This window comes from Trachypithecus francoisi, unplaced genomic scaffold (genome assembly GCF_009764315.1).
Source record: "Trachypithecus francoisi isolate TF-2019V2 unplaced genomic scaffold, Tfra_2.0 Contig01440, whole genome shotgun sequence".
NCBI lineage: Eukaryota > Metazoa > Chordata > Mammalia > Primates > Cercopithecidae > Trachypithecus > Trachypithecus francoisi.
Window position 1 is genome coordinate 25,782,230 of NW_022681431.1, and position 65,780 is coordinate 25,848,009.

At 54.2% G+C, this 65,780-nt stretch overlaps 2 protein-coding genes across 3 annotated transcripts; one reads left to right on the top strand and one right to left on the bottom strand.

The window, feature by feature from the left end:
• The first annotated feature begins 4,105 nt into the window (after positions 1-4,105).
• Positions 4,106-50,641, top strand: ADGRA2 (adhesion G protein-coupled receptor A2). 2 transcript variants are annotated; one of them, XM_033230910.1, is made up of 19 exons: positions 4,106-4,823; positions 21,309-21,380; positions 35,677-35,748; positions 36,029-36,100; positions 36,255-36,326; positions 36,617-36,780; positions 37,474-37,687; positions 38,183-38,347; positions 39,779-39,977; positions 40,460-40,609; positions 40,739-40,900; positions 41,966-42,190; positions 42,343-42,559; positions 44,409-44,617; positions 45,624-45,751; positions 46,177-46,300; positions 46,795-46,940; positions 47,432-47,521; positions 47,758-50,641. In XM_033230910.1, the coding sequence occupies exons 1-19, from the start codon at positions 4,558-4,560 to the stop codon at positions 49,025-49,027; spliced, it is 4,017 nt and encodes a 1,338-aa protein (XP_033086801.1). In that variant the 5' UTR covers positions 4,106-4,557; the 3' UTR covers positions 49,028-50,641. The 2 variants fall into 2 exon arrangements, with proteins under 2 accessions (XP_033086801.1, XP_033086812.1); XM_033230921.1 differs by lacking the exons at positions 4,106-4,823; positions 21,309-21,380 and having other exon boundaries at positions 35,683-35,748; positions 36,255-36,321.
• BRF2 (BRF2 RNA polymerase III transcription initiation factor subunit) lies at positions 50,544-57,200 on the bottom strand. The gene is made up of 4 exons (XM_033230933.1): positions 56,296-57,200; positions 55,273-55,332; positions 54,180-54,501; positions 50,544-51,879 (listed from the first exon to the last, which is right to left on the bottom strand). The coding sequence occupies exons 1-4, from the start codon at positions 56,447-56,449 to the stop codon at positions 51,156-51,158; spliced, it is 1,260 nt and encodes a 419-aa protein (XP_033086824.1). The 5' UTR covers positions 56,450-57,200; the 3' UTR covers positions 50,544-51,155.
• Between the last annotated feature and the right edge of the window lie 8,580 nt (positions 57,201-65,780).

Below are 65,780 nucleotides of genomic sequence, written 5' to 3' on the forward strand. Positions count from 1 at the left end.
CTGTTACTTACTAGCTATATATTTTTGGATGAGGTACTCTTTGGGTTCCCTGTCTGTTAAAAAAAAAAATTGTCCTAACTGCTGGGCACAGTGGCTCACGCCTGTGATCCCAACACTTTGGGAGGCTGAAGCAGGCGGATCGCTTGAGGTCAGGAGTTTGAGACCAGCCTGGCCAACATGGTGAACCCCGTCTCTAATAAAAATACAAAAAAAATTAGCCGGGCATGGTGGCGGGTGCCTGTAATCCCAGCTACTTGGGAGGCTGAGGCAGGAGAATTGCTTGAACCCGGGAGACAGAGGTTCCAGTGAACTGAGACCATGCCATTGCACTCCAGCCTGGGCAACAAGAGGGAAACCTCTGACTGAAAAAAAAAAATGGTCCTCACTCTGTTTTGAGAACTAAATGAGTTAATTCCTTTTTTTTTTTTTTTGAAATAGAGTCTCACTCTGTCCCCCAGCCTGGAGTGCAGTGGTGCAATCTCAACTCACTGCAACCTCCACCTCCCAGGTTCAAGTGATTCTCCTGTCTCAGCTTCCTGAGTAGCTGGAATTACAGGCACCGCCACCATGCCCAGCTAATTTTTGTATTTTTAGTAGAGACGAGGTTTTGCCCTGTTGGCCAGGTTGGTCTTGAACTCCTGGCCTCAGGTGATCTGCCCGCCTCAGCCTTCTAAAGTGCTGGGATTATAGGCATAAGCCACCATGCCTGGCTAAATGAGCTAATTCGTATGAAATGTACTCAACAAGTGCCTGGCACATAATGAGCACTCAGTGGATGTCCGCTTTCCTTATGTACCTCCCATGGTAGCTCCAATCTGCTCAGTCTCAGAGAGATCAGCTAAAAGCTAGCTCCCAGCAAAGGCAAACTTCTTTCAAGAGGGAGATGGCAGATATGAGCCCCTAGACTCTTTGGGGAATAAGGCCTCATAGAGTCTGGTAGATTACATTCTCACCCAGATTAAACAGACACTTTTGGAAAGTCCTCTCTCCCTTGCTCTGGTCGGAATTAATTCAGCCTGGTCTCTGTGATCGCCACTGAAGAGCTTATCACCTCCGATCAAGGTGTGTTTAATTGGTCAGGCTTTCTAGCAGATTTTTTGAGGTCTGGAACTAAATTTGAGTCATTCTCCTGTCTCAAACAAACCTCAAAACAAAAATATTTTGATGTGAGCAATTCATTCACTCCTCCCTGCATCTCTAAAAAGAGGTCTGTAGGAAGCTTCCCTGGGGAAAGGCTCTCTGTGGCTCAGAGAAGAAAGCACTTAAAAAGGAACCATGGCTGGGCACAGTATACTAGAAATATGCACAAAAAGGGATTAAAACATGCTCATGGCAGGGGGCAGTGGCTCACTCCTGTAATCCCAGAACTTTGAGAGGTCAAGGCGGATAGATCACCTGAGGTCAGGAGTTCGAAACCAGCCCGGCCAACATGGTGAAACCCCGTCTCTACTAAAAATACAAAAATCAGCCAGGCAAGGTGGCAGGCACCTGTAATCCCAGCTACTTGGGAGGCTGTGGCAGGAGAATCACTTGAACCCAGGAGGTAGAGGTTGCAGCGAGCTGAGATTGCGCCAATGCACTCCAGTATGGGTGACAGAACGAGACTCCGTCACAAACAAACAAACAAACAGATGAACATGCTTATGGCCAGGTGTGGTGGCTCACGCCTGTAATCCCAGCACTTTGGGAGGCCACGCCCAGCAGATTGCTGGAGTCCAGGAGTTTGAGACCAGCCTGGGCAACATGGTGAGACCCCATCTCTACAAAACATTTTAAAAATTAGCCGAGTACAATAACACACCTGTAGTTCCAGCTACTTGGGAGGCAGAAGTGGGAGAATTGAACCCAGGAGATCGAGGCTGCAGTGTTCTTGCTACTGCATTCCAGCCTGAGTGACAGAGTGAGACCTTGTCTCACACATACACAAAAAAAAAGAATCAGAAAGTAAGTTCCTACCCTTGGGCTCTAGTCTCAGTGAATCCGTTTCTTCATCAGTACTTGCAAAATAAGAAAGTAACCTCCACTTCATCACCTCCCTGGGTGGGTAAGAAGTCAAATGTGGTGACCCTCAAGACAGGCCAGTGTTTTGTAAATGTCTCCGCCAGACATTTCATTCCTAGCGGTGGGGAAGCCTCGCCTCATTAAATGGCCTTTGGCCTCTATTCAGCCTCCAGGAGTGGGTGTTCCAATAGAATTCCTCTTTAGACTTTGAGTGTCTTCATTTAGCAAAAGGAAATCACAGAAAAGCTATATGAGCCAGGCCAGAGATCTTGGAGTCTTCCTCGCCTGTGAACAGGAGGGCTGCACAGCCCTGCCTATGGGCTGTGGCTCTGCTGTCAGCTCTTTCCTGCGGAATGCAGCCTGGGCTGCTGCCTGCGAGGGCTCCTGCTGGGGGAGTCCATTCCCCTTCTCCCTTTCTCCATTTGCAATCACTATTTATTTATCTTTGGAAGTTCAAGGAAACAGAGAGCCTGCAACTGGGGGAGATCTGTGGAGCCAGGGAGGGAAAGTGAAGAGGCCAACGTCTAGGCCCCTGCCTGCTGCCAACACCAACGGGCAAGAAAGACTTACCTGCATAGTCAGGGTAGGCTTGGCTGACAGGCACAGGGGCCCTGGAAAAGGCACCCCACACACCAGCAGGGCTAAGCTCACAAAAGGAGGTGGCGCTCACCTTGGGGACCGCTTGGATCATAGAGTGAAGGAGGGGGAACAGGAGTCCTGCCCCATCCTGGCAGCTCTATTAAGCAGCAGAAAGGTGAGCCTCTATGGGAAAACAGAGGAAGCAGACCCCTGGGCTGCACTTCTTATTGCCTGTCTCCAGTCCTGGTTCCAGTGTACTACAGGCAGTTTTTTAAATTTTTTATTTATTTATTTATTTATTTATTTATTTATTTATTTATTGGGATGGAGTCTCACTTTGTCACCAGGCTGCAGTACAGTGGCACAATCTCAGCTCACTGCAATCTCTGCCTTCTGGGTGCAAGCCATTCTCATGCCTCAGCCTCCCAAGTAGCTGGGATTACAGGCACCCACCACTATGCCCGGATAATTTTTGTATTTTTAGCAGAGACAGGGTTTCATCATGTTGGCCAGGTGAATCTCAAACTCCTCACCTCAAGTGATCTGCCCACCTTGGCCTCGAAAAGTTCTGGGATTACAGGTGTCAACCACCGTGCCCAGCCTGCAGGCAGCTTTATACCCACCACTAGTTGTCAAGGTCACCCCTGCCACCACCAGTCCTCTGCCTTTGGAAACCACGTGCCCCTCCCCCCCACCACACTCTCTCATTCTAATGCCACGATTTACATCTATAAACTGGGGAGCAGGCAGAGCCCCATTTCAACCCCAGAGATCAGCTACCCCAGCAAGCTAGGGGCTGTGTCCAAGGTCAGAAAGTAATAAGAGGCAGAGCCGAGTCTGGAGTAGGGGTCTCCAGACTCACTGCACGGGGCTCTTTCCACACCCTGCTGCAAAGCCCTGCTCATCTACTTTTCCCTTGTTCCCACTCACTGTCCCTGAAACACACACACACACACACACACACACACACACACAGCGTTGTGGAAAATGTAAGAGGCCCAGTCTAGCCTTGTCTGCCTTGGCCTTTAACCTCTCCTTGGCCGAATGACATGCACCCCCCGCTGAGCGAGGTCAACGCAGCGGAGGAGGGTCTGCTGCCTCCTCGTCTCGGCTGCCATCCTCCTGCGGCGGCCTCCACCAGGGCTGGAGGGAGAGTGAGAGCCGACTTCCAGACTGATCATCGTGTCAGGGGCCAAGGGAAACCTCAGAGCCGTCTACCAAGTTCAACCCAAAACAGGGCGACCCAGACATCTCTGTCCAAGCCCGCGGGTCCAGGAGGGCCCCAGCAGCCTGGAGGTGCAGGTTGCACCAGCACAGGCGTGGGAAATTTTGTGGAAGGTGGTGGTGGTCGGCTCAGAGGTCTGAGATGGGTTGCGGAAAGGAGGGGTCCTGGCCCAGGGGACGGGGACGAGCGGGAAAGGAGTGTTGGTGCAGGGCGGGCGCGGAGACGCAGGGTCCTCGAGCCAGCTGGCCCGCCCCCACTCGGCTGAGGGCCTCGGCCTGGCCGAGGGTCCGGCGGCGCTAGGGCCCCACGGAAGGCCCGGGCGGGTGGGGACCGGCGGCGGGAGCGGCGCGGCGCGGAGCTGCCTCCATCCATGGCACGGAGCGGCTGCGGTGGCGGCAGCAGGAGCCCGGCGCGATCCGCTAGGTCCCAGCCCAGCGCCCAGCGAGCAGGCGACGCGGAGGGGCCGGGCCTTCACTGGCCCAAGGGCCGGGTGCTGAGACTCCGGTCGCGCCGCCGGGGGCTGCCCGCGCTGCGCTGACAGCCGCGCCCGCGTCCTCCCCGCCGGGGCGCTCGCCGGACATGCCCCCGGGGCGCGGCGGCGGGGACCCCGGGGCTCGCCTCCGCCCAGGGCCCCCCTCCACGCCCTCGGGCGCCCCGGGACCCCGCTGAGCACTCCTCCCGCACGCCTGGGTTCCTCCGGCCGGAGCGCAGCCCGGCCCCACCGCTGTGGGTCCCCGCGGGGCGATGGGTTGATGGGCGCCAGGGAACGCAGGATGCGGGGGGCGCCCGCGCGCCTGCTGCTGCCGCTGCTGCTGTGGCTCCTGCTGCTCCTGGCGCCCGAGGCTCGGGGCTCGCCCGGCTGCCCGCTACCCATACGCAGCTGCAAGTGTTCGGGGGAGCGGCCCAAGGGGCTGAGCGGTGGCGTCCCTGGCCCGGCTCGCCGGAGGGTGGTGTGCGGCGGCGGAGACCTCCCGGAGCCTCCCGAGCCCGGCCTTCTGCCTAATGGCACCGTTACCCTGTGAGTACCCTACCAGGCCAACTCCGCCCGAGCTGGGACGGGGGACGAAGGGAAGCGAGACGGGAGGGGTGGAAGCAGGGGGAAGGGGGCTATCCCCCCACTTCAGAGATTCCCGGACAGGCCTGAGTCCAGGCGCCCACAGGGGAAGCTTGGAGGAGCAGGAGAGAGGCTGGGGCTCCAGGAGCGCGGAGGCGGGAAGGGACTGTGGGGGTCAGGCGCACCCCAGAGAAAGGCACCGCAGGCGCCCACTCACCTGCCCAGGTGAAGTGGAGCGCACGCCTGCAGGGCACCCACGCCCCAGATTTCCAGCCTGGACTATGGTTGCGGACTCTGGGGGACCTGAGAAGGGTGAGAGCGGGGAATGCTCAGGAAAGATCGACGCCCGTGGCCCAGGAGGGGGCTGTGGTCCTAACCACTGCGGACGCGTCCCGGACCGGGCTGGAGGAGTCTCCGGATTTACCTGGCTGGCCTTGTCCCTTCAATTGGGGTCATCCCATCCATACCCCCTGGCCTGCCAGCGCCGCTTCCAGCCGGTCTCCTTAGGACAAGGGGAGGCTGGGCTCGGAAAAGTCGGCCCTTGGAATGCGGGCGCTTCTGGGCTGCAGGATACCCTGGCGTCCCTATCCCTCTAGAGGCCCCTCTCCCGCGGCGCAGTTTGTGCAGTGAGCTCTGTGCTGAGTCCCGCGTCCTTGCCTCTCCTTTGCCTCCCCTGGAAGTAACTCGAGCTTTGGCTGTTTCTCCGTTGACTTCGCGCAAAGATTGCGAGTAAAGAAACGCGGCTGGGGAAGCGGGGTTCCCTCACCGCAGCCCACCCCGGCCTCCTTCGGCGACTTCCCTCTCAGTCAGGGCCTCAGTACGCCCTTGCTTTGCTGGCAGCGAGCGCGGCAGCGCCGCAACCCGACCCCGAGCCTCCTACAGGGGGTCGCAAGTCCCAGCAGCCGCGCGAGCATTGGCGACCCCTCCCCACCGCAGAGATTTCCTGCGCCGACCACGTGCTCGCAGCTCCACGCACGCCGTGGACTTGAGGGTCTGGCCCCCGCGACCGCCGCTTCCTTTCCTGTCCCAAATCCAGCCTAAGGGCCGCTTCCCTTTCCCTGTCCTCCTGACCCCAGTGGTAACCGTTTCTCCACCGCCCCTTGCCCGGAGTCAGGGCTGGCCCAGTCTTTTCGATTGTGTCCAGAACAATACAGTAACGCCTCTGGTTGGGTGAGTTCAGAGGCTGCCCGCTTCCTGACAGGACACAACTGGTCAGCCTCTGACGCTGGCTGCCCGGCCGGCATTTTCCCCCGCCCGGGTGTGTGTGTGTGCATGGGTAAGCCTTGGGGGTGGAGGCGGTGTGTCTGCTCGCTGCTGCCTCCCTGCTGCTCAGGGCTAAGGCCATGGCCAGGGAAGGCACCTGTGGCTGTTCAGGGCAGCTCTCTCTGAGTGTCCGCTGGGGTTTGAGGGTCCAGGCAGGCCTGGGCATTCCCCAGCTCACTTAGTTCTGGAGGAGAAAAATGCTTGCTCTGCGGAATAATCGGTAGCATCTGCGTGAGTCCCAGCTGCATCATAATCAGAGCTGAGAGCTGTGCGTGCATGTGTGCATGCTCTTGTGTCTACTCATGCGCATATGTGGGATGTGTGTTCTCTGCGTGTCTCTGTGTCAGGGTTAGGGAATCCTAACATATCAAAGGTAGAAGGAAGTGGGGGAGGCAGTGGATAGAAAGGCAGTTTTGCAGTACATCTTAGAATGATCAGGCCATGGTTAATTCCTATTTGTGCCACTCCTAGGAGAAAGTTGGGCCAACTCTTGGTAAGAATACATTAGAATCTGGTGGCAGCAAAGGTGACCCCTAGCTCACCCTCCCATCGCGAATCCTCCCAGGCCACTGACCCATCAGGCTTGGGATAGGATACCCTTTAAGGAGCAGCCCCCGAGCCTGGCTCTGGATGTCCCCACAGGGACACAGACAGGGCAGGCCAGGAATGCCCTGGAGAGCCCACGGGTCCTTCAGCCTGGAGAGTAATGGAATCCCCAGCCACAGACTTACTGCTTAGTTCTCCTGCCAGACTCTGCATAATCCTCATCCTCATGGCACCCCCTAATCCCCACCAGCTGGCTTCAGAAAGAAAAAGAACCCGGGCTCTCCCTCAGCAGAAGCTGGGCAAGGGTTCCTTCCTCTGAGGCTCAGTCCCTCCAGCACCCCCACACCCACCCCAGGATGCATCCTGAGGGAAGGAGCAGGAGAAGGTCTGTGTAGGGGCTGAAAGGGGATGATCTGTCTCCTCCCCATGGAGAAGGTTTACAGCCAACAGCCCTCTAACAACAACAAAAACCCCAGGTTAACAAGAGTAAAGCGTAACTCATGTATTACTGTTATGCACACACGTGTGCACGGGAGTCAATAAGGCTGAAATGCTCTCTTCACAGGGCAGAGATGTATGGACTGGGAGGTGGGAGGTGGCTGGCAGGTGATGGGACTCCAGAGAAGGTGAGCTGCACAGAAGCAAAGATGGTTTCATTATGCGGATTTATGTGGATCACGCTGCTCAGGTGATCTTTCAGAGCTTTCTGAGTAGATGAGAAGTCTGTTTGGGTGCTGTGACAATTCTCAGACTCTTCTCCTGCTCTTTCTTGGTTATTTGCTGAGATCTCTAGGGAGGAGGTATTAAGACCATTGCCTTTCTTTCAGGGAGACGTTTTACTCCATCTGGTAAGGGAATTCCAGGGAGAGTGCCCTGTCCCTGCGCGGGGGGGACAGGGGACAAGATAAATTAGCAGGATCTTGGTTCTGAGCTCCAAGTTCTGAGGCCCCTAAGGTCTCTCAGTGTGTCAAAGTGCCTGGTCTTTGGGGTATCGCCCTCTGAGCCCCTGCGTCTGGGAAGGAGGGGGCTGCCGCTTCTTTTGCCCAGCAGCAAAGCCAGACGACAAGAGCTGAGAGCCGCCGCACGCAAATAGCCAGACTCACTTCCAAACTCCTCCTTCGTGCTTTGTATATATTCTTTTTTTTCTGCCATGAACATTTTCCTTTTCACCTTTTAGCTTGTCACCTGGTGCAAATAAAACTGGAGCCATTCATTTTTGCATTTTGGCTTTATCCTCCCTCCCCATCTCCCCAACATTCCCATGGATTTTTCCTCCAAGATGGGGCCCCGGGGCACTCAGGATTGATCCTTGGGGAGCCCAAGTGCTGGGGGCTGTTCAGGCATGAAGGTGGGGTCCCTGTCTGCGGAGAGCCTCCTCCTGCGCTCTGAGAAAACCTTCCTGCAGTCGGAGGCGACCCCATTCACAGTCCTGTTTACCGCATGGAAAGCCCTCCCGCCACCTCCACCCATTATCTGAACTCTGCCTTCTGTTTTTGCATCCTCCCTCTCCCCCATCCTTTGCATTTTTTTCTCTAGTGGATTTTCATTCGCAGTTTTCCAGGAAAGCTGAGCTCTTGGCTTCCTTCCTGATCCCTCTGTCCCACACCCCCCCCACCAGGCTCCTGGCCCAGTCTACAGGGCAGCTGTGGGCACCCATGCTTCTGAACAGAGAGAGCAGGAGCCTTTGTGGGCCTCCCCGAGGGAAAAGATCCCACAGGGGGTGGCTTCTGACAGGGAGAACCTGGGTGTGGGAGGAAGGTGCAGACCACTGTGAGCCCTACTATTACTCGGCAGCAGCTGAGGGCTGAGGTTCTCAGCTCTGGGAGTGAGTGAGGGGGAAGGGGGATGAGGATAAGGAATTCCAGGAAAGGACTGTTTGTAGACAACTCCAGAAGGAAATCTATAAAGACCTCCTGGGACATCTGAGCAGGCACTCCGAGGATACCAGCCAGTGTCATAAATTTCCAGACAGCCTGGGCTCCAAAGGATCTTAGCGATAAGGAAGTCCAGTCCCACATCTTACAGCTGAGCAAACTGAGGCCAGGAGAGGAAGGGTGCCTCGCTGACAGTCACACAGCCAGCCTGGGGCTGGCGCCGGGATGGGCATTGCATTCCTGCCAGGTGACGGCCTCGCTGCTCACCTGGCTGGACTTGGGACCCATTAGACACAAAAGATGCTTTAAAAAACCCGGTTCCTTCCCCGCAGGATCTGAGCCCTTTTGACCTGGGAACATTCCAGGCTGGGCAAGGAAAGGTCACTTTGAATTCCTCCAGAACAGGCAAACCCTCAACCTGCTCTGCCTACCATTCCGGAAGGCGGGAGTGCCCACCATGCAGGATGCCCACCTAGGGAAGAGGCTGTCTGCCGCAGGTGTGCCCAGCATGGGCTGGGTTCTTCTGCTGGGAGTTCAGTGTTCTTGGTGGGAGAAGTTGAGGAAGATGGGCCTCAGGGAAGTAGTTCTTGAGCACAGGTCTCCCTCTGGACCTCCAGCTGCTGGCTGGGACTCCCTTCAGGGCCCCTTATTACAGCCACCGGGATCCAGTTAGGGGAATTTGGGCAAAGCATGCCAAGCGTCGTGCACATGGCCTGAGGGCAGGACAAGGATGCTGGTGGAGGGGCAGGCCCAGGCCGGCGCCCCCACCCCCTTCTCTTCTACCAGCTTTCCCCCATATGGTTCTCATAAGGTCTGGGCGCAGAGACAGCAGCCAGAGGAAGTGGCTGTGTACAGAGAGCTTTTGTGAGAGAAGAGGGGGAGGGGGAAAGAGCGAAGAAAAAGAAGGAAAGAAGAGAGGGAAGAGGCCAGAGACAGAGAAGGCAAGGGCAAGCCCGGAGACTCCAGCACCCACTCCCCTCCCAACCAAGGGGTGCAGGTCTCAGCTGCGGCACCCCTACCTGGGCTCTGGGACCTTGCCTGTTCAAAGGGAGGGGCCCAGCAGAAACCTCAGTCTCTCCTGGACTCTTCCCCACCACCCACTGGAGAAGCTGGAGGTCACTAGCTCAGGATCCAGGGATTCCACACATCCATCCGCTGGGGCCTGGAAGCTGCTCCCCTGAGGGCTCCCTCTGCTGCAGAATGTTAGAATCAGGGTCCCATCCTAGGGAGAACCCTGGGCAGAGCTCAGAGTGCTCTGGGGCTCACTGGTTGAATGAAAGACACTGCAGAGGCCATCATGCTGGCTCCTAAGGGGGCACTTGTGACTCCACCCCCAGTGGGTCCAAGACCCCGAATGTGTTATTTGGCCAGAGTTATTCCTGCATGTGCATGAACCCAGCCACCCCTGAAGCCAGCGAAGTCCCTTTCTGCTGGCTACCATCTCCCCTCTGTGATTAGGGCGTGGGGGGGGGGAGTGGCAACCCCTCGTCCTGGGGGGGAGTCTGAGAACTTCCCCCAAAGGCACAGGCAAACCAATGTAATTTGAACCTGACCATAAATTGACCCTTCACTGTGGGGTCATGTTTTTAAAGAAAGAGAGTGTTTCTAAGTTTATCCCACATAGGAGTCATTGAGAGAAGAACCCTTTCCTGATGGAGAGTAAGTTCCAGCCACCTCTGAGTTGATCACTGTCCTTCCACTCCGTGGAGGCACAGGCTGCTCCCCTCAGCAAAGCCCAGAGAGGGGAGGAGAGTTCCCAGACGCCACACAGTCTGGACCCAGACACCGCTAGCTTCCTTATCACCCCAGAGGTAGAGGCTGCCCCAGCCTCCCTGGCAGCAGCCAGAGAACAAGGGCGGGGAGAGGAGGGAAATGGCCCCGGACTGGGGGACCAGAAGGAAGATCCGGTAACCGCTGGGAAGGGCTGCTCAGAGGGGCTGTTTATTTTCATTCCCCCAGCCCAGCCGCTCTGTTCTATTTACAGCTCAGACACTGACAGGACGAAGCTGCCTCCCCCCCTTCCTCCCTCCTCCGGGGGCCCCCATCCTTCCCAAACTCCAGAACATTCCTTTGCTTTCAGGACTGGGTTATGGGGGGAGGGGGCAGAGAAGCCGTGGAGTGTAGGTCACTCCAGCAGCCTCCCAGGAGACTTCCCAGCTCTCCCAGCCCTTTCCTGGGAGCCAGGGAGGTGTGCAGGATGGATGGGGCCAGGTGAGGCACGGGAGCCCCATCCGTCACAGAGGAGCAGGCAATGGACAGGGTGGGAGAGCGAGTCCTGGGGAGGGAGTTCCAGCCTCAACCGAGGGGCCAGACATCTCCCAGCTGGGAAGGGAAGAAAAAGTCTCAGGGCCCCCTCTACCGCCTCTGCTCCTCCCTCTCCTCCTCCCTTCCCCTGCCAGGGCTCCTAGCCTTGTGGGGAATTGTGTATGGAGGCAGAAACTATGACATCAGGCTTCAGGAGACTCAGCGTCCAGGATGGGAAAGGCCATCAAAGATAAGGTGTGGGGTCTCCAGTCTGCCCCCAGGGAGGGGCCCACCTGCCCGCGGTGAGACACACACGTGTTGCCCTTAGCCAGGCAGCTCTAACTAGACCCCAGGGCTCCTGCCTCCCATCCCCTCTGCTGTTAGTCTGTGCAGGTGGGAACCCAGAGACAAAGCCACCAAGGGCAGCTGCATCTACAGGAGAAAGGGAGAGGAAGCAGGACAGAGAGATCTGGGGACTCTGAAGCTTCTCAGACCTCTTGAAAGCTTCACAACCCTCAGTCTCAAACAGTGACACTGCCCCAGGCAGCAGGGTCCCCGGAGGCCACACCTGCCCACTCTGCTGATGGCAAGGGTGTTTTCTGATGAAAATGCGGGCACATGGGACTGGGAGTTTAAGGGGCCTGACCCCAAAAATAGTACTTCCTGTCTTCACTTGAGGAGGGTTGCTGAGCTATAGAATAGGTTAGCAGACAGGAGATCAAAATACAGGTTTATTGTTGATAAAAGCTAGATTGGAAGACCTAGCTTAGAGGTTCAGCAGCAATGAGTTTAGTCAGAGCTGCCCACCCAGGGGACGTCCGAGTCCCACTCCCAGCCCCCCTGAGGGAGGGCCCCCACATTAAACAGCTCTGCAGGCAGGAAGGTCTGGGGCCTCTTTGTACACTCACCAATCAGAGGAGCCATCCCTGGAGATGGGACAGGGCAGATGCCCTAATCCGTTTTCCTCCACATGGATACATGAGCCAGGGAAAAGGGGCTCCCCGGATCCCATAATGGCCTAACAAGAACAAGCGTATTCACGGGGTCCCTGTCCAGAAGCACTGCATGGAGTATTTGAAATCACTCTGACCCAGCAAATGTACAACCCATGGTCTCTAAAACGCCCTTCCAACTGTTTCCACTTCCTCTCTGGCACCACCTTGGGTAGCTTCAGACAGTGTGACCCCTATGGGTGTGGCATCCCAGAAAGGCTGTACTGTGGAGCCAGGCTCACTCAGAGAAGGAAGGATGCTATCTCCTAGGTGCTGGGGAGAGAGGGGGAATTGGAGGTAGAAAAAAACTGCCATTTGGCTTGGGGAAACCCAGGGCTCAGCAGTGAACTCTGTTGACCAAACAGCCCCTCCATCCTGGAACTCTGCCTCTGTCACTCAGCCAATGCCTACAGTGTATCCCCGCCCTGTGGGAGGAGGCAAAAGACCCAGGCTCTGCCCTTCTGTCCTTACAGTCTCCTGGAGACAGGTACCAGCTCACAACGCCAGACAGGCTCAGGGCAGCAAATATAGCTTCTAGGGAGGAAAGGTCAAGGATGAGTATCTACTTAGGTAGAAAAGACTGATAACTTCAATCCTTTTGGGTCTGTTTGTATTTTAACAGAGGTCTGCGCCACGTGTGTTGGCGCTTCCCTGTAATCCTAGCTACTCTGCAGGCTGAGGCAGGAGGATCACTTGAGGCCAGGGGTTCAAAACCAGTCTGGGCAACATAGCGTGACTGGGGTTCAAAACTAGTTTGGGCACAGAGAGATCCGTGTCTAAATTTTCTTTTTTTTCTTTTGTTTTTGGCCAGGAGGGGTGGCTCACACCTGTAATCCCAACACTTTGGGAGGCCGAGGCAGGGTGGATCACGAGGTCAGGAGTTCAAGACCATCCTGGCTAACATGATGAAACCCCCATCTCTACTAAAAATACAAAAAATTAGCCGGGTCTGGTGGTACGCGCCTGTAATCCCAGCTACTCATGAGGCTGAGGAAGGTGGGTTGCTTGGACCTGGGAGGCAGAGGTTGCAGTGAGCCGAGATCGTGCTATTGCACTCCAGCCTGGGCAACAGAGCAAGACTCCATCTCAAAAAAATAAATAAATAAAATAAAATAAATAAATTTTTTTTGTTAGCTGGGCATGGTGGCATACTAGCTCTTCCAGAGATTGAGGCAAGAGGAATTCAAGACCACCCTGGGCAACACAGTGAGACCTCCATCACCACCCATCCCTCAAAGAGGTCTGCTTTCTTCACCTAGAAGCTTGGCTCCCCGCTGGGGGGCTTTTAGGTTGTGCATGGAGGAAATGTGTAAGGTCAATTGGGGGTAATATCCCAGCCTGCACAAATCAGGGGGACACAACACACGTAGATGAACATTCCATCTTCCTGTTGGACACAACTCCCTCCACCTCCTATGAGTGGAAGTTTGTAGATATGCAATATATGATTTATGTTTGTAGGACTAGCCTGTCACACAAGGCTGAGTGCACAGTGACTGTTAGGTAGCTCTGAGCAATGAATGGATGAATGAATGAATACATAAGTGTGGGTGATTACAGCAGACTACGTTCCTTGTGCTCAAGTCAGGATGCTGTAACCCCCAAATCCCCATCAAGGCATACTGATTACCCCCAATGAATACCTGCAGCCCATTTTCTCTTTCTTTTTTCTTTCTTTTTTTTTCAGACAAAGTCGAGTCTCACTCTGTCGCTCAGGCTGGAGTGCAGTGGCACAATATTGACTCTCTGCAACCTCTGCCTCCTGGGTTCAAGCGATTCTCCTGCCTCAGCCTCCCTAGTAGCTGGGACTACAGATGCATGCCACCTTGTCTGGCTAATTTTTGTATTTTTTTAAAAGAGATTCCAGGCTGGTCTCGAACTCCTGACCTCAAGTGATCCACCCGCCTCGTCCCCCAAAGTGCTGGGATTACAGATGTGAGCCACTGCGCCTGGCATGTAGTCCATTTTCTTAGGCTTCTGCCTCCAGGTTACGTCCCAAAGTCACAGATTCCCTTCCCATCCAAGCCCCAGTTTCTTGGTTCCCCTGCTCACCACAAAGTTGGGGTGCCCTTGTAGCAAGGGTAGGTTACAGAAAGGAGACCAGACCTATGAGAGAAGGCAGGGTGGAGCAGGACTCAATGCAGGTTTGTTTTCTCTCATGTCTTGGGCCTCCAGCCCTGCCTGAACAACTCAGCTTCCAGGCTGGGTTCAGGGGCGGTCTTAGGACCCAACCCCCTAAAGCCCCTCCCTAGGCCTCCTTCTATTGCCAGTCGGTGTTCAGGGCTGACCAGACAGGCGTCCAGCCCAGGGAAGGGTGGCAGGGAAGTGCAGGAGTGGGCAGAACACCTTACATGTCCTCACCAACATTTATGTCCCTTGCAGTCAGGCTAAATGCATGTGAAGGCAGCCACGGAGGGATGAGAAGCCACAGGCCAGCCTTTCGCCTGAGGTTGTGTGTTGAAGCAGGGCCTGTGCCCGGGGAGCATCCTCACTTTTGGAGGTCTTACTGTCGTATCAACCATACTAAAATGTACCCACATCCGTCGTCGAACATAATAATTATTGCTAATGACATAGTATGACATTGGGTAATTATGTCATTAAGCATTTGTTAATTTCCATCTTTGTGGCATCTATATTTTAGAGGCAATGCTTCTTTTTTAGGTTTTAAGTGTCTCTTTGGGCCCTGGAAATGCTCAAAGGCACAGCGCCTGCAGGGGAGGCTGAGAGCTCTGATTTCGGTGGGGGTTCGAGCCCCAGGGCTTTTTGGCATCAGCAAGCAGACCGCCCCCTACCTGCTCTATGATGGTTTCCCTAAGACACGGCCAAGCTGCCAGTGGGAGGTGTTGGAGACGGGGCCTCCCAGACTCTAGGAACCTCTAGGAACCTAGTGATGGCCTGAACTGACGGAGGCTCCAGGATCAGACTCCCTAGGGAGTATGGATACCCCAGTTACAGAGAGGAGCTCATTGGGTCTGAGTGGTTGGCAGGGGGCTGACACGCATGACTCTTCCTGCACATGTAAGAAACATTTAGTTCAGGCATGTGCTGTGCCCACGTGACTCCTGCAGGGTCATCTTTGATGTCGGGGTGGTATCTGGTATGTTCCTGCGGCTGCCCAGAGCCCACAGAGCCTCTCTGTAGACGCCAGCCGCTCGCTCCCTTGGCCTCCAGCCTCATTAGTGGGAACTCTACTTGCTTCTCTCCCGCAAACTAGGACCCCAGCCGGGAGAGAGTTCTGGTATGGACTTGGTGTGCCCCCTCTCTCTCTGGCCAGATTTCAAACTCTCAAGTAGAGAACAGGAGACTCCAGGGACTGGCCCTCCTTCCTGTGAAAAGCTTGACATTAGGAGTGGGAGAAGGGCGTGGGAGGGAGGGAAGAAAGAAGCTAAAGATGCCTGACCAGGCCAGCCAGGGCTCTGGGGCAGAGCTAGTGTGGTTGGGCAGGAAATCCACCTGGCTGGCCCCCGTGAGGTTTTAGGGCCAGAGAATGGAGCAGGTTGAGGAGGTGTCTGTCTTGAGGGGGTTGAAGAAGGCTGAGGCTGACCCTGTGTCTGTGCTGGATGGAGCTGTGGGTCCAAAGCTCCCTCCTTCCCTGCCCAATTGTGGCCACTTTGCCTGCCTGCCTCCCAGGGGACAGCCTAGAGTGGTGGGAACATTTTTCTGCCCATTGGATGAAGCTGTGTGTGTGTGTGTGTGTGTGTGTGTGTGTGCATGCGCGTGCGCGTGCGCGCATGTTCATCCCCATCAGCAGTGCTGTAATGCCCAGCTTCCTACCTGCCCATAAAAATGCCAGACCCAGCCAGGCACAGTGGTTCACCCCTGTAATCCCAGCACTTTGGGAGGCTGAGGCAAGTAGATTTCTTGTGTTTAGAAGTTCAAGACTAGCCTGGGTAACATAGTGAGATCCCATCTCTAGAAAAACTTCTTTCTCTCTCTTTTTTTTTTTTTTTTTTGAGACAGAGTCTTGCTCTGCTGCCCAAACTGGAGTACAGTGGCATGATCTTGGCTCACTGCAACCTCCACCTCCTGGGTTCAAGCGATTCTCCTGCCTCAGCTTCCAGAGTAGGGATTACAGGTGCGTGCCACCACACCTGGCTAATTTTTGTTTTTAGTAGAGATGGGATTTCACCATGTTGGCCAGGCTGGTCTTGAACTCCTGGCCTCAAGTGATCCACCCACCTTGGCCTCCCAAACTGCTGGGATTATAGACATGAGCCACTGTACCCAGCCTCTACAAAAACATTTTTTTTAAATTAGCTAGTCATGCTGGTGCATGACTGTAGTCCTAGCTCCTGGGAAGGCCAAGGTGAGAGGATTGCTTGAGCTCAAGAGGTGGAGGCTGCAGTGATTTGTGATCATGCCACTGCATTCCAGCCTGGGAAATAGAGCAAGACTTGTCTCTCTTAAAAAACAAAACAAAACAAATCAAAAAAACCCTGCACTGTCTGTCTAAAACTGCCTTCCCTCCTCTCCCCAGATAGACCCACCACAAGGCACCCTCTGGAGAACAGAACCATCAAGCTCAATGTCAGTGGAGGCCCCTCTCTGGATAATCTAGGTCTAGAGTAAACTTCCTCAGACCTCTCCAGGTTAAGGCCAAAAGATCCAATGCTGGATCTGAGGACTGGAATCACACAGTGGTCTTTTCAAGAGCTGGAAATTCCGCAAGAAGGGGGGCCCTTGGAGGAGAAGGATGAGAAAGGCCTTTGCCTGGTGCCTGCGTCTGCGAGTGGGTCAGAGGGTGGGGCATCAGGACCATGTTCTCTGCAGCAAGAAAATATCTCATTTCAAGACTTTCAGGGCTGCAGTTGGTGCTGGGCTAGCCAAACCGGAAGCGTGGGCTGCAGCTGCCCCCGACTCAACCCAGCCCTTGCCTCCCAGCACACACAGAGGCTGCCTCAGAGAGAGAGGGGTGGGGTGGAGGGAAGATAGAGAGAAAGAGACCGGGCCTGCATGAAGTCTGGGCTCAGGGCGGCCTGGGGAAGGATGGGAGCCAGTCCCAGAGATAAGATATTCAGGGCCAGAGGCTCGTCCTTGCTCTTCTCTGGGGCAGGTCCCCGATCTGTCCATCTGTCGCTGTGCTTCCGCCCTGCACACGGATACGAGTGCACTTGGCCCGCAGCTGGTCTGAATTGAGATGTGTTGGCAGAGAATAGAGTAGTAGGACATTCCAGGGTCCTGAGACTTTCTACCAAAATCAAAATGAAAGTATCTCATTAATAATTTTATATTGATTATATATTGAAATGAAAATACAAAAATTAGCTGGGCGTGGTGGAGTGCACCTGTAGTCCCAGCTACTTGGGAGGCGGCAGCAGGAGAATTGCTTGAACCCGGGAGGAGGAGGTTGTAGTGAGCTGAGAGCGCACCACTGCACTGCAGCCTAGCGACAGAGCAAAACCAGAAAGAAAGAAAGAAAAGAAAGAAAGAAGGAAGGAAGGAAGGAAGGAAGGAAGAGAGGGAGGGAGGGAGGGAGGGACGGAGGGAGGGAGGGAGGAACTCAGGCTGGAGTGCAGTGGTGCAATCACAGGTCACTGCAGCCTCAAACTCCTGGGTTTAAGTGATCCTCTTCCCTCATCCTCCCAAGTAGCTAGGACTACAGGCAGGCCACCATGTCTGACTACTTTTTAAAACATTTTTTGTAGAGATAGGGTCTTGCTATGTTGCCCAGACTGGTCTTGAACCCCTGGCTTCAAGCAATTCTCCTGCCTCAGCCTTCCAAAGCACTGGGATTACAGGCATGAGCCACTGCACCAGGCCTAAATAACATATATTCTCAAAATGAACTTTTAGGCCGGACTCAGTGGCTCATGCCTGTAATCCCAGCACTTTGGGAGGCCAAGGTGGGTGGATCATGAGGTCAGGAGATCAAGACCATCCTGGCTAACATGGTGAAACCCATTTCTACTAAAAAACACAAAAAAATTAGCCGGGTGTGGTGGCAGGCGTCTGTAGTCCCAGCTACTCAAGAGGCTGAGGGAGGAGAATGGCGTGAACCTGGGAGGTGGAGCTTGCAGTGAACCGAGATCGTGCCACTGTACTCCAGCCTGGGCGACAGAGCAAGACTCCGTCTCAAAAAAAAAAAAAAAAAGAACTTTTATACTGTGTCCGTGTGTGTGTGTGTGTGTTTGTTTGTTTTGTTGTTGTTTTTTGAGACAGAATTTCACTCTCGTCACCCAGGCTAGAGTGCAATAGTGCGTTCTTGGCTCACTGCAACCTCCGCCTCTTGGGTTCAAGAGATTCTCCTGCCTCAGCCTCCCCAAGTAGCTGGGATTACAGGCATGTGCCACCACACTTGGCTAATTTTTTTGCATTTTTAATACAGATGGGGTTTCACCATGTTGGCTAGGCTGGTCTCGAACTCCTGACCTCAGGTGATCTGCCTGCCTCAGCCTCCCAAAGTGCTGGGATTACAGATGTGAGCCATTGTGCCCAGCCAAGTTTTTTTGTGTGTGTGACAGAGTTTCGCTCTTGTTGCCCAGGCTGGAGTGCAATGGTGCAATCTCGGCTCACTGCAACCTGTGCCTCCCGGGTCCAAGTGATTCTCCTGCCTCAGCCTACCGAGTAGCTGGGATTACAGGCATGCGCCACCACGCCCGGCTAATTTTGTGTTTTTAGTAAAGACGGGGTTTCGCCATGTTGGCCAGGCTGGTCTCAAACTCCTGACCTCAGGTGATCCGCCCGCCTCAGCCTCCCAGAGTGCTAGGATTATAGCCGTGAGTCCACCGCACCGTCCAACTTTTAAACTTTTTAAATGTGGCTACTAGAAAATTTAAAATGGGCCGGGCGCAGTGGCTCACACCTGTAATTCCGGCACTCTGGGAGGCCGAGGCAGGCGGATCACCTGAGGTCAGGAGTTCGAGACCAGCCCGACCAACATGGTGAAACACTGTTTCTACTAAAAATACAAAAATTAGCCAGGCATGGTGACAGTCACCTGTAATCCCAGCTACTCTGGAGGCTGAGGCAGGAGAATCACTTGAACCCGGGAGGCGGAGATTGCAGTGAGCCGAGATCGCACCATTGCACTCCAGTCTGGGCCATAGAGCGAGACTCTGTTTCAGAAAAAAAGAAAAAAAAAGAAAAAGAAAAGAAAACTGAAAATGACAAGCACTTGCAATAGTTTTTGTTGTTGTTGTTGTTGTCAGCTCTCTGTTAAAGAATCTGGGGTATTTGAAGTGGGTTAAAGGCTAAAGAGTTGGGAAAATGTGAGGAACCACCCCCACCAACACCACCTCTGCCCCAGGCTGGGCAGAGCTCTCAAACTGAGATCTCAGGTTTTAATATTGAGGATTGGGAGTTGCAGACTTTTTATTTTATTTTATTTTTTTGACACTGGGTCTCACTCTGTTGTCTGGGCTGTAGTGCAATGGTGCCATCATAGCTCACTGCAGCCTTGAACTCCTGGGCTTAAGTGATACAATCCTCCTCCCTTAGGCTCCTGAGTAGCTGGGACTACAGGCACCATGCCACCAGGCCCAGCTAATTTTTTTTATTTTTATTTACTTATTTTGTAGAGACAGAGTTTCACTACGTTGCCCAGGCTGGTCTTGAACTCCTGGCCTCAAGTGATCTGCCCATCTCAGCCTCCCAAAGTGCTGGGTTACAGATATGAGCCACTGCACCCAGCCCCTTGTCCAACATTTAATGTAAACTCTAGGGTATAGGAAGGGCATGAACTGGGGGTGGAGTGAGGCAGGCTTTGACTTTAAAGTCAGAGCCTGTCACCTGCCAGGCATGATGGTTCACGCCTATAGTCCCAGCTACTCAGGCAGAGGCAGGAAGATTCCTTGAGCCCAGGAGTGGGGCTGCAGTGAGCTCTAACTGTGCCACTGCACTCTAGTCTGGGTGACAGAGCAAGACCGTGTCTCTAAAATATTTTTTTTAATTTTTTAAAGAGCCTGTCACCGCTCAGAGGCCACCCCAGCCCCACCAGCGCCTAATAAGATCCTTAAAGGCCTCTTAGAGGCCCTAAGAATGGTCAAGATTATGATTACCACGAACACCCCCATGTGTGAAGTGAAAATAAAACTATCCTAACCCGTAAAATGAGAATAATAAATACAATAATAAAATGAGTTAATAGAAGGTCTAATATCTCATATAATGAATACTGTGATGTACTTTTTGACATATCAACATTGTGCATGTGTGTGTGTGTTTGTGTGTGTGTAAGCATTTTGGAAACCCAGCCAACCTACCTCCCTACTTATCACTTCCCACCAGGAAATGTCACCATTGGAGGGACCATTAGGCAGGCACTGGATGGGTGGGAGAGATCTATGGAGTGGGGAGAAGGAAGGAAGGAGATGAGGTCTCCACCCCTCCCATGGTCCTAGAAAGCCCCTTCCACACTTTTCCATGCTTCCCTCCATCCTGGCCACTGTCTTCTCCACGAGCCAATGGAAGATGGAGCAGCTGGAATGTTAGCCATCAGGGGTCTCCCCACTGCCCCTGATCTGTTCACCCACCACTTCTAAGAAGCTTCGAGGCTCATCTCTTTGCCAGCTCCTCTTGGGGCTTGTTCCTTCCCACTTCCCTCTCCCTTCCAGTCCAGCTTGGAGGCTGCTCGCTCAAGGAAAGGCCCAGGGCCTGCACCTCTGGCCTTCCCAGGTCAGTTCTCTACCCTTAAGACCAAAGAAGGGAGACCCTTTGCCTCAGCCCAGGGCAGGCAAGAGTTTGGGCGGAGAGGCTCATTAAAGCTTTCTAATAAGCAATTAACTGGGGGATGAGCCCTTTGGCTGGCCTGGATCTCCCTCCTCCCAGCAGGGAGCTTGGCAGAGAAAGGCTGAGTGGGTGGGCGGAGATGAGACATTCGGTCTCTCTCAGTCACTTGGGGCCCCTTTCCTCTTCCCCTAAATACAAATGAATAAATAAATGGAACCCGGAGGGCACAGTGACTGAGGCTGAGGCCTGGCTTCCCCGACACTCGGGGCTCCATCAGCTTTCTGCCAAGGCTTCAGAAGGATTGGGAGGTCAGGGTGCGGCCATTGTGCACGCAGGCCCTCTGAGATGGGGGCCTATGAGGTCCTCAGCTCACAGGTAAGAGTGTGCAAAGCTCTGAGGAAGGGCAGCTCCCGCCTGCCTCCAGACCTGCTGGGCATCCTGGCCCCGTTCAAGCCATTCTCCCCACCACTCTTCTTGGGATATTGGGTGAAGGGCTTGAGCAAAGATGAAACTGTGAAGGGCATGACGGGGCACTGAGGGTCAACCCTGTGGTTCCAGAGTGGAAACGGGGCATCCCAGCATCACCTCCAGCTGCTCAGCCTACCTCCCACTTGCACACAGAGCCCCACGTCGGAGCCCGGCTTGGGGGAGACTCAGGGCAGAAAGGTCTGACTTGGGGCTGGGTGGACTGTTGGCCGGCTTCTCCCTATAATCTCCGGGAGTAGAGGGTGGGGCTGCTGCCTTGCACAACTCCAGGTGGCGCCGTTGACATAGATGCATGCTGGCCCCACCAGTGGTGAAAGCGGATGCCCAGCATGTAACAGCACCTTCTCCTGTCTGTGTTCTCTCTGTCCCTTCAGGCTCTTAAGCAACAACAAGATCACGGGGCTCCGCAATGGCTCCTTCTTGGGCCTGTCGCTGCTGGAGAAGCTGTAAGTGCTGGGGAAGGTGGGGCGGAGGAGCGGGCTAGCCATGACGGCAAGGGGTCACCCCGGGGAGGAGGAGGAACGCTGGTCGCTGAGTGACTTCAGAACCTGCCGGCCGAGCAGGGCCGGGAGTTCGACCCAATGGGACCCTGCCCAGGGCTTGGCCAACAAGGAGAAGCCAGAGAGGCCGGTATGGAACGAGAGGCCAGCTCCTCTGCCCGACAGGGCGAGAGAAGAGGGGAGGGGCTCTGAGAAGCTCATTAACGCTCTTTAATGAGCAATAAGCTGTGAGGGCCGAGCCCTCAGCTGGCCTCCCCCTCCCAGCTGGGGGCCCAGCATAAAAGGGCTGAAGGCGGCTTAAAGCGACTGACTGCGGCCCTTTTCTGCCTTTCCTACAAACAAATCAACAAACAAAGCCCCAAGGGGGCTGAGGGTGGGGAAGGCTGATCGTTTCCAAGCCTCTCCCGGACTCCAGCCCACCCAACCCTGGTTCAGAGCCGCCTGGGCAGCAGCAGTCTTCAGGCTGGCCTTGGCCCTGGGGCTGCCAGGGCCCTGCTAGCCAGCTGGAACCTCATTCCCAGAGCTGCGGCCCTTGTGTCTGGTGGGGCCAGAGTGGGGAAGAGGGTTATTGAGGAGGAGCTGGTGGCTCTGAGTTGTTAGGGAAATGGGGGGACACAGAAGCCCTGCCCTCTCCGCATGGGGAGCTGGTGGAGAGGTAGGGTAAGCTCTGGGTGGGAGACCTCACTCAGCCACTTGGGCTAGTCCCTGAAGCTGCCAGACTAGAGAATGGAACCACCCTCTGTCTAAGTTCCCTGCTCCGTTGCTACACTCCAGGGACCACAGCCTGGACCACAGCTCTGGGTCCTTGCCCCTCCACCTGGGCCTCCCACCTTTTCCTAGAGCCTGACTCTTGCTTTCTCTCCCACGGCCCCATCCCCTCTGCCATCTCTGCTCCCATCCTGCTAGGCTTTCCTAGTTTCTCTGACAGGGAGGGCCCTTGGCCCCTCTAGCACCATTTTGCCCAAAAGCTTTGGGTCAGTGCAGTGGGAGACACAAAAGAGTAAGGTGTGACGCCTGCTCAAAAAGAGCCCAGGCGACTGCAGTCCAGGGGAGACCACAAACAATGCTATGTATTTTAGAATTAAGTATATTGGGGGCTGGGCGTGGTGGTTCCGTAAATCCCAGCACTTTTGGGAGGCCGAGGCTGGAGGACAGCTTGAGCCCAGGGGTTCAAGACTGCAGTAGGAGTGGGGTTGAGCTATGATTGTGCCACTGCACTCCAGCCTGGGTAACAGAGTAAGGCCCTGTCTCTTAAAAACACACACACTTAGGCCAGGCGCAGTGGCTCACACCTGTAATCCCAGCACTTTGGGAGGCTGAGGTGGGTGGCCAAGAGTTCGAGACCAGCCTGGCCAACATGGTGAAACCCCACCTCTACTAAAAATACAAAAACTAGCTGGGCATGGTGCTGCATGCCTATAATCCCAGCTACTCGGAGGGCTGAGGCACCAGAATCTCTTGAACCTGGGAAGCCAAGGTTGCAGTAAGCTGAGATTGCACCACTGCACTCCAGCCTGGGTGACACGGCGAGACTCCGTCTCACACACACACACACACACACACACGGCCGGGCATGGTGGCTCATACCCGTAATCCCAGTACTTTGGGAGGTCGAAGTGGGTGGATCACGAGGTCAGGAGTTTGAGACCAGCCTGGCCAACATGGTAAAACCCCGTCTCTACTAAAAATACAAAAATTAGCTGGGCATGGTGGTGCGTGCCTGTAGTCCCAGCTGCTCAGGAGGCTGAGGCAGGAGAATCGCTTGAACACGGGAGGTGGAGGTTGCAGTGAGCTGAGATCGTACCACTGCACTCCAGCCTGGGCGACCGAGCAAGACTCTGCCTCAAGAAAAGCAAAACACACACACACACACACACACACACACATAGATTAGGGCTCCTGTCAAGTTCAAAGGAGGTGTCAGCAAAGTCCAAAGTGTTCACAGGTAATGGAGACACAGTATGGATGTGACATGGTATTGAGATCTCTCACTATGACAGCAGTCTCATGACGGAGCCTCCATGACACCCATTCCACCGTGGAAGGGAAAGCCTCTGGCCCCAAACCCCTGAAGCTGTGAGGAAAGAGTGATGGCCTGGCTGGGTTCCTGGGAGTGGGAAGGCATAAATCCCATATTTGGGCAGAAAGGCAGAGCAGGCTGTCTACCAATCTGGGACAAGCTGGGGATAGCAGGGGACCTGGGATGGTGACAGTGAGTGGAGTCGCACACGGCTCCATGCCCAGGTCCCTCTGACCATTTCTCTGTGGCACACACGGCTCCATGCCCAGGTCCCTCTGACCATTTCTCTGTGGTGCACACGACTCCATGCCCAGGTCCCTCTGACCATCTTCTCTGTGGCACACACAGCTCCATGCCCAGGTCCCTCTGACCATCTTCTCTGTGGCGCACACGGCTCCATGCCCAGGTCCCTCTGACCATCTTCTCTGTGGCTCACAGACAGAGCGGTCCTGATACAGAGAAAGGGCTGCCACCAAGCTGCTACCTAAAAGTCTCCTTGGTGCCAGGCATGGTAGCTCATGCCAGTAATTCCAAAGCTTTGGGAGGCAGGCAGATTGCTTGAGCTCAGGAGCTCAAGACCAGTCTGGGCAACATGATGAGACCTGGTCTCTAGAAAAAAGAATTTTTTTAATTAGTCAGGCATGGTGGTACACTCCCATAGTTCCAGCTACTCGGGAGGCTGAGGTGGGAATCGCTTGAGCTGGGTAAGTTGAGGCTGCAGTGAGCCATAATTGTGCCACTGCACTCCAGCTTGGGCGAAAGAGTGAGACTCTGTCTCTCTAAATAAATAAATAGGCCAGGCGTGGTGGCTTACACCTGTAATCCCAGCACTTTGGGAGGCCGAGGCCAGCGGATCACCTGAGGTCAGGAGTTCGAGACCAGCCTGGCCAACATGGTGAAACCTTCTCTCTACTAAAAATACAAAAATTAGCCAGGCGTGGTGGTGGGTGCCTGTAATCCCAGCTATTCAGGAGGCTGAGGCAGGGAGAATTGCTTGAACCTGGGAGGCAGAGGTTGCAGTGAGCTGAGATTGTGCCATTGTACTCCAGCCTGGGCGACAGAGCAAGACTCCGTCTCTAAATAAATAAATAAATAAAAATAAAAGTTCTCTTGGGTGTCAACAAAGAGGGAAAGTGGCCAAGCATTCGAGAGCTCTGCATCCTCTGCTTAGCCCAGGCTTAGTCTTGGAGGGCTGAGTCACAGGAAACCAGATGTCCTTCCAGGGGTCTTTGGAGGAAGGCAAGCCTCAGTGGCCTCTTCAGCCCCTGCCCTGCCCCTCTCAGGCTGGCACCTTCCGCAGTGGCTCTTCCTCCTCCTCCTTAGCACAAGCAAGAAGGTGCTGTTCAGAGCCCCTGGTGGCCTCACTGACATCTCCCCTTCTTCAGCCTTGCTTCTGTCTCCTTGTCCTTCAGTCTCATGAGAGCACATTTTTCTGATGAAGATGAAAAGATGGCCTGTCCTTCTCTAGCACCAAGGCTCCAGAGGCTGCATAAAAAGTACACCCTGAGCATGGCAGGCAATCAGAAGAACCAGGGCAACAGCAGCTCACGAGGGGCGACATCTGGCTTGATGCCAAGTCGTGCGATGTAGGAGCAGCACTAGAGTGGGAATTCTAAACGCTGAGTCCCAGCTCCTGCTCTGTGCTGGTCACCCCATCCATTCATTCTGTAGGTGCTCACTGAGCCCTTCTATGTACCAGGCTCTGTTCTAGGCATTGGGAGTGAGCACAGGAGACCAGGTGCCTGCCCTCCTGGTCCTTACCTCTACTGATAGGACCCAGAAAAAAACAAATAGATGTGTGGTGTGTCTGGAGGCCGAAATGCAGCAGAGAGAAACAAGACAGGGTAAGGAGGAGAGAAAGCCGGAGGGCCAGGGGTGCTATTTTATATAGTGAGGTCAGGAAGGCCTTGCTGATGACATGCCTGGGCCTGAGACCTGAAGGGACGAGAAAGGAAGCCTGGAGCTCTCAGGAAGGATGAAGAGAGCAGGCATTGCCAAGACCCCTGGGTTCAGGGAATGCCTGGGGAGTCTGAGAAACAGAAGGGCAGTGTGAGCTGGCAGAGCGAGCCAGGGGGATGTGGCAGGAGACAGGTAGGGTGTGATGCCGGGGTGGCCACCGGGGTGGCCTTCGATTCCTCATTGTCAGAAGAGCTGGGGTAGATGGGGTGATTCGGGATGTGCATTATGGATCTAAAATTCTATGATCCTTGGATGTGTGTGAGACACCCACAGCACCCATAGGGAGAAGATGATCACAGAACCCAGTGACAGGGCCAGGCTTTCCAGAGGAGGGGCCATCTAGGCAGAAGGGTGCACCGTGGGCAGCAGGACAGGAATGGTGCTTGTTCGGGGCTGGAGGAGCTCAGGGTCTCCAACATGGTCACTGATCACTGCTATATTTATATATACAAATACTTCTTTTTTTTTTCTTTTTTTTTTTTTTGAGATGGAGTCTCACTCTGTCACCAGGCTGGAGTGCAGTGGCATGATCTTGGCTCAGTGCAACCTCCACCTCCCAGGTTTAAGCGATTCTCCTGCTTCAGCCTCCCAAGTAGCTGGGACTACAGGCACATGCCACCACGCCCTGCTAATTTTTGTATTTTTAGTAGAGACAGTGTTTCACCATGTTGGCTAGGATGAGAATGGCCTCAATCTCTTGACCTTGTGATCCGCCCACCTCGGCCTTCCAAAATGCTGGGATGACAGGCGTGAGCCACCGCACCTGGCCTTTTTCTTTTTTGAGACAGAGTCTCACTCTGTCGCCCAATCTGGAGTGCAGTGGCACGATCTTGGCTCACTGCAACCTCCACCTCCCAGGTTCAAGGGATTCTCCTGCCTCAGACTCCCAAGTAGCTGGGATTACAGGCACATGCCACCACACCTGGCTAATTTTTGTATTTTTAGTAGCCGGGGTTTCACCATGTTGGCCAGGCTGGTCTCGAACTCCTGACCTCAAGTGATCCGCCCGCCTCCCAAAGTGCTGGAATTACAGGCATGAGCCACCGCATCTGGCCACAAAGACATTTTTTAAAAAAGGAATTGATTGACATGGTTATGGGGGCTGGCAGACCCCAAATCTGTAGAGCAGGCCAGCAGTCTGAGAAGTCAGGCAGGAGCAGACACTGCAGTCTTGGGGCAGAATTTCTTCTCTAGGAAGCTTCAGTGCCTGCTCTTAAGGCCTTCAGCTGATTGGATGAGGCCCACCCACATCATACAGGAGCATCTCCTTCATATGAGGTCAGCTGATGGAAGATGTCAACCACATCTACAAAATACCTGCACAGCGACATCTAGATTCATGTGTGATTAAACCACTGGGTACTATAGCCTTGTCCAAGTTGACACAAAACTAACCATCACAACCACTATCCTCCCAGAAGGAGAGGGCCGTTGGGTAATACAGATGCTGGGCCTCCCTCCTGGAGATTCTAATTCATCTGTCCCATGGGGCTTGGGAATTTTTTACACGCTATACAGGCAATTCTCATGCTCATCCAGGGTTAGGTGCCAGTGGACAAGATGACCCCTAGACTGAGGGCCTATTCATCAGGAATAAGACTCTGCAGGCTGGCATGTAGTTGGTGCTCAGGAAACACTGATCCCTCTGTCCTGTCAAACTCAGATGTCTAGGCTTGGACGGCTGAGGCCATGGCAACTTAACATCCCACAGTATATGAGCAGCACGTCCCATGGGAGGGTTGGGGACCAGTCTGTTAACTGAAACGGAAGGTCCAGGCTGTTGCAGAATGTGCCTGCATGGCTTCCTTGGCTGAGAGTCCCTTGGGCCTTGCAAATGGGCTGTGTGTATGTGAGGGGGTCACCTTGTTAGACAGGAGCTGGGAGTAGATCTGCGTGGTGTCCATTTTGTAATGCAGGATCCTGAGGCCAGCGTGGGCAGGGTCGGCAAGGAAGGGGCCACAGAGCGGATGCCCAGTGGGAATGTGTCAGACATGATCGTATGGAGGACTTGGGTCCAGAGAGGTTGGGGGTAGGGGTGGAGATGGGAGGCACACACCTTTATTAGCCAGGTAGGACAGACAGGAAGACCTGAGCTGGGCGCAGTGGTTCACGCCTGTAATCCCAACCCTTTGGGAGGCCAAGGTGGATGGATCATGAGGTCAGGAGATCGAGACACTCCTGGTTATCACGGTGAAACCCCATCTGTATTAAAAATACAAAAAATTAGCAGGGCGTGGTGGCGAGTGCCTGTAACTCCAGCTACTTGGGAGGCTGAGGCAGGAGATTCACTTGAATCTGGGAGTGGAGGTTGCAGTGAGCCTGAGATCATACCACTGCACTCCAGCCTGGGCGACAGAGTGAGACTCCACCTCCAAAAGAAAAAAAGACAGGAAACAGAGCCCTGCAGAAATACCTCCTGGGCTGCCCAGGGAGTGTACAGAAGCCCCGCCTTGCACCTCTGGGCCCTCTCTCTCTCCCACCACCCTCCAGCATGGCCGAGCCTGTTTCTTAAAGGAAAGAATTTTGGGGCAGAGAGGAGCTGATGAAAGAGCACTGGACTCCATTTGGTGTGAAAAGCAGCTTGGAGTGGAATCATCCCTCCTTCTTTTACCTTCCAGTGCCTCTCCCAGCCCCGGGTTACTCACCTGGAAAATGGGGCTATGAGGAGTTGTTACAGGAACAGAGGAGGAGTTCCTTACACAGAACACAGGGCAGCACAGGCTTCTAGTACATGGCAGGCAGTTCCCTTCCCCTCTGAAGAGTTCCCAGTTGCTAGATGTTACCCTGGCCACCTGTCATTTGCATAGATTTGCCTAGCGTTCCCCGCCTTGAGCAGGCAATTGTGTAGCTGAAAAATATACATGCTCCAAGTACAGCTGGTGATTCATTCCCCGGGATCCCCCACCAAGCACATGCAATGGGGAGCAGGCCGCAGGAAGACTTTTCTGGGGGGTGCTCTGAGGGTGTCAGTCACAGTAAGATGCCTCTAGACCAGGGACCAAGCCAGCCCCAGGGCAGACAGCCCCAAGAGAGCCCAGGGAGTGAGACTGCATGCCTGCCAGCGTGTGGGTCCGTGTGGACACCGGCCCCCAGAGGCTTGTGCATGGCTAAAGGAAAGAGGCTGGGGAGGGGAGCCCGGTCAGCCCTGGGATGATTTGTCATTACTTAATGAGATTAATGAGCCCCGGGGGCTGGTATGCAGGGGTGCTGAGGCGCTCATTAGAAGCAGATGCTCATGGGAACGAACGAAGTGGGGGCCTGGGGATGGAGTGCGGCTCGCCCCACGCCAGGTGGCTTCCATTAATCTATGGGCGGGGCCAAGGGTAAGGCTGCCGGGCTTTGTCCCTCCTCCCCTTCCCGTCCCCAACAACACCGGGGAGGAATGCTGCAGAGAAGCTGCCTGGACTCCGGCACCACTGAAGCCCAGGAGGGGAGGCTGATGGGTTCAGGGACAGCCCGCTTGTTGGCCATAGTAGTCCCCGTGCCTGGCATGGGGTACATGCTCAATAAATAACCTGTGGATTGGATCAGAGACGAGAGGGACCTGGAGGATGGGACTAGAATCTCTCCCTTCCTCCCCTAGACACTTCTATACCTGCAGGGTGTCCTGGCCCACTTCTCAGCCAGCCCCCACTTTCTAGTGAACCCTGGAAGTCTTGTAGGCCCAGGGAAGGCTGCTTTGTGGCCTCCAAACCTATAATTTGGTTTTCAAACCCACAAGCAGGGAGGTCTGTGGGGGCCAGAGGGAGTTGACTCTCTACCACCCCACCCTGCCTGTATGTGGGCGCACACACACACACACACACACAGACACGGTCATAAAAACTCACATGCTCTTTAATGGCTCTAGTGAGATATAATTTATGTGCCATAAAAGCTCACCCGTTTAAAAAAAAGTGTGCAATCCAGTGGTTTCTAGTATATTTTACAGAATGGTGTAATCACCATAATCTAATTTTAGAACATTTTCATCATCCACAAAAGAAACCTTGAATCATTAACAGTCACTGCTTATTCCTCCACCCGCTCTTCCCCAGGCCCAAGCAACCACTAATCTGCTTTCTGTCTATAGATCTCTAAATCTGCCTGTTCTGGACATTTTAGATAAATGAAATCATGCAATAGGTGATCTTTCATAACTCGATTCTTTCAGCATGGTACTTTCAGGGTTCACCCATGTTATAGCATGTATCAGTACTTCGTTCCTTTTAATGGCCAGATAATATTCCATTGTACGACTACACCACATTTTGTTTATCCCTTCATCTCTTGAGTATTTGGGTGGATACTACTTTTCTTTTTGAGATGGAGTCTCACTCTGTTGCCCAGTCTGGAGTGCAGCAGCACGATCTCGGCTTGCTGCAACCTCCTCCTCCCGAGTTCAAGCGATTCTCCTGCCTCAGACGCCTGAGTAGCTGGGATTACAGGCGCGCACCACCACACCCAGCTAATTTTTGTATTTTTTAGTAGAGATGGGGTTTCATCATGTTGGTCTCGAACTCCTGACCTCATGATCCGCCCGCCTTGGCCTCCAAAGTGCTGGGATTACAGGTGTGAGCCACCGCGCCCAGTCTTTTTTTTTTTTTTTTTTGACAGACAGGGTCTCACTCTGGCGCCTAGGATAGAGTGCTAGAGTGCAGTGGCATGTTCATGGCTAACTGCAGCCTTGACTTCCTGGGCTCAAGCAATTCTCCTGCTTCAGCCTTCTGAGTAGCTGGGACTACAGGCATGCACCACCATGCCTGGCCAATTGTTTTTGGTAGAGATAGGAGTCTCACTGTGTTGCTCAGGCTGGTCTCGAACTCCTGGTCTCAAGTGATCCTCCTGCCTTAGCCTCCCAAAGTGCTGGGATTACAGGCTTGAGCTACCACATGTGGCCAGTTTCTACTTTTTGCCACTATGCACAATGCTGCTGTGAGCATTCAGCTATGGGTTATTGTGTGGATGTATGTGTATTTCTCTTGGATGTATACCTAGGAGTGGAATTTCTGGGTCATATGGTAACCCAAATGTGAAACTGTTTTCCAAAGTGTCTGCACCATTTTACATTCCCACCAATAATGTGCAAGGGTTCCAGTTTCTCCACATTGTCATCAACATTTGCTGGAGTCCCTCTTTTTTATTATAGCTGTCTTAGTAGGTGTAAAGTGGCTTTGATTTGCATTTCCCTTACTGCTGGTGATGCTGAGCATCTTTGCATGGGCTTATTGGCCATTTGTGTGTCTTCTTGGATAAAATGTCTATTCAGATCCTTTGCCCATTTTTTTCAACTGGGTTATTTGTCTTTTTGCTATTGAGTTGTACAAATCCTGTATGTATTCTAGATAGACATCCCTTATCGATCTGATTTGCAAATATTTTCTCTCATTCTGTCTTCTCTTTCACTTTCTTGATGGTATCCTTTGAGATGCAATTTTTTTTTTTTTTTTTTTTTGAGATGGAGTTTGCTCTTGTTGCCCAGGCTGGAGTGCAATGGCATGATCTTGGCTCACTGCAACCTCTGCCTCCTGGGTTCAAGTGATTCTCCTGCCTCAGCCTCCTGAGTAGCTGGGATTACAGGTGCACGCCACCACACCTGGCTAATTTTTGTATTTTTAGTAAAGACAGGGTTTCACCATGCTGGTCAGGCTGATCTCGAACTCCTGACCTTGTGATCCGCTCACCTTGGCCACCCGGAGTGCTGGGATTACATGCATGAGCCACCGTGCCCAGCCTGCACATTTTTTTCAACTGGATTATTTGTCTTTTTGCTAATGAGCTGTACAAATCCTGTATATATTCTAGATACACATCTCCTATCAGACCTGATTTGCAAATATTTTCCCATTCTGTGGTTCTCTTTCACTTTTTGATGGTATCCTTTAAGGTGCAATTTTTTTTTTTTTTTTTTTTTTGAGAGGAGTTTTGCTCTTGTTGCCCAGACTGGAGTGCAATGGTGTGATCTCGGCTCACTGTAACCTCCACCTCCCGGGTTCAAGCGATTCTCCTGCCTCAGCCTCCTGAGTAGCTGAGATTACAAGGCTCCCGCCACCATGCCAGGCTAATTTTTTTGTATTTTTAGTAAAGACAGGGTTTCAACATGTTAGCCAGGCTGGTCTCGAACTCCTGACCTTAGGTAATCCACCTGCCTCAGCCTCCCAAAGTACTGGGATTACAGGCATGAGCCACCGCACCTGGCCAAAGGTGTAAAATGTTTAAGTTGTTATTAAGTCCAACTTAACAATCTTTGCTTTGTTTCCTATTTCACCCCGTTTTGCTTTTTCTGAACTTTTATTCATCTGTTATTCCCTCCTCCTTTCATTGCTTCTGCTGACAAACTCACTCTTACACACTCAGCTCCCAAAGCCTCTGTTTTCCCAACAAGGGCATGGGGCATGATTTGCTCTCAGGAATCCTCCCTCCACATCAGCCTTAGGGGAATCCTCGTTCTGCATATTGACAGAGATACAGGGAGGGGGTGGCCTGGAGTCAAGGGGCAGTGGGTAGCAGGGAGGGAAGTGCCATCAACACCCTGCGTCTTTCCCAGATTCCAAGAACAGGGCTCTGTGGAAGCAGATCTGCGCATGCTTTCACAAGTACTGTAGCTTCACCTGAGAAATGGAGGGATCAGATCAGACCATCCAGCAAATGACTTCTATCATTTAAGAGTCTCACTCTGTCGCCCAGGCTGGAGTGCAGCAGTGGCGAGATCTCAGCTCACTGCAACCTCCACCTCCCAGGTTCAGGCAATTCTCCTGCCTCAGCCTCCTGTGTAGCTGGAATTACAGGTGCCCGCCACCACACCCGGCTAATTTTTATTTTTTATTTTTTTATTTTTAGTAGAGACAGGGTTTCACCATGTTGGCCAGGCTGGTCTCGAACTCCTGACCTCAGGTGATCTGCCCACCTCGGCCTCCCAAAGTGCTGGGATTATAGGCGTGAGCCACCACGCCCAGCCGGGGCTTCTTAACCTGGGCTCTACGCCCCTCTGGAAATTGTATGCACAGTGATGGGTATAGTGAGTTTTTCTTGGGCAGAAGTTCATGGCCTTCACAGATCTTCAAAAGGATGTGCTAAGCAAGAAAGGCTCAAAACAGCCAATCTATAGGAGACTTGCAGGTCCCAAAAATGTCCAAGTCTTGTGGTAGCATTTCTCCCGCCCCGAGGGAGGACACAGCTTCTTACCCAGAGGGACCAGGCAGCATCGGCTTCCCATGGGTCCTTCAGACTCTCAGAGCTCAGCCCAGGGAGCCGAGACAGGCCAGCTCCCAAGGGCACTCCTGGGGCCTGCTTTGGTCACCCCGAGGCTCCTCCCCAGGCGGGCTCGAGGCAAGGGAGAAGGCATGCCCACCCTCCGTGGAGGTGGAGGTACCCTCTCCAAGGCCCCAGCATGGCTGGGCTGCAGGAAATCGAGGGCAGGAAGAGGGGCTGGGGCCTGGGCGCCGCCTTGCTCCCATCTGCAGAGCATCAGTGGGGCAGGCGGGTGGGGGCTTTCAAGGGGGGCCAAGGAGGAAATGAGAATAAACACAAGTGAGCGGGGAGGGAAGGGGGGCTGCGCCTAAGCCCCTTGGCAGCCCATGAAGGGAAGTGACACAATGAGGAATGTGTTTCCCTCTGCTCGTCCCCCACGTGGGGGTGGGGGGCTGAGCCCTGAGAATGGCCAGACCCCAACAGGGGCCAGAGGGCACATGCTGGGACAGCCCCGGAGTGGGGCCGTGGGGCCGGCCGTGAGGATGGGGTCTGGCGGCAAACGGTGGGGGCTGGGCCGGAGGGGCACCCCTGGCAGCCGGGATACTTATCCTGTATCCCTCTCCCTCGGCCAGGGGCCTAGGGTCAGTGTCCTGGCACAGTCCCTGCATGCGCCTCACTGGGGGGCACCTCCCAGCACACCCCAGTGTGGAAGCCATCCCTCCTCTAGGGAACTGGCCCCTTCTGGTGGCCCCTTCCCTTCCTTTTCCAGGGACTTGGGGTCATGGAGGCCGTCTGAGTCCTTGGAGTCCTTCCTATGGGAAGGAGCTGAGGGTGAGGGCTCCCCTGGCCGTGGGAAGGGCTGTGCACAGTGTTTCTGTCCCTCAGTGCACAAACAGGCCCCCTGGTGGGACAGTATCTCCCCATCCAGAACACCCATTTCCTCTCCTCCCAGCGGGTAGCCGGCTTGGTTAACCCCCTCCTGCCCGGTAATCCAAAGACATCGATGAGGCTGTGGTGGGCAGCGCCAAGAGCCTCCTCAGCCCCCTACCCCGACACCCTCCTCCATCTGGGCTGAGGGGTGGCAGGGCCAAGAGCCTCCTCAGCCCCCAACCCTGACCCCCTCCTCCATCTGGGCTGAGGGGTGGCAGGGCCTGGGAAAGCAGGTGGGCCCCAGACATCTCTGTGGATCTCCTGTCTTCCCGCCACAGACCTTCAGACAGGAGTCCCTCACCCTTGCCTGCTCCAGGGGTCCACCCAGCCTTGCCTGCTCCAGGGGTCCACCCAGCCTTGCCTGCTGCCTCACAATCTCCTGCCACTGGGTGGGAGCCAAGAGGCCACTGCCTCCATCTCAGACCCAGGACACGGAGGCCGGCTGGGCTGTGAGCCTCGTGAGCTCTATGGGGCCTGAAGCCCGTCCTGGTTTAGCTCAGGAAAGAGCCGGCTGGCCTTTGAGTAGGTGGGCAACTGGCCCCGCCCACCCTGCCTTCTAGGCACCTGTCCCTGGCTGTGCAGGGTGAGGGAGAAGGCCACTGAGCAGGCACCCACCTTGGTCTTCTGTGGTCCTGCCTGCCCCAAGGGCCCAGGGGGCTGCCCTGGCAGGTTTGGGGTTAGGGCAGGCAGGTCCCCTGTGGGTGGGTATTGTCTCCTCAGCACTGTCCCTGCAGCCCCACGGGCAGGTGATGAAGGGGGCAGAGTTGTGCCATGGCCGTCATTGAGTTTGAGCCACAGACTCAGGGCTGGAAGCCTGTGGACTCACCTGCAGCTCACTCCTCCAGGCCAGGCTTGGCCCCTGGGATCCCTGGGGGGTCAGACCCCCCTTCTATCCTGTCTCTCAGCACTGTGGGCTCCTGCGGAGACGCATGGAGAAGACAGGACTGAGGACCTTGAACAAGCTGTCACCTCACTGGCTTCCTCATCTGAAGGAGGAGGCTGGACAGGACTTATACCCCTGCCCTGGAGAGGAGCCAGGCAGAGTCCACCTGGGCCTCAGCCAGCCGCTTCACCTGTTTCCTTGCCTGTAAGACAGACACGGGCACAGGGATAAAATAACCATAAAAAATACCCCCCTTGGCCGAGCGTGGTGGCTCACATCTGTAACCCCAGCACTTTGGGAGGCCGAGGCGGGAGGATCACTTGAGCCCAGGAGTTCAAGACCAGCCTGAGTAACATAGTGGAACCGTGTCTCTACAAAAAAAAAATTTTTTTTAATTAGCAGGGTGTGGTGGTCCACACCTGTGGTGCCAGTTGCTTGGGAGGCAGAGGTTGGAAGATGGCGTGGGCCCAGGAATTTGAGGATACAAATGGCCCATGATCACACCACTGCACTCCAGCCTGGGTGACAGAGAGACCCTGCCTCAAAATCAAAACAAAACAAAAAAAACTACCCTCCCATGCGCCCCCTCTCCTGCCCACAAAGGCCAGGCTCAAGAAGCTTCTGCCTTTGTATAGCAATTTACAAAAGACTATGACACCTATTTTCAAATGCTTCCCAGGGCAACCCCGGTGACCTGCAGGGCAGCCCGGAGGTGGGGCAGGGTGGGAAAGGAGGCCTCCTAACTCCCAATCCAGGGCGTTCTCCATGTCGTCCGAGGCCCTTCTGATCCCATCTCTTGGCTTCTTCGTCCTCTGTCGGTTCTGACCAGCCTCCCAAGTAGCTGGGACTACAGGTGTCGCCTAGGCTGGAGTGCAGTGGTGCAATCCTGGCTCCCTGCAGCCTCTGCCTCCCAGATTCAAGCAATTCTTCTGCCTCAGCCTTCCGAGTAGCTGGGACTACAGGTGCACTGGGACTACAGGTGTGCACTGCCACGCCCGGCTCATTTATTTTTTCTTTTCTTTTTTTTTTTTTTTTTTTTGTATTTTTAGTAGAGACAAGGTTTCACCATGTTGGCCAGGATGGCCTTGATCGGGAGTGGTTCTTTAATCCCACCTCCCACCCAGTGCTGAGGAAAGCAGAGGTTTAGCAGGAAGTCAAGTCCCTGAGAAACCCAGCAGCAGCACCGCGGTGGCAGTGAGGACCCCTCCCGGGGAGGGGAGCAGGGCGGCCCCAGCAGGGAGAGGTGTGAGGGCTCTGCGCTTGCCTGCTTGCCTCCGCAGGGACCTGAGGAACAACATCATCAGCACAGTGCAGCCCGGCGCCTTCCTGGGCCTGGGGGAACTGAAGCGCTTGTGAGTGGCATGCCCCTCCCGAGGGAGAAAGTCACCCCTCCTGCTCCATGCCCACCCCCTTCCTCTCACCCACCCACACCTGCCCCTCATTTCCACTCAGGTGCCTTGGCTGGGGTCCAAGGAGCCGCCATTTCCAGTCCAGCTGCGGCCCTGGCCCCAACCTCATCTCTTTTCTCATCCCGCCCCCCTCACAAGCCCTGGCCCCACCCATGTGTCCCTCACAAGTGGACCGGCATGCTGCCGCGTGGCCGACTCGCTGAGGTTGCCTGTGTCTCTCTAGAGATCTCTCCAACAACCGGATTGGCTGTCTCACCTCCGAGACCTTCCGGGGCCTCCCCAGGCTTCTCCGACTGTAAGTGATGGGATGAGAAGTGGGGAGGGAGGAGAAGGAGGAAGCACATAGGAAGCAAAAGGTGGCCTCCAACCCTTCCACATCACACCTGCTCCCCTCTGCCAGCCCATGGAGACCCTAAGACCCCATCTCAGTTGTTCCCTGTCTCCTGCAGAAACATATCTGGAAACATCTTCTCTAGTCTGCAACCTGGGGTCTTTGATGAGCTGCCAGCCCTTAAGGTTGTGTGAGTATCTCTTCCTAACGCAAGGACCCAGACCCCTGTCCCTTCCTCTGCCCAGGAGGGATGTATAAGCATCGTGACCACCGTGACTGGCCTCACGAGTGGGCACAGCAGACAGTGCCTGAAATGCCCCCATGATCACCTTCCTGCGATGGCCCGGGGCAGAGACGGCGCACATAGACCCAAGATTACCCCTCCTACCCCTCCAGCCTCATCCCTCCCTGGGGCCCCAGGCCACTCCTGAGCCCACGCCCCCTCTGCTCTGCTCTGTGACCCCTCTGCCTACCCTGCAGGGACTTGGGCACCGAGTTCCTGACCTGCGACTGCCGCCTGCGCTGGCTGCTGCCCTGGGCCCAGAATCGCTCCCTGCAGCTGTCGGAGCGCACACTCTGTGCTTACCCCAGTGCCCTGCATGCCCAGGCCCTGGGCAGCCTCCAGGAGGCCCAGCTCTGCTGCGGTGAGCAAGTTCCCCCTGACTACACAGCTACCAGGGACCCTGCCTCTCCACCAACCCAGGGCCCAGACACGAGCCTCCCCTCAGACCCACAGATTTTTACCTTTGTATTGCAGTTTGCAAAATACCACAACACTGAGTCCTGCTCTTGCATTTAGGGATACCTTATTTTTATGTATAAATCACCATCTGAGATGTGCTGCCCAGCACAAAAAGGCTTTTCTGTGCTCTCTTTCATTACTGGTTTGCAACCGCTCTCCCACAAAAAGAATCACATTTACTATCCCAGTGACCCTCCCCGTGAGGCGGGGCCGGTGTTATTCTCCCCACTCTGCCTATGACTGTGTGCTGGGCGTGTTCTCCAGGGCATCCCCTTTCCCTCAGTGTCTCAGGGTCAGTCTTCCATTAGCTTTTCTAAGCCCCCTTGGGGCTGCTTGTTCATGTTTTCATCTGGCCCCACCTCTTGGGGTAACATGTGTACTGAGAAAGGAGCATTCTTTGTCCAAAAACTGCCTGTCCTTCCCCTTCACCCTTATCCCTGGAGACTTTCTCTTGACCCCTTTTCCTTCCCAGCTGGAGCAGGCTACAGGCTGAAGGCCCCGCCCCGTCCCACCCCATCCTGCTGGACTCTGGCTCACACATGCAGTCTCACACGCGTGTGCACTCGGGCCTCACGCCTGGTGTCTCCTCCCACAGAGGGGGCCCTGGAGCTGCACACACACCATCTCATCCCGTCCCTACGCCAAGTGGTGTTCCAAGGGGATCGGCTGCCCTTCCAGTGCTCTGCCAGCTACCTGGGCAATGACACCCGCATCCGCTGGCACCACAACCAAGCCCCTGTGGAGGGTGACGAGCAGGCGGGCATCCTCCTGGCCGAGAGCCTCATCCACGACTGCACTTTCATCACCAGGTAGGAGCCGCTCTGCCCCTCCTCAGGCCTCAGCATGGGGATGGGGGTGCCTACTGTACCCCACAAAACAGCTGCGCCCAGATGTGTTCCTGGGAGAATGTGCATGTATATTTATGGAAAGCTTGGACTAAGTCATCAATGGTCTGGATAGAGGCTAGAAATAAATATCTGATAGAACAAAATGATGATACTTGACATCTTTTTAGTGCTCTTACACTGTATAGAGTGGCTCCCATCTGTGGCACCAGATTTAATCTCTACTGTAGAGATTAAATCTGTGAGAGATATTATCGGCTCCACGATAAGGAGAGGGAAATCGAAGCTCAAAAAAACAGTATCATAAAGCCAATCAGAATAAAAGGAGTGCATACTTGCATCCCTTGTTTCATCAAAGAAAAAAGGACCTGCAGCTAGTGTCGTAGGGTGGTGCTGAGGGAGGGCAACGTCGCTGGGCCCAAGGATGACTCATGAGCCAGCTCCGCCTGCCATCCGTAGTGAGCTGACACTGTCTCACATCGGCGTGTGGGCCTCTGGCGAGTGGGAGTGCACCGTGTCCACAGCCCAGGGCAACGCCAGCAAGAAGGTGGAGATCGTGGTGCTGGAGACCTCTGCCTCCTACTGCCCGGCCGAGCGTGTCGCCAACAACCGCGGGGACTTCAGGTTTGGCCTGCTCCGCCCTGTAGAGGGCTGCCCAGCCCCCAACCCCACCCTTGCACCTGACATCACAGGTGGCCAGAGTTTCCCCATCCGCTGTCTCCATTGGGTCCTAAAGATGGAGAAAACACTTCCTTTTGTCATTCAGCCTGAAGCCTTGCTATCGAATAGATAGACTTTATATATAAACTTACATCTGAGGTGGGGCGCAGTGGCTCATGCCTGCAATCTCAGCACTTTGGAAGGCCAAGGCAGGCGGATCACCTGAGGTCAGGAGACCAGCCTGACCAACATGGCAAAACCCCGTCTCTACTACTTTTTAGTAAAGTACAAAAATTAGCCAGGCATGGTGGTGGGCGCCTGTAATCCCAACTACTTAGGAGCCTAAGGCAGGAGAATCCCTTGAACCTGGGAGGCAGAGGTTGCAGTGAGCCAAGATTGCACCATTGCACTCCAGCCTGGGCAACAAAAGCAAGACTCAATCTCAAAAACAACAAACAAAATTACTATCTGAGATGTGCTGCATAAAAAGACTTTTTTTTTTTTTTTTTGAGACAGAGTCTCACACTGAAGTGCAATGGCATGATCTTGCTGCCTCAGCCTCGCCGGTAGCTGGGGTTTCAGGCCTGTGTCACCACGCCCAGCTAATTTTTGTATTTTCAGTACAGATGGGGTTTCACCATATTGGCCAGGCTGGTCTCGAACTCCTGGCCTCAAGTGATCCACCTGCCTTGGCCTCCCGAAATTCTGGGATTACAGGCTTGAGCCACTGTGACTTTTTTTTAGACAGGGTCTTGCTCTTTCATCCAGGCTCCGGTACAGTGGCACAATCGTACCTCACTGCAGTCTCGAATTCCTGGGCTCAAGCGATCCTCCCACCTCCGCCTCCTGAGGAGCTGGGACTACAGGCGCAGCCACTATGCCTAGCTTATTGTGTTACTTTCTGTAGAGACAGGGTCTCACTTTGTTGCCCAGGCTGGTCTCAAATCCCTGGGCTCAAGCACTGTGCCTGGCCACAAAAAGGCTTTTATTTGCTTCCTTACATTCATAGTTTGCAAAAGCTCGTCCACAAAGAGTATCACCTTTTAAGATCCCAGTGACCCTCTCTGTTATGCAGGGAAGCTATTATTCTCCCCACTGTACAGCTGAGAACACTGACTCCAAGAAAGGATAAATGCCTTGCCTTAAGCCATTGCAAATAAGTGGCAGAACTTGAATTTAAACTCAGAACTCTAAAGTCCAGCCCCCTATCACCTGAGACAGCCCAGTCAGAACAAAGAGAGTGGAACTTGGGAACCCCTGGAAGGCTGATCTGAGCCCCGCTCCTGGATCCCTCCCCAAGGCCCCCAGAGTCCGGCCTCACAGTTCTAAAGACAGGAGAAGGGCTGTTGTTCTGAGAAGCCTGGTTCATTGGCAACTTCCTGTCTCTGCCCCCAGGTGGCCCCGAACTCTGGCTGGCATCACAGCCTACCAGTCCTGCCTGCAGTATCCCTTCACTTCAGTGCCCCTGGGCGGAGGCGCCCCGGGCACCCGAGCCTCCCGCAGGTGTGACCGTGCCGGCCGCTGGGAGCCTGGGGACTACTCCCACTGTCTCTACACCAACGACATCACCAGGGTGCTGTATACCTTCGTGCTGGTGAGGAGGGGCTGGGGCACCCCACCAGCTCTGCTTCGGGGGCACAGGGAAGGGAGAAGCCAACCTAATGGGCAAGGGGAGCCTGGTCTCTGGGCCGCTGGGCTGTGCCTCTCGTTCCTGCCTGTGCAGAGCCAGGAGCCGGCTCCTCTCCTCTAGCCACCCTCTGCCGAGGGATTCAGACACAGAGGCCACAGTGGGGAAGGGCACCAGTCCTCTCTCCCCATCCGGACACCTCATGCCCCTTTACTCACTAACACCAAAAGCAGAGTCCCACTGTCCTTACACCAGGGGTGCTGGCAGTGGTGGCCTTGGGCTGTGATGGTCTCAGCCTCCTCTGCCTTCCTAGCTTGATGAGACCCCGCAGGTAGGCTGGACTCCTGTCCCCAGGCACTGAGCACTGGTACAGAGCAGAGGGTCCCCAGGGGCAGTTCAGGGGCAGAAGGAACAGGCGGGATGATCCTCTGTCTTTCCCCAATCTCCAGATGCCCATCAATGCTTCCAATGCGCTGACCCTGGCTCACCAGCTGCGCGTGTACACAGCCGAGGCTGCCAGCTTTTCAGACATGATGGATGTAGTCTATGTGGCTCAGATGATCCAGAAATTTTTGGGTTATGTCGACCAGATCAAAGAGGTGAGACTCAGCTGGACTTCGGGAGCTCGCAAAACGCCCCCATCCCTCATTTGCTCAAGCCTATCTCTCACTCCAGCCCCTGGATCCCAAGCCCCGCCCCTGCCCTCAGCGACTCCCCTGTCCCCCCAGCTGGTAGAGGTGATGGTGGACATGGCCAGCAACCTGATGCTGGTGGACGAGCACCTGCTGTGGCTGGCCCAGCGCGAGGACAAGGCCTGCAGCCGCATCGTGGGCGCCCTGGAGCGCATCGGGGGTGCCGCCCTCAGCCCCCATGCCCAGCACATCTCGGTGGTAATGGGGGTCAGCGTTGGGGGTGACCCTGGCATACAGAGGAGGGAGGCACTCCCTCTCAGGCATGCACCTGCTGTGCCCCAGCTAGCAAGAGCAGCAGACGTGACAAAGTTCTGAGCTGTGGGGTTCACTTCCAAGTTGTCAGGGGCAGTGCTTAGGAGAGGTGGCCGGTGACCCTGGAGAAATGATGCCAGACTTCGTGGTGGGGAACTGAGCCAAAGGGCCAGCCTGACGGGAATAAGCAGGAGGAAGGGTGAAAGGATTAGAAGGGATGGGAGCAGGGCTTGGTGGCAGGGCAGACAGCACTCGGGATTGAGTGAAGAGTAATGGAAGTTCCCTGAGAGAAGGCGAGGGCTCCAATCCGATAACCACAGTAGAGCATCCTGTATGTGCAAGATATTGTGCTAGGCCCTTGGGGCAATGCAAAGGGGCGAGACATGGAGCCTGCTGTACAGCTGAGTCGGGCAACGGAACTGGCATAGTTAAGAGGTGAGCAAGAGGCTGGGTGCAGGGGCTCCACCTGTAATCCCAGCACTTTGGGAGGCCGAGGCGGGAGGATCTCCCGAGGCCAGGAGTTGGAGACCAGCCTGGGCAACAAAGAGAGACCTGGTCTCTATAAAAAATACAAAAATTACCCAGGAGTGTTGGCATGCGCCTGTGGTCCCAGCTACTCCGGGGGCCAAGGTGGGAGGATCACTTAAGGCCTGGAGTTTGAGACTAGCCTGGGAAACATGCGAAACCACATCTCTAAAAAAAAAAGTTTTTAATTAGATGGGCATGGTAGCATGCCTCTAGTTCCAGATACTCAGGAGGCTGAGGTGGCAGGATCACTTCAGCCCAGTATTTGTAGGCTGCAGTGAGCTATGGCTGTGACACTGCACTCCAGCCTGGGTGACACAGTAAGAACCTGTTCCTCTTAAAAAAATAAAAAAAGAGGTGGCTTTGAAAAGACTGAGGATTGAAGGGGAGGACTACAGCCTGAGCAGGTCCATTGAGAGGGAATGTGCAGTCCCAAGCAGAAGGCCACCATCTCAAATGGTGGGATGACAAGGTCCCTGTCCCCAGAATGCGAGGAACGTGGCATTGGAGGCCTACCTCATCAAGCCGCACAGCTACGTGGGCCTGACCTGCACAGCCTTCCAGAGGAGGGAGGGAGGGGTGCCGGGCGCACAGCCAGGAAGCCCTGGCCAGAACCCCCGACCTGAGCCCGAGCCCCCAGCTGACCAGCAGCTCCGCTTCCGCTGCACCACCGGGAGGCCCAATGTTTCTCTGTCATCCTTCCACATCAAGGTGGGCGCTGGGGGAGGGAGGGGCTGGGAGACGGGAGGCACCCAGATGCAGGTACCTGGTGGGGGCAGTGAGAGGAGTGGGAGGAGGGGGCTGCAACACATCAGTGCTCTAGGGGGTCCTGGTGTCTCTGAGGAGCTCCTATGTCCCCCCAGAACAGCGTGGCCCTGGCCTCCATCCAGCTGCCCCCGAGTCTGTTCTCATCCCTTCCGGCTGCCCTGGCTCCCCCGGTGCCTCCAGACTGCACCCTACAACTGCTCGTCTTCCGAAATGGCCGCCTGTTCCGCAGCCACAGCAACGCCTCCCGCCCTGGGGCTGCTGGGCCTGGCAAGAGGCGTGGCGTGGCCACCCCCGTCATCTTCGCAGGAACCAGTAAGGGACTGAACTCCCCGCCCTGCCCAGGTTGCCTCTCGTGTGTCTGCCCTGTACCCCTTCATCCTGCCCTTCCCTGGCCCACAGCCCCCCAGTGCCCTAGTGGAACTGAGACAGGATGTTGCGTCCCTCACCTTTTCCCAACAGGGCAGAGGGCAGAGATACCCCATAAAGAAAGGGTTCGGAGAAGAAAAGTTCAGGAAGACATTGCCTTCTATATCCCAGATTTGTTCAATTTCAAGAGGGCTACAAGCACAGCCCCCTCCAACACACACACACACACACCAGCCACGGGCCCAATGCAGACAAGTAACGCTGAATGGGCGCCTGCTAGAAACAGCGCTGTCGTTGGTGCTGGAAGGAATAAAAACATCCAGGCCATGGTCCCTGCTCCCAGAAGCCACCTAAGCAGTAGAGGGTGAAGTAACCTCCCAGGGCAGCCATAGGAGAGGTTCCAGGCGGCTGCTGCACAGGTAGTCCAGGTGAGCAGCATTCTGAAAAGGCAACATGGCTCCAGCTGTCGTGGCGGAGGTGGGACTGACACAGATGGGCCTTGAGGGATGATCAGGAGTTCCAGAGACACCAAGGAAGGGTGGAGACCAGGGCAGAGGAATAACAACATGAGCAGACACTGAGTGTCTGACTCACCACCCAGCTGGGGGCCTGGCACCCAGAAAGCAGATGGATCACCTGCAGTCCCCACTTATCGTTTCGTCTTTCCCCCGGGACCAGCGACCCCCACACCTGCCTTCTTTCTGTCAGTGATTCCACTGTTGCTCTCACCATCCACGCTGACACCAGCCCATCTCTGGCCCCCACACCTCCACCTTCAGTCCATCCCTCATGCCGTCACCAGATTCACCTTCCGCAAACTGCACTTTGCGCATCAGAGAGCCCCTTCAAAGTCCTGGGCCATTTCCCGTCATCAGGACGTCTGCCTCCCTCCATGAGCCCTCTAGGGTCCTAGTGATGCGGCTGTACCCCCTTTGCCCACCCAGAAGGCACTGCCGCCCCATCCTGGGTTCCGACCTGTTCCTAGCACAGACTCTTGCTGTCAGGTCATGAGTCCTCAATGAGTATCTGGTATGTGCCAGACTGTGCCTGAGCTTGACACACCTGTGCACAGACAGTTATGGCTGTGTCCTTGAGGAACACACCCTTCAGCAGAGAGGACAGGCAGTGGACAAGTCATTGTAAGTGCAGCTCATTGTAAGTGAGCAGCTGCACGAAGTGTTTTGGAGGGCACAGGATAAGGGACTGCCCAACCTAGCTGGAGGCCAGGGAGGCCTTTCCCGAAAACCACTAAGACTTAAAGGACAAGTACGGTGGCCTGAGGAAGGTGAAAGCCCTGTGTCTGTAGCCGCGTGGGCTGTGGGAGTATGTGGGGAGAGGTGGGTAAGTGAGGGGTCTGTGGAGTCCAGGGCCTGCTCTGGGAGCCCCTCTCCCACTGGGAACGCCTCCTCCTAGTCCTCCCTCCATCCCACCCGCGTCCCTCCTCCCTGTACCTGGCTTGTGTTCCCTCCGTCTGCACTTCTGTGTTCTTGTCCCCGAGCCCCCAAACCTGAGTCCTCACCATGAAGCATGACATCACTGCTCATCCAGCACTCAGGGCGGACCACCACTCGGGGCTCACATTTTCCATCATAATTTGCACCCCTCCCCCTCCAGGGTCCCCCGTTAGCCTGAGGCAGTCCTTGGCATCTCACCGCATGCCCCCAGCCCAGCACTGTGCTCTGCCTGGCAGGTGCCTAGTACACACCCTGCCACCGCTGCTGCTGCTGAGTCCCAGCTTAGCCCACCTCCCTGACACCCTGTGTGTGTCTGTGTGAACGTCCCTCTCCCCCTGTAGGTGGCTGTGGCGTGGGAAACCTGACAGAGCCAGTGGCCGTTTCGCTGCGGCACTGGGCTGAGGGAGCCGAACCTGTGGCCGCTTGGTGGAGCCAGGAGGGGCCCGGGGGTGCCGGGGGCTGGACCTCAGAGGGCTGTCAGCTCCGCTCCAGCCAGCCCAACGTCAGTGCCCTGCACTGCCAGCACTTGGGCAACGTGGCCGTGCTCATGGTTGGTGTGCCGTGGGGTGAGAGGTGGAGGGGTGCAGGGACACGCACTGGGTGGAAAATAGGGGTGGGGGTACTCTGACCACTGGGACCATGGAGAAATACAGAAAGGACAGCACCCCTATTGGGCCCCATGACTGGCGGGATGTGGGGAAATGGCCCTTTGGTCTCTCCCACCTCTCCATCTTTCAGGAGACAGGCAGGGAGGTCCGGCCTCCATGCCTATACCAGATAGATGGATCTGATGGATCAGGAACTCCCCAGCTTGGCCTTCACATCCTGCACTTTCTGAGACTAGATTTTTTTTTTTTTTTTTTTTTTTTTTGAGACAGAGTCTGGCTTTGTCGCCAGGCTGGAGTGCAGTGGCATGATCTCAGCTCACTGCAACCTCCGCCTCCTAGGTCCAAGTGATTCTCCTGAGTCAGCCTCCCAAGTAGCTGGGATTACAGGCATGTGCCACCATGCCCGGCTAATTTTTTATATTTTTAGTAGAGACAGGGTTTCACCATGTTGGCCAGGCTGGTCTCAAACTCCTGACCTCAAATGATCCGCCCGCCTCAGCCTCCCAAAGTGCTGGGATTATAGGCATGAGTCACCATGCCCAGCCCAGACCAGATTCTTACAAAGTAGAAAAAAATAATCTGGGAACCCTTCTCCTTCCTGGTCACCCCCTCCTTTGTGGCACGTGGTACCGCCACTCTCCAGTCCTGCAGGCCTGCTGCTGGTCACAGGCAGCACCTGCTCCCTCTCTCCTTATCTCTGGTCTTTCAGGCTGGGGGTGTGAAGAGTCCCCAGCAAGGCAGGACCAGAGGCAGGGAAGGGGCAGCAGTAGCTGGCTCCATGGGGCCGGCTTCCTAATAGTGGAAAGCCTGAAACTTTTCTCCCTGCCCAGATGAACTAAGCACCAAAGTGCAGGACCAAGGCTGAAGGGGCCTGGGAAGAGGAAAGCTGGCCTGGGGGCCTAGTGAAGTGTCCATGTTCCCCATGTCCTCTTTCCTGCCCTTTCCCAGGAGCTGAGCGCCTTTCCCAGGGAGGTAGGGGGTGCGGGGGCAGGGCTGCACCCTGTGGTATACCCCTGCACAGCCCTGCTGCTGCTCTGCCTCTTCGCCACCATCATCACCTACATCCTCAACCACAGGTAGGTGCTCCTGCAGGAGGGAGGGTGTGGTTGGCAGGCATGGAAGGGGCCCCCACCCTGCCCACCCCCCATCCTGTGCTCCGGTACATACTTTCAATTCCAGCTTTGCAATGGGGGAGGGACTCCGAGGCAAGTGTAGGAAACCTCCCAGCGCAGGTGCAGGGTAGGCTCACTGAGTACTTGGCAGGGGTTCTTTCCCCAGGTAGGTCCACATGACTTTCTCAGCCTCTCACCCATTTGAAGGTTCTGGGGTTGGAATCACTTTGAGGGGTTAAGGACTCCCTGCCCTGTGGCCTCGGTCACATTCCCACCCATGCACACATGCAGATATGTGCCTGCCCCCCGTGGCTCTCCCAATGGCCTGGAGACCCCATGGGCCTGACCTTGGGTTGGACGGTCATTAATTCGAGACTGTTTCCGGGCAGCTCCATCCGTGTGTCCCGGAAGGGCTGGCACATGCTGCTGAACCTGTGCTTCCACATGGCCATGACCTCTGCCGTCTTTGCGGGGGGCATCACACTCACCAATTACCAGATGGTCTGCCAGGCGGTAAGCAGGAAAAGGGGCTCGGGGGTGGTGCTTCAAGACGAGTGCTGGCACCTAGGCATAGAGTGGGGAGACGCGCTGGAAGAAAATGGCTGGTGCTCATAGGCCGCGGCTCCATGGCTTCCTCTGTAGCAGTCTTGGAAGGCAGGGATGGTGGGGCATGGAGAGTGAGAGTAGGGGTAAGAACCAGATCAGAGAGAATGGGGAGATGGGCTTCAAAGTGGAAATGGGGACCTGCAGTGATAGGGAGGTGGGGGATCAGCCAGATAGCCATATCAGGGTCATGGGAAGTCCTGCAGTGGGAGAGAACCCTGGGGTGGAGGCAGAGGGTGGCAGCAGGGATGGAAGCTTGGCGAGTGTAGGGGGAGTGGGCTGGGTAAAGTAAAAAAGCTGGGGAACGGAGGCTGGAAGCCTGGGAGGGCACCAGCAGGGCTGAGGCTCTGGGAGGGTCCAGTCGCAGCCCCCAGGTCCCCAGCCTCCATGCCTTGACCCTGCAGGTGGGCATCACCCTGCACTACTCCTCCCTGTCCACGCTGCTCTGGATGGGGGTGAAGGCGCGAGTGTTCCACAAGGAGCTCACCTGGAGGGCACCCCCTCCCCAAGAAGGAGACCCCGCCCTGCCTGCTCCCAGTCCTATGCTCCGGTACATACTTTCAATTCCAGCTTTGCAATTGAGGAGGGACTCCAAGGCAGGCGTAGGAAACCTCCCAGGGTGGGTGAAGGGTGGGTTCAAGGTCCCTGGGAGATCACTCTCCAAAGACAGGAGAGGCTAGGCCCTAGACTCAGCAGGTCCCACAAGACCATGCAGTAGGGGACATCCTGCGGGCTTCTGAGGCATGACAAAGCCAGGGAAGGAGATGACTTCAGATGTCATAGCAAGGATCCTGGGAACCTGAGTGGCACCTCCAGCTTCTGCACTGTTTAGGGTGAGAGAGCAATTCTGGCCTTTGCCCCTTAGAACAGTCATGGCCAAGTCCAAGTAGTCCCTGAAGGGACCTTGCATCCCTGGCAAAAAATTCTGACAATTTAAAGGGGAAAAACGATGGGACAGACACCAAGGAAAGGGCTCTGAACACCCGGTTCTTCCCTTCCCTTTCCCCACCTCTGGGACCTCCAATCCCTCATTCCCTCCAGGTTCTATTTGATAGCTGGAGGGATTCCACTCATTATCTGTGGCATCACGGCTGCAGTCAACATCCACAACTACCGGGACCACAGCCCCTAGTGAGCACCCCTCCCTCCTGCCCCAAGCCCACCTACCTAACACCGGATGCCTTCCACTCCACTGGCAGGGCCACCTGCCAGGTCCACCCAACCATAACCCAACCCAAGCCCATGCATGCTGACCAAGCCATCCTTGTCTCTGCACTCACCATATCCTGTCTCCCCGACCACCCTGGCCCCCAGCCCCACCCCGGCCATGCCCTCTGGCCTCATCACTGCTTCTGTGTCTCCTGCAGCTGCTGGCTGGTGTGGCGTCCAAGTCTTGGCGCCTTCTACATCCCGGTGGCTTTGATTCTGCTCATCACCTGGATCTATTTCCTGTGCGCAGGGCTGCGCTTACGGGGTCCTCTGGCGCAGAGGCCGAAGGGAGGCAACAGCAGGGCCTCCTTGGAGGCAGGGGAGGAGCTGAGGGGTTCTACCAGGCTCAGGGGCAGCGGCCCCCTCCTGAGTGACTCAGGTTCCCTTCTTGCTACTGGGAGCGGGCGAGTGGGGACGCCCGGGCCCCCGGAGGATGGTGACAGCCTCTATTCTCCGGGAGTCCAGCTAGGAGCGCTGGTGACCACGCACTTCCTGTACTTGGCCATGTGGGCCTGCGGGGCTCTGGCCGTGTCCCAGCGCTGGCTGCCCCGGGTGGTGTGCAGCTGCTTGTACGGAGCGGCAGCCTCCGCTCTGGGCCTCTTCGTCTTCACCCACCACTGTGCCAGGAGGAGGGACGTGAGAGCCTCGTGGCGCGCCTGCTGCCCCCCTGCCTCTCCCTCGGCCCCCCACGCCCTGCCCCGGGCCCTGCCGGCCGCCGCGGAGGACGGTTCCCCGGTGTTCGGGGAGGCGCCCCCCTCCCTCAAGTCCTCTCTGAGCGGCAGCAGCTGCCACCCGCTGGCTCTGAGCCCCTGCAAGCTTACCAACCTGCAGCTAGCCCAGAGTCAGGTGTGCGAGGCGGGGGCGGCGGCCCACGGGGAAGAAGAGCCGGAGCCCGCGGGCCCCCGGGGAAGCCTCGGGCCCCGCCACCCCAACAACGTGCACCATGCGCGTCGGGCGCACAAGGGCCGGGCCAAGGGGCACCGCGCCGGGGAGGCCGGCGGCAAGAACCGGCTCAAGGCTCTGCGCGGCGGCGCGGCGGGGGCGCCCGAGCTGCTGTCCAGCGAGAGCGGCAGCCTGCACAACAGCCCCACCGACAGCTACCTGGGCAGCAGCCGCAACAGCCCGGGCGCCGGCCTGCAGCTGGAAGGTGAACCCATGCTCACGCCGTCCGAAGGCAGCGACACCAGCGCCGCGCCGCTTTCTGAGGCTGGCCGGCCAGGCCAGCGCCGCAGCGCCAGCCGCGACAGTCTCAAGGGCGGCGGCGCGCTGGAGAAGGAGAGCAAGCGCCGCTCGTACCCGCTCAACGCTGCCAGCCTGAACGGCGTCCCCAAGGGGGGCAAGTACGACGATGTCACCATGATGGGCGCGGAGGTGGCCAGCGGCGGCTGCATGAAGACCGGACTCTGGAAGAGCGAGACCACCGTCTAGGGTGGGGCGGACGATGCGGTAAACGGGCTGGCTACGTGGCTCAGGGCCCTCGAAGGCGTCTGCGTCTGCGTAGTAGCAGCTTGGAGGTGGAGGAGCCGATGGCTGGGGGAAGCCCACAGGCAGATGTTCCCCCACTTGCCTAGAGGGCATCCCTCTGGGGTAGCGACAGACAATCCCGGAAACACGCATAATACATCTCCGTCCAGCCCGGGGCAGTCTGGACTGTCGGTGCCCTCCCAGGAAGGGAGAAGGCCTCCGTCTGTGTGAAAGGGCACAGCACAGCCCAGGTGGACCCTCCCCAAGTACTCCCACCCCCACCTACTGTCCATGTGGCCTCACTGGGGGCCATCAGCCTCACCAGCAAAGCAGAGATGAGAGCGTGGGAACTGTGTCCATTCCTCCCTGCCCTCTACTGATTTCAGCCCAGCCCCTGCCTAGATCCTAAGTCCCTTTTCCTCCGGGGTTTGGCTGGCACGACAGCCAGCCCAGCACATGAAGCAGGTGATACAAAGTCACAAGGTGCTGCTTTTCAGATCAACTATGCAAGAGGGGAGGGCGGGGCCATGTGAAAGGCAACTCTAGACATCAACCAGTCCTGGGGGAGGGGAGTGGGAACTGGGCACAACTAGGAACAAACTCACCATTCTCACAGGAGTAGTACTTAAACCAGACAGCAGGGTTCAGAGGTGGCACACCGGGACAAAGCCGAGGCCCTGCACCTCAACAGCTGACTGCCAGGTGCCTGTGGGTGAACTGAGGGGAGTAGAGGGAGCGGGCAGGTGGAACAGGGGCAGAATCTAGTCGTGCCCTAAAGCTAGTCCTGTAAACAGTGGCGCCCCCATAAAGATGCAGGTGGTGTTTGGAGAAGCAGTTACTTTTCAGTTACAAGACCCATCTCCCCAGTCTCAGCCTTACAACACCAAGAGACTAAGGAAGAGCACTTCCTTGCCTCCATGAGGCCAGATGGAAGAACCATCCCAATCATTTGATCTCCAGCTCCATAGTAGAGAGAAACCTACAAAATGTCAAACCAGCTTCCTGACTCCCAGGAGCTCAAGCCAAGCCCAGAGGCAGTGGCTGGGGTCCCTGCAGATCATGAGGGGCCTATGCCTTTACTACTCTTAAACACCAGCACCCATCTTTTCCCCAACCTAAAATCAACCACCAGCATTTCACTACAGGACCAAATGGAAACAGAGGGAACCCTGGGTCTTGGGAAGAGCAACAGGAAACCAAGGTCTGACCGAGGTTCCCTCCCAGTCTTCACATCACCCTGGCCTGATCACCAAGGTGACAGAGGACACAGGGGAGGGGAAAACCCACACACACTCCTTCGGATGGGTCCTGTTATTTATGCTTGCTGCACAGACATATTAGAAGAAAAAAAAAGCTTTGTATTATTCTTCCACATATGCTGGCTGCTGTTTACACACCCTGCCAATGCCTTAGCACTGGAGAGCTTTTTGCAATACGCTGGGGAAAGGGGAGGGAGGGAATGAAAGTGCCAAAGAAAACATGTTTTTAAGAGCTCGGGTTTTATACAATAGAATGTTTTCTAGCAGATGCCTCTTGTTTTAATATATTAAAATTTTGCAAAGCCCTTTGAGCTACTGCCTTAGTCTACCCACTGTCCTTTTTTTATGAGGTACAGGATCTCATGACACCACACACACAAACCCACCAATGCCTGTGAATGGACGTAGGGCCAGGAATTCCCCAGTTTCCACTCCTCTGAAGGGTGATACTGCTGGGAATGCCAACTGCTCCACAAGCAGAGGGACACCCCCTCAGGCCTGCAGGAGGAGTAGCAGCAGTGTGTCCAATTCAAACCGGCAGCAGAGAGCCTTGACATTTTCCCATCCATCCATGAGGACAGCCATCTCACAAAACATGGACATAGGCAACTTGCTCTCCCACACCAAGGGATGGGAGTCTCTCCTACCTACAGTCATCCCTGCACTCCTGACTTTACTCCAGGACCCAGGGTCCAACGAATGGCAGAGCCCATCTTGGTTCCTTGAAACAAGAAAGGCAATACCTATGGACTTGTGTACACTTCCATCCTTGGTTATGACAGGACTGTTACCAAGCTGTCAGAACAGGCTGAAGTGCTCCCAATGGATATCCATCAGGGAGGGTTAGGGACACTCGTGGCAGCCTGTCTAGCAGCCTGGGCTCTCTGAAAGTCCCTAACTTCCTGAGGGGTACGCAAATACTGTTCTATTTCACTATCAGAAATGTTCTCATCTCCAGTGACAGTGGAGACAGGCGGTGCAGGGCAGATCCGCTTCGGGGGCTTCAACATGCAGGGTGGCAGGAGAAGGGCAGGACTGGCTGGCCGCTTCCCCTGGGGCAAACCTAAGGAATTATTTCCCACCTCCCCTTCTCTCTGCCCCTGTCCCCACGCCGGTGGCTCCTTCCCTCGGGTCTCCACTTCTGCTGTCCCATCCCGAAAGGCCAAGCGGACCAGTGAGTGGCGGTGCTGGAGAAGGTCACCGATGTGCTTCACCACAGACCGTCTGTCAAGTCTCAGAACTCGTAACCAGGCCAGCTGCTCAGCCATCCGCAGCAGCACAGCCAGAAGCTCCTGCAGGCGGGAGGACGCGGGGTAGGGCAGGTCCACATTTGCCAATTTACAAAATCGGGCAAGGGAACATGAAAGCCGATCTGCAGGCTGCAGCGACTGCCAAGCCAGGAAAGTCGCGGCAGTGATGACAGGCAAGGGATGCCGCCCAGTCACCAGCCACGTCTCGTTTGCCAGCTCCACCAACTGCAATGTTCGAGACAGCATCTTCTCTTTGTCTTCCACGTATTTGGCTGGCACAGAAGGTGAAGCCTGGAACAGTTTGAAGCTGAAACAACCAAAATGAGAGTTGGATCTTAATGATACAGGGGCTGCTCTCCCACGGTGAGGAAAGGCAGCCCACTCAAGATGGGGAAGCTATTCTGCCCTCAGGAATACTCAAGCTCACTGGGCAGCAAGTTAATAAAGGCAGTGAGAGAAAACAGGGCATCTTCCGCTCGTTAGGGGAAGGCGGAGGGATGCAGGAGAGCACAAACATTTATTGGGCGCCTCCCAGTCGCCATTATTCTGAGTGCTTTACAACGTTCTCATTTAATCTACACCATCTTATGTGCATGTATAGTTGAAAAACTTTCCCATAGTCATCCAGCCAAGCAGTAACCAAGCTTCAGATACAAGGCTATTTGACACCAACAGCCTCTGCTTTTAACGTTGTTTATCAGAAAAAAGAAAAGAACATAGCTACTTCAAACAAGAAAAGAGCCAGGCACAGTGCTCATGCCTGTTAATACCTGCATTTTGGGAGGATCAGGTGGGCAGATCGCTTGAGCCCAGGAATTCCAGGCTGCAGTGAGCTATGATGGCGCCACTGCACTCCAGGCTGGGTGACAGAATGAGACCCTGTCTTTAAAAAAACTAGAGGCCGGGCGCGGTGGCTCAAGCCTGTAATCCCAGCACTTTGGGAGGCCAAGACGGGTGGATCACGAGGTCAGGAGATCGAGACCATCCTGGCTAACACAGTGAAACCCCGTCTCTACTAAAAATACAAAAAACTAGCCGGGCGAGGTGGCGGGCGCCTGTAGTCCCAGCTACTCCGGAGGCTGAGACAGGAGAATGGCGTGAACCCGGGAGGCGGAGCTTGCAGTGAGCTGAGATCTGGCCACTGCACTCCAGCCTGGGCGACAGAGCAAGACTCCGTCTCAAAAAAAAAAATAAAATAAAATAAAAAATAAAAAAACTAGAAAAGGCTTAGCTTCTAAGCCCAGTTCTGACATTAACTAATATCCTTTCAGCTTCCTCTGCAGATGATCCTGCTCAGACGGAGCTGGGCATTCAGCCACAAAGGCCATGGCACAGCACAACTATAGGAACTGCCACGCACAGAGCACATAACATGAGTGGCGCAACTCAACAGCCCTGTGCCAAGGCTCAGACCTATTTTCCCCATGTCATTAGGTTGCTGTGAGGGCAAAGGGGTTTGACAATTATAGCATTCTTTGGCAGGGTGCAGTGGCTCACGCTTGTAATCCCAGCACTTCGGGAGGCTGAGATGGGTGGATCGCTTGAGCCTAGGAGTTCAAGACCAGCCTGGGCAACATGGCAAAACCCCATCTCTACTAAAAACAAAAAATTAGCCAGGCAAGGTGGCACGCACCTGTATAGTCCCAGCTACTTGGGAGGCTAAGGCACAAAAATCACTTGAACCCGGGAGGTGGAGGTTGCAGTGAGCCAAAATCATGACACTACACTCCAGCCTGGGCAACACAGCAAGACTTGGTCTCAAAAAAAAAAAAAAAGAAAGAAAATTAAAGCATTATAAAAATGTAAAACAACATTAACCTTATTAGTACAAGTATAAACTAAAGATCTTTCTCCCACATCCTTTTACATGGGCTTTGGTCAAAAAGAGATGGCCAAGGCCAGGTGCGGTGGCTCACATCTGTAATCCCAGCACTTTGGGAAGCCAAGGCGGGTGGATCACCTGAAGTCAGGAGTTTGAGATCAGCCTGGCCAACATGGTGAAACCCTGTCTCTACTAAAAATGCAAAAAAAAAAAAAAAAAAAAAGAAAGAAAAATTAGCCGGGCATGGTGGCAGGCACCTGTAATCCCAGCTACTCTGGAGGCTGAGGTAGGAGAATAGCTTGAACCCAGGAGGTGGAGGTTGCAGGGAGCTGAGATCACACCACTGCACTCCAGCCTGGGTGACAAGAGTAAGACTCCGTTTCAAGAAAAAACAAAAAAAGGGCCGGGCGCAGTGGCTCAAGCCTGTAATCCCAGCACTTTGGGAGGCCGAGACGGGCGGATCACGAGGTCAGGAGATCGAGACCATCCTGGCTAACATGGTGAAACCCCGTCTCTACTAAAAAATACAAAAAACTAGCCGGGCGCGGTGGCGGGCGCCTGTAGTCCCAGCTACTCGGGAGGCTGAGGCAGGAGAATGGCGTGAACCCAGGAGGCGGAGCTTGCAGTGAGCTGAGATCTGGCCACAGCACTCCAGCCTGGGTGGCAGAGCGAGACTCCGTCTCAAAAAAAAAAAAAAAAAAAAAAAAAGAGATGGCCAAAGGTCAAAGGATTCAGGTCTAAGGACCCATTCCATCCCATCCTACTGTCTCCCACCAGGAAGGTACCTGCTGCAATAGGTCTTCACCAGTTCTGCCAAGCACAGAGATGGCACATCCAGTCCCAGGAGCTTTACTATCTGCATGTAAATGCTAGAAAACACATCCAAATCTGCATACAACAGCGTGCAGATGGCTCCCATTGTTAGGGGCCAGTTATGCTGTCGGCAGGTGATTAAGACGCAGCACCCAACCAACACCTCCTTCTTTTGCAGCCTGGCCGCTCGGATGCCAGAGTGCCGGTATGCCTGTTGGTAGTAGGCAACCGCGGTGTCCTCAAATGTTGGTGGCAACTGCAGAACTCGACAAAGGTCTCTCACTCGGCGGAGACCTAGGAAAAACCCACAGCAAGAGTTAGAGGGGTCAAAGGAGCTATCATGCACCTCCTAGAAAATTCTGCTAGGACTTATTTAGATCTGCTAAACTTGCCTCAGATATCAGACGCACAAAATATGTACCTTTCTGCATAGACAGGAGTGACACTTGGGATAACAAGTGTGCACCACCAGGCCCAACTAATTTTTGTATTTTTAGTAGAGACGGGGTTTCACCATGTTGGCCAGGCTGGTCTTGAACTCCTGACCTCAAGCGATCTGCCCGTCTCAGCCTCCCAAAGTCTGGGATTACAGGTGTCAGCCACCATCCCCATTTTAAATTCCTAATTACCATTCTCTTCTACTCTACCTCACACCAGCAATGCTGAAAATAGGAAAAGTGAAAAGCTGGACTAGGCCACCAGGATAGTTTTCTTTTTTTAATTATTTTTTTTTTGAGACAGAGTGTCACTTTGTCACCCAGGCTACAGTGCAGTGGAACAATCTCGGCTCACTGCAACCTCTACCTCCCAGGTCCAAGTGATTCTCCTGCCTCAGCCTCCCAAGTAGCTGGGACTACAGGTACGAGCCACCATGCCCGGCTAATTTTTGTATTTTTAGTAGAGATGGGGTTTTGCTATGTTTGCCAGGCTGGTCTCAAACTCCTGACCTCAGGTGATCCACCTGCCTTGGCCTCCCAAAGTGCTGAGATTACAGGCGTGAGCCACAGCACCCAGCCTAGGATAGTTTTCTTTAAAGCCACTGTGTTGTAAAAAGTCAATTCTCACCTCGTTGCTGGCTGCGACTAACTTGTTCATTTTCTCCTGTGCTTCGGGAATACGTTACCTCTGTAAAATAATAAACAACAAATAGTGTGCTTAGCCTTTATGCATCAGACCCCTGCCCTCCCACCACACAAAACCAGGACGCAGAATTCAAATCATTGAGCATCTGCTGCTGCACAGTTAAAGGCCCCATCTGATTTTCTGTCTACAAGCGGTTCCGAATACACAGAGACTGGGAAAGGTTAGGACTGCACTAAAGCAGCTCCAAGTGTTCCAAATTTCCAGTCATCCTTCCAGTACATTCCATACAGGCAATTTTTCTAGTAGCAGATTTTTTTTTGTTGTTTAAGGAGTTTCCCTCTATAGCCCAGGCTGGAGTGCAGTGGTGCAATCATAGCTCATGGCAGCCTTCAATTCCCAGGCTCAAGTAGGCCTCCTAACTCAGACTCCTGGGTAGCTGGGATTACAGGTGTATGCCACCACACCTGGCTAAATTTTTAATTTTTTTTTTTTAGGCAAGTGTCTCGTTACGTTGCCCAGGCTGGTCTTGAACTCCTAGACTCAAGCATTCCTCTCGGCTCTGCCTCCCAAAGCGCTGGGATTACAGGCTTAAGCCACTCCACCCAGACAATGGCTGCAGATTTTGAGGGCTGCACTGGTCAGAAACTTGGAAAGCAAAGAAATGTTTTTCCAGTTTGTGCTTAAAACTATCTCAGGGTAATAATACATGCTATAATCATATCGGCAATCCTTCCACAATGACCAGACATGGCAAGATGAGTGGAACTTTCTGTTTCACTTACTCAACATTTATTACCCGCACCATCTATGTCCTATACTAAGTGCTAGGAAAACACAGATGAATGGCAGCCCCCACCTCCTTCGGCTCCCTCGCTCACTTTAGGTCATTTTCTCTCATATTAGGAGTGCGCGTTGCAGTTAGGAGTATGGGAGGGAGCGGGGAGACAAAAGGAATCTGATGTTAATCCCTCCACCGCCCCAGGCTATCCCCAGGGCCACAAGTACCTCGGAGATTGCCCTCGTCGCTGAAGGTAGTGGTAAGGATCCCCTCGGTGACCACGCAGCCGCAGTCGGAGCACACCAGCTGGCTCTGCGAATAGTGTGAGTCTTCCACCAGCTCCGTGGAGCCGCAGTCAGGGCAGCGGCCTCTGCCTGGCATTTCACAACCGGCCCCAAAGCTGCGGAAGCCTTCGGAGACTCCTACGTCTGCAACAGCAAGCGTGCGGCAGCAATAAGTAGGAGGGGACCCTTCAGAGGGTTGCACCCTCGTCTTCCGGCCAGCGCGACGGCGGGATAGGCGGTTTCCTCCGCGGGGAGGCTGAGCGCCACTTCCGGTCCGTTCCTCCGCGGGCTCGGGTAGAAACGTGAGTTAGGAGAGGAGGTTCCTGGTCTGAACTGTAGCTCTCTGGTTTCTCTGCTCTGTGTAGTTAGTTTTTGGGACCCAGACTGGGGCTTGAATTTGGGTAAGTTTCTGCCTACATGGACACGTGGACACGTATAATAGACAGGAGATTGTTGTCACCCCTGAACAACCCTCCTTTTAAAGTCCTAAGGGAATCGCAGGTTGGTAATGAATGTCTGATTTGGCCATAGAAGAAAGTATATTTTTTAAAGGGAGAGTAGTGGAGAGAGAGCGAGAGCAGGAAACTGTGTTCTGCTTTCCAGAGCTGCTTCCTAAAGCAGGTACATTCCTCTCTTTACCTCCTGTTTTTCTCAACTGTAAAATGAGGAAGTTGAAATAAAATCCAGAGTGGCAAACCCAAATGCTTTTGGAGGCTAGGCAGGAATGTCTAAAGGAGTTTGGAGTGAAGGAATGTGGAGTGATGGAGCTTTTGGCAACCTGGAGGAGTGCAAGCACGCAGATTCAGATATTTTTTTTAAAAAAACCTTGAGCTAGCCGGGCGTGGTGGCTCACGCCTGTAATCCCAGCACTTTGGGAGGCCGATGCAGGTGGATCACCTGAGCTCGGGAGTTTGAGACCAGCCTGGGGAACATGGTGAAATCCCGTCTCTACTGAAAATACACAAAAATTAGCTGGGCGTGTTGGTGCACGTCTCTAATCCCAGCTACTCGGGAGGCCGACGCAGGAGAATCGCTTGAACCCAGGAGGCGCACGTTGCAGTGAGCCATCGCGCCACTGCACTCCAGCCTGGGTGGCAGAGCGAGACTCCGTCTCAAACAAAACAAAACAGACGTTTATGAAGTGCCAGTCCCTTCTTTTCCACACCTAGTTTTTAACGCGTGATATCCAAACCTAAAGACACCATCCCTAAGAGACTGCTTTCTCAGAGTGTGAGAATCACTACTCCTTTTCAAAGACATCCCATCCATTCCCATGGGGCTTGATCACATTGGAGGGCCAAGGAACACAATTAATACCCAAGGGTCCTTTCCCTTCAATTTGAATTACTTTAGTATCATAACAGAAGGGGGCTTCAGCACATTAATAATGGTGGGCTTTGGCAGTCCAAGCCCCCCACCCTTTTCTAGACCTCCCCACTAGTGTGAGATATAGGATGAGAGTTTATTTCTGGCTGTCTGACTGTTAAATATTAAGATACATTTGCACATGTGCACGCGCACACACACACCACTCAGAGACATGCATTAGTTTTAGACAGTGTGGTTGACATTCTTACTTGGACGAAGAAGGTGTCCCTAAAAGCGACATAAGTTGCCCTGGGAACAGTTCCTTGCATGATCACACAGCAGAGCATCAGACTCCCCTCATCCCCAGTTGTGTGCAGATCTTGAACCTACCTCCACTTTTTTTTTAAGCGTGACTTTACAGAGCCCATCTACCTATGACAAAAGCCTTGAAATTCTGCCTGACCCAACCTGATTGATTGTAAAGTGGAAAAGCAGTTTTATGATCCTGTAGCCAGCCATGGAAGGAGAAAGCTTGTTGTCTTTCCCAGTCACACGTGTGGTGTGTACTTACTGGGAGCCTAGGAGAGCCTGGTCCTCAGGCACACACAGGCTGGGAGGTGGCAGGGTGCAGGCCAGAAGATGGCGCCCTCTGCTAAGATGTGTACGTTTGGGGTTCTGCACTTTCTCAGAAGTCCATTTATTTGGGAAATGTATTTGCCTTGCTCCAGGAAATCTAGACAGACGTGGAAATCATCCTTGGTGCCCTCTCCACTGCTCCCAACTCATCTAAGAGTTACCATTATTCATGGTAGTGATTATCTTATTTATTTATTTATTTATTTAAGACAGAGTCTCGCTCTGTCACCCAGGCTGGAGTGCAGTGGCACAGTCTCAGCTCACTACAGCCTCTACCTCCTGGGTTCAAGCGATTCCCCTGCCTCAGCCTCCCGAGTAGCTGGGACCACATGCGCCCACCACCATGCCTGGCTAGTTTTTGTATTTTTAGTAGAGACGGGGTTCACCATGTTGGCCAGGCTGGTCTCAAACTTCAGAGCTCAGGTGATCTGCCCACCTTGGCCTCCCAAAGTACTAGGATTACAAGCGTGAGCCACCACGCCTGGCAGTGATTATCTTTTTAACAGATGCCCCAAGTGCTCAGGGTGGGCTTGGCCAGAGCAGAAAGCTAGTCATAGGGAGGCCATTGAACAGCAGCCCAGCTGTGGTCCAGATGTGTAATGCTGATGTTGAGGCCAGAGTTCTTTCTAGAGGGTACAGTAGAGGAAGGCACTGAGAAAGAGGAGGATCTGGCACCTGAATGAAGTCCTTGGTGCATCCTCCCTCCTTTGGCTGTGTACATTCTAGTTCGTTGTTTGACTTTCTCTTTGGATGGAAGTCTCTGTGGGAACAATCTGGCTTTCTCATCCTTGTGTCCCCAGGAGTACCTCCTAAAGTGAAGGCTGGCATTCAGTAAAGAGGAGTTCAACTCCTGTGAATTCCTGTCCTAGGTGGGCCTGTCCAAAGCACCAAACTGGCCGGGCATGTGGCTCATGACTGTAACTCTAACACTGTGGGAGTCTGATGTGGGAAGATAGCTTGAGGCCAGGAGTTCAAGACTGTCCTGGGCAACAAAGTGAGACCCCGCCCCCTCTCAAAAAAAAAAAAAAAATAGCAGGGTATAGTGGTGTGTACTTGTAGTCCCAGCTACTCGGGAGGCTAAGGCAGGCGGATCACTTGAGCCCAGGAGTTAAGAGGCTGCCATGAGCTATGATTGCACTACTGTACTCCAGCCTGGGTAACAGAGTGAGACCCTGACTCTAAAAAAAAAAAAAAAAAAAAAAAGATGAAGAAGAAGGAGCACCACATAGACCCAGTTCCTCCGAAGCAGGCCCATTTCTATCTAGAGCAAGTGACTGCTGAAAGCGGGTTGCTATCCAGGCCTGCCTTCTAGCCTCAGCCTTGGGCTCCTCTCAGCTTAGCTGACGATGCTTTGCAACCCCGACCCAGTTTCACCGAGCCCTGAGTACAGCTCGCACTGTGGCACTGGGCCTGGCAGTCGCCTCAGGCCTTGGAGCCTTTCTGACTGGACTTCCTTCCCAACGCTCTTTAGTGGGCACTTCCCGATGACATAGCCTCAGGGCAGAGCATGGCCAGGGCTTCCCAAATCTCTGTGCCAAGCACCTTTCCTCACTCATATGCAGCTTCCCCTCTGCATAGTTTAGTCTGCCCCTCCCAGCCACTTCTCTCCGGGCTAAGGATTCACATGTTCAATTTCTTGAACTCCTAGGAACAAAGGCATCTGGTAACTCCAGGAAGGTGGTCATAGCACAGACCTGGTGCACTGCGTAGGCCAGGGCAACCTGACCTGGAACTCCTCTCTGCTGGGAGGCTGAGGCTCATCTGGCCTTATGGAAAGTCCTGAGAGAGGATTGAGTCATATGGCCTCCACTTTCCATGCCCGCCCCACTCCTCCACAATTCCAAGTGAATGATAGAATGTTACATTCCTGCCCCTCAAAGTGATCCTAGCCTACGGGTTGACAAACTTATTCTTCTCTATTTTCTAAAAATATTTTTAATTTAAAAACTTTTTTTTTTTTTTTTTTTGAGACGGAGTCTTGCTCTGTCGCCGGGGCTGGAGTGCAGTGGTCGGATCTCAGCTCACTGCAAGCTCCGCCTTTTTTTTTTAGAAACAGGATCTCACTATGTTGCCCAGGCTGGTCTCAGACTCCTGGGCTCAGACAGTCCTCCTGCCTCGGCCTCCTGAAATGCTGGATTTACAGGCATGGGGCCACCACACCCAGCCATCAGACTTACCTGGCCATCAGACTTTTTCTATAAAAGGTCAGATAGTAAATATTTTGGGTTTTTCGAACAACAGATACTCTGTTGCAATTACTCAATTCAGCTGTTGCAATGTGAAAACAGCCATAGACGGTTACGTAAACGAACAGTCATGGCTGTATTCCAATAAAGCTTCATCTATGGGTGCTGAAATTGAATTTTTGTTTTGTTTTGTTTTGTTTTTTGAGACGGAGTCTTGCTCTGTCGCCTGAGCTGGAGTGCAGGGGCGGGATCTCAGCTCACTGCAAGCTCCGCCTCCCGGGTTTACGCCATTCTCCTGCCTCAGCCTCCGGAGTAGCTGGGACTACAGGCGCCCACCACCTCGCCCGGCTAGTTTTTTGTATTTTTAGTAGAGACGGGGTTTCACCGTGTTAGCCAGGATGGTCTCGATCTCCTGACCTCGTGATCCGCCCGTCTCAGCCTCCCAAAGTGCTAGGATTACAGGCTTGAGCCACCGTGCCCGGCTTTGAAATTGAATTTCATATAATTTTTTGTTTTGTTTTAAACCAAAGTTTATTCCGGCCAACTTGCTGTACTGTTTTTTTAATAACAGCTCATAGATCAGAAATGGTCTGTTTTAAACCTTCCTATCCATATCGAACACAATGATGTTGAGGTAAGAGGGGCCCTTTCTTCTTCTTCTTCTTTTTTTTTTTTTTTTGAGACAAGGTCTTGCTCTGTTGCCCAGTCTGGAGTGTAGTGGTGCCATCTCAGCTCACTGCAACCTCCATCTCCTGGGTTCAAGCAATTCTCATGCTTCAGCCTCCTGAGCAGCTGGGATCACAGGAGTGTGCCACCACGCCCAGCTAATTTTTGTATTTTTAGTGGAGATAGGGTTTTACCATCTTGGCCAGGCTGGTCTCGAACTCCTGACTTCAAGTGATCCACCCCCCTCGGCCTCCCAAAGTGCTGGGATTACAGGCATGAGCCACTGCACCCAGCAGAGAGACTCTTTCTCTAAATGAAAATACAATACTTATCCAATGTACTTCTGGAGGGCCCAGAGATGTGGAAGTCATGTATTCATAAGAGTCATATTAAACAATCTTTGAAATATAGTACCATACAATCCTAATGCTGTCTAACTTTAGTAAGAGCAATTTCAGCATCAACTGGTGAACAGTAGCTAAACTAACAGAGATTAGCCAGAAGTGCTTTAACAGGAGCAGCACTGGCTGACATTCTGCTGAGTCTGTGGGTATTCAGGACCCAGGGAAAACAGAATCAGACCGGCAGGGGTAAGAGCTGAGAGCCAAATGGTCATGTTAGAAAGGCAGCACCCCGGCCTCCAGCGATGAGCTGAGTGACTCTGCCTCTATCCCCTGTCCCTCAGGAGCACAGTGAGCTCCTCCCCAGGACACACTTCGCAGCTTCCCCTCACCAGACTCCCAGCAGATCCCTGCTGGACCATGGTGGTGGCCTTTCTGGCCCTGCCGGGGACTGGGAGCAGGGAGGGGAGGGGTGGCTGATGGGCATGAGGTGGGCAGGCAGCCTGTAGTCTCTGGATGCAGCCGGGTCTGGCCAAGAGGCCTCCTCAGGGCCCACCCCTGCCCTGCTATAGGCCTCTATATAATTTTTTTTTTCCCGAGATGGAATTTTCATTGTGTCACCAGACTGGAGTGCAGTGGCACAAACTCGGCTCACTGCAGCCTCTGCCTCCTGGTCCTAGGTTCCACCGATTTTCCTACCTCCGCCACCCGAGTACCTGGGATTACAGGTGCCTGCCACCATGCCTGGCTTTTTTTTTTTTTTTTTGAGACGGAGTCTCACTCTGTCGCCCAGGCTGGGGTGCAGTGGCACCATCTCGGCTCACTGCAAGCTCCGCCTCCTGGGTTCACACCATTCTCCTGCCTCAGCCTCCCGAGTAGCTGGAACTACAGGTGCCCACCACCACGCCCAGCTAATTTTTTTGTATTTTAAGTAGAGACAGGGTTTCACTGTGTTAGCCAGGATTTGTCTCAATCTCCTGACCTGGTGATCCGCCTATCTCGGCCTCCCAAAGTGCGGGGATTACAGGCATGAGCCAAGGTGCCCGGCCTAATTTTCGTATTTTTAGTAAAGATGGGCTTTCTTTCTTTTTTTTTTTTTTTTTTTTTGAGATGGAGTCTCGCTCTGTCGCCCAGGCTGGAGTGCAGTGGCGCGATCTCGGCTCACTGCAAGCTCCGCCTCCCAGGTTCACGCCATTCTCCTGCCTCAGCCTCCTGAGTAGCTGGGACTACAGGCACCCGCCACCACGCCCGGCTAATTTTTTGTATTTTTAGTAGAGACGGGGTTTCACCGTGGTCTCGATCTCCTGACCTTGTGATCCACCCGCCTCGGCCTCCCAAAGTGCTGGGATTACAGGCTTGAGCCACCGCGCCCGGCCAAAGATGGGGTTTCACCATGTTGGCCGGGCTGGTCTTGAACACCTGACCTCAGGTGATCTGCCCACCTCGGCCTCCCAAAGTGTTGGAATTGCACATGTGAGCCACTGCTCCCAGCCCTCCGTATAATTTGTATGTGTTATGAAATACTGTTGTTTTGGTTCTTTATTTTTTGGAGATAGGGTCTTACTCTGTCACCCAGGCTCCCTGCAGCCTTAAACTCCTGGGCTCACGCAGTCCTCCCTACTTGGCCTCCCAAGAAGCTGGGACTAGAGATGTGCACCATGCCTAGCTTATTCATTTTTTATTCTCTATTTTGTAGAGATGGTGGTGGGGCAGCGGGGGAGTCTCACTGTGTTGCCCAGGCTGGACTCAAACTCCTGGGCTCACGGTATCATGCCTCAACTTCCAAAGTGCTGGGATTACAGGTGTGAGCTTCTGCACCCAGCTGACTTTTTTTGAAGCATTAAAAAGAAAAAAAAAAAGTAAAAACCATTCTTGAAGGTTATACAAAAACAGGAGGCAGGCTGTAGTTGGCTGACCTGTTCTAGGCCTGCAAGTCAGACAGGTTATAAGATCAAATCCGGCCGGGCGCGGTGGCTCAAGCCTGTAATCCCAGCACTTTGGGAGGCCGAGACGGGCGGATCACGAGGTCAGGAGATCGAGACCATCCTGGCTAACACGGTGAAACCCCGTCTCTACTAAAAATTACAAAAAACTAGCCAGGCGATGTGGCAGGCGCCTGTAGTCCCAGCTACTCTGGAGGCTGAGGCAGGAGAATGGTGTAAACCCAGGAGGCGGAGCTTGCAGTGAGCTGAGATCCGGCCACTGCGCTCCAGCCTGGGCGACAAAGCGAGACTCCGTCTCAAAAAAAAAAAAAAAGATCAAATCCTCTCTTAACAACTCACAGTGTGACTTAGGCAAATGAGAGTGCTGCTGCCTCTCTGGGTCTGTTTGCTCAGCTGCACAATGGAGACATTATTGACCTGGATGAGAATTATTAAAAATAGTACATCTCACTGCTTTAAGAAGCAAGCCTTCCTTTTGCAATCAGGATTTAGCCTGAAGTGAGCGGTCCATAAGGACAGAGGCAGCTTTTTCTCAACTCTGTGAGAGCCATATCATGTCCCCAAGGAAACTCTTTCCCAGGTTCAAGACACAGGTATCTGTGTAAAGTAACAGAAAGTCGAAAGGCCAAGTAAGGACATAACCCCTCAGGAGGCTTTTTGGCACTGGAAAACCCTGCCCTCAAAGGGCTCAAGGAAGCCAGTTTCAAGTCAGAAGTGATAGTTCATGATGTCCCAGTAGGAGAAAACTGCCGGGCCCAAAAGCTGACACCCGCAGAGCAACCCAGGGGCAGGCTGCCTTTGTTTAGATTGGGTCCAAGGGCTAATGGAGGCTGTTGTGCTGACGACTGGCCCCAGTTAAAGAATGGTAACCACGCCTGGTAAGTGACTATTTTCCTGATTGGGGGTGGGCAGGGTGTTCCCCGGCAAGTCCCCACTCTGATCCACAGGTGGCTACAATTGTAACCTGGGCCAGAAGGGACCTAGATTGTCTTTGTGACTGCTGTAGCTTTGTTTGTTTGTTTGTTTGTTTTTGCCAAGGGGAATTGTTAGCCAGGAAAGGTTCTCCTGGGAATTCTATCAGTCCTTGTTGCAGAATACACATAGCTACCCGCTACTGAAAGGCATGGAGATACGTTCACAACAGTACAGACGGTGTGATCCTATCTTCCTTGTAAAGTGTGGCTGTTTATATGAGAGGGAAAATGCCAGGACAAGTCAAAACTACAGTGGTTACCTCTTGGTAGTGGGGAAATTAGAACTTTTTTCTTTTCCAAGAACAAACATGTTATGATGTTACTTAGAAAAATCTGGAGGGCCGGGAGCCGTGGCTCATGCCTGTAATCCCAGCACTTTGGGAGGCAGAGGCAGGTGGATTGCCTGAGGTCAGGAGTTCGAGACCAGCCTGGCCAACATGGTGAAACCCCCGTCTCTACTAAAAATGCAAAAATTAGCCAGGCATGGTGGTGGGTGCCTGTAATTCCAGCCACTCAGGAGGCTGAGGCAGGAAAATTGCTTGAACCTGTGGGGCGGGGGTTGCAGTGAGCTGAGATTGCGATATTGCACACCAGCCTGGGCAACAAGAGTGAGACTTCGTCTCAAAAAAAGAAAAAAAAGGAAAAAGAAAAAAAGGAAAATCTAGAATGAGTCAGCAGACGGGAGTGGAGGAGGGGAACAGTGTCTATTGCTCCTCCAGAATGGAGCACAAGGGAATTCAGGTCACCTAAGAACAACTGGGGCCACCTAGCCGAGTGGCTGGCCGCCTCCAGACCTTTGGGGCTTGACTTTGCCTCAGAATTTTGGATTTGGGAAAGTTCACCTTTTATGTTGTTCATATATCCTATAATTATTTCCCTTTTTTTTTTTGAGATGGAGTCTGGCTCTGTCACCCAGGCTGGCATGCAATGGCATGATCTTGGCTTACTGCAACCTCTGCCTCCTGGTTTCAAGCGATTTTCCTGCCTCAGCCTCCCAAGTAACTGGGATTATAGGCATGCACCACCATGCCCGGCTAATTTTTGTATTTTTAATAGAGACAGGGTTTCACCATGTTGGCCAAGCTGGTCTTGAACTCCTCACCTCCGGTGGTCCATCTGCCTCGGCCTCCCAAAGTGCTGGGATTACAGGAGTGAGCCACCGTGCCAGGCCTGGTATTTATTTATTTATTTATTTTTTAAACTTTCTATTACTAGCTACTGGGCTAAGGGGACTCAAGAGAAAAGATGGTTGTGTCTCCCTCCTTGGGCTGGAATTTGAAAAATACAATCGCCTGGCCCTGACGGCTGGGTTTGGTGGCAGTAGCAAGAACCAGAGAAAACTCCAAAGGCAAGGGGAATAAATCTGAGAAAGAA

Excerpts from the sequence above, each read along its gene's own strand:
- ADGRA2 (XM_033230910.1), top strand. The coding sequence starts at position 4,558 with ATGGGCGCCAGGGAACGCAGGATGCGGGGGGCGCCCGCGCGCCTGCTG. Across the intron at positions 38,348-39,778 it reads AACAACCGCGGGGACTTCAG|GTGGCCCCGAACTCTGGCTG; the intron begins GTTTGGCCTGCT and ends CTCTGCCCCCAG. Across the intron at positions 42,191-42,342 it reads TGTCATCCTTCCACATCAAG|AACAGCGTGGCCCTGGCCTC; the intron begins GTGGGCGCTGGG and ends ATGTCCCCCCAG.
- BRF2 (XM_033230933.1), bottom strand. The coding sequence starts at position 56,449 with ATGCCAGGCAGAGGCCGCTGCCCTGACTGCGGCTCCACGGAGCTGGTG. Across the intron at positions 55,333-56,295 it reads CGACGAGGGCAATCTCCGAG|AGGTAACGTATTCCCGAAGC; the intron begins GTACTTGTGGCC and ends ATTATTTTACAG. Across the intron at positions 51,880-54,179 it reads GTGAAGACCTATTGCAGCAG|CTTCAAACTGTTCCAGGCTT; the intron begins GTACCTTCCTGG and ends TGGTTGTTTCAG.